Here is a 59020-nt window from a genome sequence, read left to right as displayed (position 1 = left end):
GGCATTGGACTTAGTCCAACACTGTCCCCTTCCTCCCACCCTCCCAATGGACGCTACCTTATTCCACCCCACCCCTACATACCGTTTTGGTGAGTAGTTGAAAAATCAGTTTAGGAAGCTACTGCTTTTCTCTAAACTGATGTACTTTACTTACTAAACAATAAAGTCCTGCCATCTCTTTGGACTGTATGAATATTTATATATCTGGATGGTACTTCTCTTTATAATTTGTACTATACTGTTAGATTTTTTGAGAAAGGAAATATGACTACCTATTTATATAAATGTCCATATATGATATAGACATGTATAATATATATATTATATGTATACATACAAATACACACACATACACTATCTGGTCTGGTCAGTTTCAGAAGAGTAAAGCACCAGCATACTATTTTGACGAAAATGTATAGTAACTGGTAAAACAACTGAACTCACAAAACTCAGGAAAGTATGGCATCTTTGCTGTATGGGAATGGAAATAAATGGGAACTGTGAATACTTTGCTTCTTACAGTAACATTGATAAAATTAGTTTTCTCGTTAAATTTACCCAAAATTGAAGCATTACTAGCAAGGAATAGTTAGGTTAAAAAAAAAAAAAACAGTAAAATGATCAAAAATTCTAATAAGGATATTTACTTACATTCTTGTAATTTTTCCCCTGTCCACTCCCCAATTTTGAAGAAAAAATATGAATTTTTCTCCAAAGAGTTACATTTTTAGGTAATTTATGTGGTGATCAGAAAAAGTAAAAAAGCACTATATAGGCAAGGGTAAAAAAAAAAAAAAGCATTAAGATAGAAATTACTCTATTTCGGGGGGGGGGGGGAGTTAAAGGATTGTTCTGCACCTTTTAAAACTACTCAATGAATTTTCAAAGGCCAGAGTTGGGGGAGGAATGGGGTAAAATTCTAAATTCAAAAAATAGTATCTCTCATCTATTTATCTGCAAAATTCTTTCCTCCCTGTTTTACTGATAAGGCCTCTGCTAAAAATAAGGGAAATTATGCAAGTGAATTTGGAGTCAATCAATCACTAAACATTAAGTGTTGTATGCCAGGCACTGTGCTTATTGGAAATTAAATACCAAAGTATCATAATCCTTACTCCCAAAGAGTTTATATTCTACTGAAGGATACATTTTTACATAGAAGTAAACACAGGATATATACAAAATAAACACAAGTGATAGGGAAGCCAAAAAGCTAGTAACTGGGACACTTAGGAAAATTATCTTGAAGGAAAAGACACTCAAACTAAGCCTTGACAAGATCTCAGCTGTCTAAAAAGAGGGGAAGGAAGAAAAGGAAGGAAAAAGAGGAAAAAAAGAAAGCATTCCAGGTTAGTGGGATAAGAGGCCAGTGCCTGCATATTGGCACTGAGAAGAAAACAAAATATTCAGGAAACAGCAAGCAAGCCACTTTGGATGGTAAAGTATGTAAGTAGTAGTAATGTGTAATCAATCTGGAAAGAAGAATGAAGCTAAACTATGGAGAAGCATTAAATACCCAAGTAAAAAGTTTACATTTTATTGTAAAGGCAATAGAGAGCCTCTGAAGCTTCTTGAGCAGAGAAACCACGTGATCAGGTCTGAATTTAGGATTATGGGCTCATAGCGTTGAAAGGATCTCAGAGACCTCATATTCTAGATTGGCAGCTATGTGGATAGATCAGATAGGTCATAGGTGCATAAATTTAGAACAAAAAGAGAACTTAAGAGGTCAAAGAGTTCAATAGCCTTGTTTTAAGGATGAAGAAATTTGAGGTCAAGAGAAATTAAATATATTTTCTTATTACATATATAGTGTCAGTGGTAGGATTGGAATTTGAGTGGTCTGATCTCAATAACAATAGCTAGGATTTATGTAGCGTTTTAAATTTACATAATACTTTGTCAACCTTTCCCCACCCCCTTACCAGAGTTCAGTCTAAAACAGACAAAATAATTAGGTTGTATCCATGGGTGAATTTCCCCCTAAGTAAGCAGACATGCACACACAGCAGCACAATGTATGCTCAATGAGCTGAGGGAGGGCATAGGCAGCACAGGCTATAAAAACAAAAATCACAGGTGGGGGGGAAGAGGGAGGATAATCCCACAGTGTTTTATCAAGTCATATTGAGCTGGACTGTTTTTCAGAACTGGGAGTTAATGGGAATCAGTTGATTATGCAGCATAGCAGGAGAAATTCTGAATTCAGTATGCCAGTAATTCAAGGAATTTTGAATACATGAACACTGCAAAAAATTTCTGATTAAATCCTTTAAGAAATGCTCAGTTTTATCTGATTTCCAGGTCAATCTGGAGCTCTATCAAGATAATTAGTAAAATCATTAAACATTCCATTTTTAATCACAAATATCTCATTCTGTTCTTACAACTACCATAGTTGGTACATGCTATTAGCTATTACTGTTTTCATTTTGGATGAAGAAACTAAAGCAAACTAAAGTGTTTAGATGATTTGCCCAAGGATACAAAACTATAGTGTCTCTAGCCAAACTCAGGTCCAGTACTCTGATGATCTCCACTACCTGCTGCCTTTCAAAAGAGAGGATGTATTCAGGAAAATCAATTAGGCTTGGATTATTTGCCAAAATTGTTATGTTTTGTCACCCAGGCTCTAAAGATAAGCTTTAACTGTTCAGTTCAACTCTTTAATTTTTAACATTTCTTAAATCCTTCCTGTTTGTTAAAACTCTAATTCATTTTGTTCAGTTGTGTCCAACTCTTCATGATCCCATTTGGAGTTTCTTGGCAAAGATATTGGATTGCCTTGCCATTTCCTTCTCCAGCTCATTTTTGAGATAAGGAAAAGGAAGCAAACAGGGTCGTGTGACTTGTGTCTGAGGCCAAATTTAAACTCAGGTTCACCTACTAGTCCTGGCATTCTATCTACTTCACCACCCAGCTGCCCTAAATTCTGTCTTAGGCACTTTGAAACATACAATTATATAGTACTTTCTCCTTCAAGGAATTTGCAATCCAATATGGAAGCTAGTTTAACAATACCAAGAAAGTACAGGTAATAATCAACTAATACCACATCATTCATATGTAGAACAATTAGTTACAGTTGATAGAATAGTTTTGAATACTATGGATAAATATACTTATCTTAGCAGTGTATTTTTCAGGGATGTCCATATTGATGAGACAGAAATACAAACTGACAGAGCTAGTTCAGTTTTTTGGAGGCTCCAAAGAAAAGTATGGGAAAGGAAAGGTATTTGACTACCAAACTGAAGTGCTACAAAGACATTATAATCATTGTTGTATGCCTGTGAGACCCAGACAGTATACCAGTGCCATACCAGGAAACTGAAATGCTTCTATTTGATTTGTCTTAGGAAGATTTTAAAGATCACCTAGCAGAATAAGATACCAAACACTGAGCTAACATTTCAACTTTACTGCAGAGAATGCAATTCTGGTGGGTCGGCCACATTATTTGACCACCAAATTATAGAGGGTAACAGATAGTGGGGAACCCTGGGTGAGGTATAAATTCCTTTAGTCCAACGGAATCCTGCTGACCTGATTGGTTTGGCTCCCCATCACCTTAAGGGCATCTCGGCCTTCCTGATAAGTCAGAGGGCTTGACAACCTGTGTTGTAATTAAAGCAGAATTATTCTAAAGTAGCAAAGAAATATCTTCACACAATAGCAAGTTGTTTGTGTGGTGCCGCATGCACAGTGTATTATACTTATGTAAATGTATTAGAGTATGTAAGACCAAGAGAATTTTGAATAAACAAACTCCTCCTGTTTGACCATCTTTGTGAGTTCTGCCCCTTCACTCCTTACTCATGATCAGGATTCGAGCTGTTTCTGAAATCCTCCAGCTTGCAGGTCAGGACACCAAATGTACATTTGCCAAAAAGATGATTTTATGGAGAACTCATACAGGGCAAGTGCCACAAGATGGTCAGTAAAAAGCAGTAGGAGGACATATGACATGGAAGACACCAAGCAGGACCGCTCAGCATAGCATGCCCTCATCAGAGAAGATGTTATGTTCTGCAAGCAAAACAGAATGAAAATAGCTCAGAAGAAAGGTGAGATATGCAAAGTTGGAGAGGCCACTCCAAATGTTAGTATGGGCGATTTGTATCCGATCTATGGCAGAGCATTATGAACTCGATTGGTCTGATCAGCCCCAGCTAGAGACATTGTAACTCAACTCTTACATGGTAATGTCATTTTGGTCATTGAGAATGAAGGACAACAATCATAGGAGCTAGCTACCTCCAAAAACAACACTTTTTTGGCCATGTCCAATATTGAAATTTGTTCTATATCAATAATGGCTTTTTTTTTCTTTCACAATTGGTTTGGGGGGGCGGAGGGGTGAGAAGGAAGGAAGACAAGAAGGAAGAAAAAACTGATTTTCCTTCGTTTTAAATACAAAACATTAATTTTTTTTTAAAAAAATCTATTATTTAACTTTACAGAATGGGGTTGTAACAAATGTTGATTTTCCACTTTACAAATTCTACTTTACAGCCAAATTAGAGTCTTTGCTGTACATAGTATTCCATCTGGTGCCTCTCCCTTTCTCATGAATAGAATATACTCCTTTTTCACTTCACCTCCTACATAGGCCTTCCATGATCCCCAGTTATTAGTGCTGTTGCCCAGAAAAATACATTGTATATTTTTTGCAATTACTTATATTTCTACAACCTATCTTCCTAACGGAATATAAATTTCTTGAGGGCAAAGATTTTTTTTTTTTTCATCATACCTGGTATAGCATATTGTACAGAGTAGGCATTTAGTAAATTTTTTTTTAATTTAAATAAATACTATGCAGAGTCCAAGGAAAAGTTACTTTGATTATTACAAAGAGGAGGAAGCATGTGAACAGAGCTGGAGAAACACTCTAGGAAGCAAAGCAGAAAAAGTAGGGCTTTTGAGAGGAGGTGAGTATGGATAAAGATGCAGAGCAGAATCCTGGGTGAGAATCTAAGAAATGATGTAGTTGAGGCTTCTTAACCTTTTTCTGTGTCATAAACTACTTGAGTAGTCAAGTGAAACATTTAAACTTTTTCTCATGTTTTTAAATACATGCAAAAGATTTCTAAGAAAAGCAACTATTTTAAACAAGAGCCATGAACTGATACTGAGCAAAGCAAGCAGAACTAAGAATACATTGTACACGGTAACAGTGAGATTGTGTGATGACCAACTAATAAACACTTGGCTCTTCTCAGTGGTTCAGTAATCCAAAGCAATCCCAATAAACTTTTGATAGAAAATTCCATCTGCATCCAGGGAGAACTATTCATAAAGAAATGTGTATTTTAAAAAGTTAATATACATGTATAACCAAAAAAAAATTTTTAAAAGAACACCACTAAATCTTACAGGAGCCCTCAAGATCACATACTGACTTAAGAAAAACACAAGTTAGCATTATATATGTTTTATTGTTATTTTGTTAAATATTTTCCAATTACATTTTAATCTAGTTTTAGAGCTTCTCACTAGAATGTAGCAAAAGCCATGGTCTGTGTGTTAGATATGCATGGCCTCACACCTGTAAAAACAGGATAAGAGAGATGAAGTGAGTCACTCTCCTCATAGTCAACTACTGAAAGTTTTTCAGAGAGCACTTGCTCAATAAAACTTTCTTGAAGGAATAAGATTACCATGAGATTGCAATGTGGAAGGGTGGCTACAAAGTCCATTTCTATCTGGAAGATCTGCAAGCAAAGGATTAAGAACTAGAATGGGATTTAGAGACCAAAAAGCCCAATGTGCCCATTTTACAGATGGGAGAACTGAGACTCAGAGAAAGGAAGTGATTTGTGTTAAAGACACACAGCTGGTAGTACTATCTGGATTTCAGATCTAAACTCAAGATCTTGTGGTTCGGTCTTTCCCATTTTCTGTGACCCCACTTGGGATTTTCTGGCCAAAGTTGCTGGAGTGGTTTGCCCTTGCCTTCTCTAGCTCAGGATATTGAGGCAACCAGGATTCAGTGACTTGCCAGGGTCGCACAGCAGAGAACTGCCCGAGGCTGGATGTGAACCAGGCCCAGCACTCTATTTACAAGTCCAGATCTCCCAGACTCCAAATCCACATCTATACCACTACATACTTTTACTTTTTTCATAATCTGACTATATTTCTAGTGTTATTACACATTACTCCCCATCACTCACTCTTCTTTCCAGCTAAGCAGGCCTATATGTTCTTCTTCAAATATTGAAATTTTATCTTTTGATCAATTTTGATAGCTGTGGCTCTTTTCAACAGTGAAGTGATTCAGTGGTCTTGTGATGGAGAAAGCCATCTGTACACAGAGAGGACTGTGGGGACTGAGTGTATTTTCACTATTTCTGCTGTCTACTTGCATTTTGTTTTCTTACTTTTTTTCCTTTTTGATGTGATTTTTTTTTTTTTTTGTATGTGTGCAGCCTGATAATTGTGGAAATGTGTATAGAATAGCTGCACATGCTTAACATACATCAGATTACTTGCCATTTAGGGGGATGGGGGGACAGGAGGGAGAAAAAATTTGGAACACAAATGTTTTGCAAGGGTGAATATTGAAAATTATCTATGTAAATGTTTTGAAAATAAAAAGCTTTTTTAAAAAAGAAAAATAAATACAATTTTCAAAAACATTCTATCTTTTGTTTCCATGCTTCTGTACAGCCAGTTGCTGTGTGGCCTGGAATGCCCTTCCTTCTTACTTTTGCTTGTTAGAATCCCTACTTTCCTTACAAAACTCAGCTCCTACAGAAGATATTATAGTGCCTATCCCCACCAAATTATCTTTTGGTACTTATTAAGTACTTACTATGTGCCAGTTGCACTGTGCCAAAGCTGGGGATGCAAAGAAAGGCAAGCAAGACAGTCCTTGATGTTTGGAGATGGGAGAGGTACAATGTTAAATAATTACATACAAACAAGATACTGACAGGATAAAATGGAGATAACAGAGAGAAGGCACTAGCATTAAGGAGGACTTCTTGGAGAAGGAAGGACTCAAGAAAGGCAGGGAAGTTAAGAATCTGAGAGGAATTACAGGCATGGGGGACAAAAAGGGAAAACCATGGGAATTAGTATGGTTTGTGAGGAACAACAAGGCCAATGTCATTAGAATGGAGAGCACCTGAGGAATAGAGGATAGAGAGTGTAAAGAAAAAAACAAAATTAAACTCGAAAGTAGGAAAGGGGTCAGATTATGGAGGAGTTGATCACAGGGGGAGTTTGGGAAGGGGCAAGGAGAAGAGACACAATCAGACCTTCATTATGGAAAGATCGTTTTGATTGCTGAGGAGATGGACTTGGGAGTGGGGAGTTACTTGAGTATGAGCGACCAAACAGAAGGCTATTGCAATAGTCCAGAGGAGGTGATAAAGACTTCCACCAGAGTGTTGGCAATGTCAGAGGATAAAAGGGAATATATATGAAAGATCTTATAAAAATAGAAGTGACAGGACTTAGTTTAAGCTTTTCCAGAATGAAGAGTTGAAGATGACACAGAGATTGTAAACACAGATGCCTGCGAGAGGACCCCTCAACAATAACATGGAAATCAGGAAATGGGAAAGGTTTTGGAGAAAGACAATGAGTTCACTTTGGGACATGCTGAAAATAAAATATCTTAAGAGATATCTAGTTCCAGATATATGGAGGATATATGCATTCCCAAAAAGCTATTAAAGCTTAAAACAGCTAGTACTTTTTGGGATGCTCTGTATTTTGTATTCAGGCATGTGTGTATGTCGTTCCCTTACAGAGAATCTAAGTAAGACCTGAGGAGTGCGGGCTTTCAGAAAGATATAAAGATATTATCCGTACATATACTGGTGTGTATTTATGTGTGTGTTTACAAATATACACATATGCATATATGTATATACACATACATATATAAAATCTCTGCATCCCCAAACCTAGGACCGTTTACCTAGCACAAAATTGATGCCGAATAAATGCCATTCATTCCTTGCTTGAATGACTACCTGCCTGCCCCAGGCAACTCTCAGAGAAGATAAATTGCAGAATAATTGCTTAGGAAGGGATCACTGGAGTTGACTAAATAAAAGCACAGGGGAGGGATGGGATAGGGCAAGTAGAAGAGATACGATCAGACCTTCATTATAGAAAGATCGTTTTGACTGCTGAGAAGATGAATTGGGGAGTTACTTGAGGAAGGGTGATCAAACAGAAGGCTATTGCAATAGTCCAGACGAAATGATAAAAACCAAAAGTATCCAAGTCTAAAGCTAAGAAATCGTCAGTATACCACGAGCACATTGCGTTATAAGGTATCTGCTTTTTAAAAGGTTTTTCTCTAAGAGTACTACGTGAATTCTCCCACGAAGCTGGGAAGGCGGTAGACACGAGGGGGAAAAGAGCCTTTTTTCCAAGGCCTTGCTAGTCTTCTACTTTCACCCGCCTATTGACACTGTCCTCAACCTCTCAGGCAATGAAGGGCAAAGGCTTTTGCCTCCGTCTTAATGCTGTACCCAGCTGAGGCAGCTTGTCAAGTTTCCAAAAACTCTCCCATGGCTTCTGCAGCCCAGGCTTCCGGCCGCCGGATCCCACCGTTGCTAGGGCTCAGTTGCTAGGGTAAGTTGCTAAGGCACCAACCGCCTCGCAGGAAGGGCGGGCAGAATAGCTGCGCGCTCCCTTTCAATGTCGTAGCGGATCACCTCAGCTCTAAGCACGTCGTTCCGCACGGAAACCTCCCGCTCCTCACTTGGGCGAAAAGGAGGGCGGCGCGGAGGAAGAAGGGGGTGACTCCGCTCCGCGCGGAGGATTGTGGGAGGAGGTCGTCTCCAGTTTCTCCTCCCCCCTTTCCCTTCCCCCCCTCCCGGCCAAGATGTCTGACATGGAGGATGATTTCATGTGCGATGATGAGGAGGACTACGACCTGGTGAGGCGCTGGGGACGGGTACATGGGGCTGGAGGCAGCGCTTGGTTCCTAGGGCTGGAGCGGCCGGGGCCGCGGCCTCGCCCCCTCCGAGCGCGTCCCCCTTCCAGGCTCTCCGGATGCAGTGACAGGACGAGTTTACCTCCTCCGCCCCCTCCCCGCATCCGGCGCTGGCCCAACTCCCCCGGCCGGCGGGAGGAGGGAAGGACGGACGAGGGCCGAGAGGGACGGGACGCTGGGCTCCGAGGGGCTGCCGAGGGTAGCCTATCCCGCGCCCCCGGCCCTCGCCCGGCCCGGCCTGCCAACGCCGGCCGGGCCGAGCCGCGCTCCGCCCGCTCCCGCGAGCCCGCGCGAGCCGCCTCGGGGCCGGCGCGGCCGCCTAGGCCCGAGCGTTGCCCTTTCAGGCCCGGCCCGGCCCGGGCTCCTCCGCTCCCCTCCCCCCAGGGACTCAAGGGTGGACAGAACTGGGCAGCGGTCGCCAGGCCAAACCATGGGTGCCCCTTGGGGCATCTTATGCGGGAATAGTGGGATCTTTCAGGGACAGGCTGAATTTGGGGGAGCGGTGCAGGTGGAGAGGTCAGAAGAGCGATCGTCCCTCTCTTCTCGATCCCCTAAAAACAAGGAATATAAATTTACGGAATCCTTCCTTTTCTCACCTTGGATGAAGAGAAAAAAGCAGGGGATGTTTTGTTTTTATTTACAAATGGGGGGGAGATCATCTCTCATCTTCCCCTCCTTGACTTAAACATTCCCAGGATTCTTAGTAAAAAGTAACAACGGGGCAGAAAACCTTCACCCAGATGAATTCTTATAACTAAGAAAGACTAAAGAAGTAATTCGGAAAAGGTCTGAAATATAAAGTAAAACTTAGTAAAGTTTTAATACGATTTACTGTTATAGAAGGAAATCTGATTTGGGGAATAAGGAGAAAGTTGGAATCCGCTAGTTGGGCTGCTTTGCTGTTGATGCTTATTACGTGTGTATGGTGCTTGTTGCACTTTGTTTTCTTAGGTGTTGCTTCACCCTTTTTTTTTTAATTGTGAAGTTCCTTAGCACAGTACCTGGCACTTAGCAGACCCTTAATAAATGCTTGTGGCCTGAATACTGACTGATGTAGTTATAGAGGGGGATTTGTTTTTTTTTGCCTACCACATGTGTAAAAATGGCTATATAAGAGCTTAATAAAATATCTTAAATTAACGAATGGCTTTCTTTATAGAGGTAAAAGCTATTTTATTTGCACTCAGTATCTTGCATTTTTTTTTAAATTAGCAGTTGTGTCAAGGATATGGGAGTGCTATGAATGAGAGTTGATGAAGTATTTAAAAGTTATATTTTACTAAGTTTCCAAATATTCTGATATTTGAATGACTTATGCATTATTTCGTATGATATTTGCAAGTATTTAATTGGAAGATTATAGATTTAAAACTGGAAGGGATCTTTTAGACCATCTACTTCAGTGTTCTCAGTTTATAGATGAGGAAACCAAGACCCCACCCCCCCACCCCCAGGGAAAAGTAACTTAAGGTCACATAAAGGCAAGGTTTGAACCTTAATTTTCCAGCCAAATCACTTAACATTACTATACTCCTTCCATCATTGTAGGAAAGTTAAGTGCATATGCATTTCCAAAAATAATGATAATAAAATTAGTTCCCTAAGAAATAGTTGTTAATTCTTTAAATATAGCTACTTTTTTTTGGAATCTACTTTTTATCAGATCTCTTCCCAATAGAACAATGGCCTTTTCCATGTAACAACTCTTTTGGTGGTTTGAAATTTGTATTCCTCTTCTCAGAATAATGATTTTCATAATTGGAGGAAATTCTAAATTTCAGTTAAAAGTTAATGAAAATTGTGATTTCCCCCCATCTTATAAATTCATGTATCCCTAAAGTTAAAAAGCCCTGATATAGTTTCTCAAATGCTTGCTTGCTTCTGTTGTTCTACCTAAAAAGAATTTAGAAATAAAAGTTTTTATTCTAGTAAATAGCTCATAATTCTGTTTTTGTTTTTGTTTTTTTAATTGATGACAACTTTGTTTTTAGTAGAGCTCTCATTAAAGCATGTGTCTGGTACACATGAAGTAAAGTAAAATACGTCTGATGTTAGAAATGTATTATTGTAAGATGTGGAATTCTTTTTTTTTTTTTTTTAATAACTTTTTATTGATAGAACCCATGCCATGGTAGTTTTTTTTACAGCATTATCCCTTGCATTCACTTCTGTTTCGATTTTTTCCCCTCCCTCCCTCCACCTCCTCCCCTAGATGACAAGCAGTCCTTTACATGTTGAATAGGTTACAGTATATCCTAGATACAATATATGTGTGCCGAACTGAACAGTTTTCTTGTTGCACAGGGAGAATTGAATTCAGAAGGTAGAAATAACCCGGGAAGAAAAACAAAAATGCAAGCAGTTTATATATTCATTTCCCAGTGTTCTTTCTTTGGGTGTAGCTGCTTCTGTCCATCTTTGATCTGAATTAACTCTCTTTATTGAAGAGATCCACTTCCATCAGAATATATCCTCAAACAGTATCATTGTTGAGGTATATAATGATCTCCTGGTTCTGCTCGTTTCACTTAGCATCAGTTCATGTAAGTCTCGCCACTCTCTGTATTCATCCTGCTGGTCATTCCTTACCATAGTTCATAATTCTGTGATTAACTTAATCATCTTGAGAATTTGTATAGTAATGATGAGATTGTTCTTACTGTCTTTAGGTGGACAAGTTGTTTTTAACAAGATTTTTGATTAAATATAAGATACTTGAACTTTGCCCTATTTTTCAACCTTGAAATAGAGGTGCAAACTAGAAAACAAAATATAACAACGTTCAGTGTTTGGGAGCAAATTTTCAGAATTAGTTTTCTTGACCTTGTGTAATGAAGTGGAATGTCTTTTAAAAGTTTTCAGTCAACAAACATTTATTTCTTTTAACACCTCTGACTACCTGGATAAAGTGGGAAAAGCACTTTAACCTCAAGGAGCTTATATTCTTAAGGTAAAGGCAATATGTATATACACACATATATTTATATATTGTTATTTAGTCATGTCTGACTCTTCATGACCTCATTTGAGATTTTCTTGGCAAAGATATTGGAGTAATTTGACATTTTCTCCAGCTCATTTTACAGATAGAGAATACTGAGGCATAGAGAGTTAAGTGACTTGTCTAGGATCACACAATTAGTAAGTATCTGAAGCCAGATTTTAAATCAGTAAGATTTTTTTCTGATTTCAGGTCCAGCACTTTGTCCACTGTGCCACCTTGATGGACATATTTATGTATATACAGAATATGTACAAAGTTAGTACTAACAAGTTTTGGAAGGAATTTAAACTGCCAACTGGGGTACATCAGAAAAGGCTTCTTATTAAAGATAGCACTTAATCTGAGTCTTAAAGGAAACCATCAGGAATCCTAAATGTGAGGCGGGAAGGCATTCAAGCAATAATGAAGTCAGTCCAAAGGCACAAGAAATTGGAGATAGAACTTCTGTATTTGTGGAACAGCAAACAGGCCAAAATGAACGAGAGTGGATTGTGTAAAGATACTGTAAAAGTAGAAAGGGACCAAGTTCTGAAAAGCTTTAATTGCCAAACAAAAGTTTGTGATCCTCTAGGTAATCAGGAGCTATTAGAATTTATTGAAGATAGGTGACTGTCATAATTAATTCCACAGTTTCCTAGTCAGTTGGACATCTATGTGGAGGGTGTCTTGGACTGAAGAGAGGTTTGAGATAGGAAAACTGAATATGAATCTATTACAGTAATCCATAGGAAGGATGTTAAGAAAGTAAAATCGACAAGACAGCAACTAAGTGGATGTTCGAGAGAGGTGCTGTAAATTAAAGACTTGGTAATTGTTTAGATATATGGGATAAATAAAAGTGTTTCCTTATTTTTATTTTCTCTGTGAGACCAAAAACTCTTCGTTATTTTTGTTCATCTTCACATCAGGACTCTTAGTGCGCTATACCACTTGGCCATTTCCAAACACACACCTTGGACATTTGCTACAAGTGGTGCACTGGTCCCCGTATGAAAAAGGAATAGAATATAGGGCTGGTAATGTAAGCTGAATTCAAACTTTTTACTTTTTCAAAAGTCTGCTATTATTCTAATAGATTTAGAAAATATAGTGTCATACAATATGATATCTGAGAAAGTGGGATGTGTTTATCTAAAACTAAATCATTGCATCACTCATCAATCTGTGAACCCAAAGTTTAAAAGGAATGAAGGCAGGTTTAATTTAAAAAGGGAAAAAAAAGGCCCTAAGCCTAGAAGAAATTCAATATATTTTATCTCTCCTTTCTAGTATGATCCTATTTGATTTTCATGGGAGTGTGGTATTTGTTATTGGCTGATACATGTTTATTTGCCTTGTAATCTGAAGAAGAGCAGCAATAGGAAGAAGGGAAAGAAAGGGGGATTAATTAATATGTTTTAAGTTAGTGCAAGTTGTACAGATTTATAGTTGTGTTCCATATTTATAATTCTCAATATTTGTTAAAAAGTTATGATTTTTCTTTTAATTAAAATAATGCCATTATCTGTACTGAAATTTGATTACACGCTGTTAGAATTTAATGAAATTGCCAGGTACTTCTAATACTAAATTCTGAAAAGGATTCAGTACAACTATGTACTATGGCAAATTCCAAGCTGTGCTGAATTAAATAATAAGGTTCCACTGTGTTAGTGCAGTACCTGTAAGTTGTAAGCATTAAATGCTGATAGTTATGTGCATTTATTTCTTTTCTTTTATTACAGCTTTTTATTTACAAGATGTATGCATGGGTAATTTTTTAGCATTGACAGTTGCAAAAGTTTTTGTTCCAATTTTTCCCCACCTCCCCACACCCTTCCCCAGATGGCAGGTAGAGCAATACATGTTAAATATGTTAAAGTATATGGTAAATACAATATATGTATACATGCCCATGTAGTTATTTTGCTATGTGCATTTATTTCAATAAAAATTATCCAGAGACTATAGTAATCTACTTAGTGTTTACTTGTATTTTTCTTGTATAAAATTATTTGGCATGTTTTTCATTCACTTTTTTAAAAAAGTTGAGTAGGTGATGTTACATACTTTTATCAGATGGGGTGAACTTTATGAAAATCAGGTTTCATTGCTTGTTAACAATACCATCAATGAAAATTATTTTTCTGTATATTGGAGATTGATCTCTAATGTTATAATAAGGACATAAGTTTAATTTAGCAGATAATAGTATTTTGGACTGAGAAGACCCAATTTGATGGAAATGGAATAAGAGATTATTCTCAAACAGAGAAGTGGCAGAAAAGTGTTTAGTCCATTTGAGATAAAAAATTCAGATTCTCCAGGTAAAATGAGAGGCCCTGAATTAGCTGCCATGATCCAGATTAGGAACCTAGAGTCATTGTAGATAGTTTCCAAAGGACAAAGGCCTATTGTCATGCCATAGTTATAAAAAATCAGTTAAGTGTTGGGTATCATAAAGAAGGGTATTGCTGCAAAACAAAAAATATTGTATTCTGATATAAACATGTAGTATGGTCATTCTTAAAATGTATGTAGGATTAAATTTGTATTGTGTCAAAGAAGTGTGACTATAAATGTTAAGGTGTGACTGATTTTTTAAAAAGTATCTGTGGAGAATGGTATTATTCCCTTTATAATAATCATATTGGAAGGCACATGTTTTAGTAATTCTGTCAGAGCTAAAAACATTTTTTAGAAAACATTTAGAGAGGTAGCATTGTTCAGTAGAAAGAATATTAGACCTGTAGTCAAAAGACTTGGGTTTTATGCTTAGCTCTATTACTCCAATAGCTTTGTGACCTAGTACAAGCCACTCAAGCTCTCTGGATCTGATTTTCTACATTGTTAAAATGAGAAGATTAAGTTAGGTAGCCTGAAATCATTTTGCACTGTAAATCTCTGACCTGTGAACATTTAATTCAGACTATTTTTCAGCATTGGCTGCCTGTTCTTTTGAATTACTAGTGAGTCTTCATACTTTGGAAATGATTTTAATTTTTTGAAATAACTGAAATTGGTTCAAAGCCAAATCTAGTGAATAAGCATCCCATTTAAGCGTTATGACTATGAAACAATGAGAAGTTTTTGTTTGGTATGTTTTTTAAAGAAATTTTTAAGCAAAGAAAACATTGTTGAAATAAGGGCATTGTGGCTTCATAGAATCATTATCAGCCTACATCTGGAAGAAACATTGGAGGGCATCTTATTTAGCATTCTCATTTTGAAAAATGAAGACACTAAAGCCTAGAAAGGTTACTTGGAGCGAAAACATAGAAGTAAATGGCAAAGAAACTGGAAACTGAGTGAATGTCCATCAATTGGAGAATGGCTGAATAAATTGTGGTATATGAATATTATGGAATATTATTGTTTGGTAAGAAATGACCAACAGGATGATTTCAGAAGGGCCTATAGAGACTTAGACAAACTCATGCTGAGTGAAATGAGCAGGACTAGGGGATCATTATGTACTTCAACAACAGTACTGTATGATGATCAATTCTAATGGACCTGGCCATCTTCAGCAATGAGATGACCCAAATCAGTTCCAGTGGAGCAGTAATGAACTGAACCAGCTACACCCAGTGAAAGAACTCTGGGAGATGACTAAGAACCATTACATTGAATTCCCAATCCCTATATTTTTGCCTGCCTGCATTTTTAAAAAATCTCCTTCACAGGCTAATTGTACAATATTTCAGAGTCCAATTCTTTTTGTACAGCAAAATAACGCTTTGGACATGTAAACTTATTTTGTATTTAATTTATACTTTAATATATTTAACATGTACCTGGTCATCCTGCCATCTAGGAGAACGGGTGGGGGGAAGGAGGGGAAAAATTGGAACAAAAGATTTGGCAATTGTCAATGCTGTAAAATTATCCATGTATATAACTTGTAAATATATATACATATATACATATATACATACACACACACATACATATATATATATATATATATATATATATATATATATATATATATATATATATATACACACACATACAGAGAGAGAGAGAGAGAAGTAAATGGCAGAAGTGGGATTCAAACTCAAGTTTAGCCCTCCTAGTACATACCAAGGTGTAATGGAAAAAGCACTGGCTGTGGAGTCAAGAGAAGAAGCTCTGAGATTAGCTGTGTGGATCTGGGCAAATCACAACTTCTTTGAACCTCAGTTTCTTACTGTGTTAAGTTGGGACAAAAGTAACACCATCTAATTTACAGAACTGATGTTAAAGAAAGTGAGAAATCCTTAAAACACTATCTAAATAGAAATTGCTATTTGGATAAGTGAGCTCCTTTTTAGACATCTTGAATTATATGTCCTATAGACTGTAAAACTCAAAGGGGTCCAGAATTGAGAGTATTCTTTTAATTTCCCAAACATTCCTGTTACTGTGGATATTTCTATTAGCTGTTTTCCTAGTCACACAGACCTGTTGAAGAGTTATCCTCAACTCCTCTCTTACAGTCCAGTCTGTTGCTAAAGCCCTTTGCTTTCTATCTTTGTGAAAAAAAAAGTCTCTCATATTCCCCCTTCTGTTTTTTAACACTGCTACCAGCCTAGTTCAGGCTCTTAATCCTCTCACATCTGGTCTGTGGAAATAGCCGCCTGATTGGTTTTCCTTCCTCAGGTTTCTCTCCACTAATCCATCTTATACTAACTGTTAAATTGATCTTCCTAAATTGAAGATCTGATCTTGTCACCCCCTTGTTTGGCACATAGATTCCAGTGGCTCCTTTTCACCTCTAGGATCAATGATAAATTTTTTTGGCATTCAGGGTCTTTTGTAACCTGATCCCCTCCTGACTTCTTACATTTTAATTGTTCCTCCAACCTCTACTCTCCTTCCCCAAGACACACACATTCCATCTCCCTATTGGATGCATTTTAACTAGCTGTCCACCATTCCAGGAATTCTCTGCCCTAATTCTTGTCTCCTGGCCTCCTTCAAATTCTAGTTAAAATCCTATTTTTAACTAGAAGCCTTTCCAGGTCTCTATTAATTCTAGTGCCTTGTCTCTGTTTATTATCTCTAACTTATTGTGTGTACGTATGTGTGTCTTGATTATATGTAATTATTTGTGGTGTTCATCTGTGAGCTGCTTGAAAGCTAAAAATGTTTTTCCCCTTTGTATTCTCAAGCTCTTAGCAGAATATTTGGCACAGATTTAGCCATTGCTCTTTGCAGTTTGTTTTTTAGTGTACATTTTTTTAACTCATCCCATTATTTATAGTAGTACCCTGCATGACGGACATAGAAAAGATCCAGAAAAAGTCAACATTAGAGATCAATCTTCAATATATAGAAAATTAATTTTCTTTGATGACACTGTTAACAAGATGAAACCTGACTTTCATAATATTCACTCCACCTGATAAAGTATGTAACATCACCAACTCAACTTTTTTTAAAAAGTGAATGAAAAAGTGTTATGAAAAACATGCTAAATAATTTTATACAAGAAAAATACTAGCAAACACTCTACTGGATTACTGTACTTTCTTGATAGTTATGTGCATTTATTTGAATAAAAATTATCAGCATTTAATGCTTACAACTTACAGGCATTGCACTAATACAATGGAACCTTATTATATGATTCAGTACATATTTTTTAGAATTTGTCATAGTACGGGGCAGCTAAGTGGTACAGTTGATAGAGTACCAGCCCTGAAGTCAGGAGGATCTCAGTTCAAATCTGATCTCAGACATTTAATACGTCCTAGCTGTGTGACCCTGGGCAAGTCACTTAGCCCCAGTTGCCCCCCAAAAAAAAAAAAAAACTTGTACTGAATCATTTTCAGATTTTAACATTGGAAGTACCTGGCAATTTCATTAAATCTAACAGCTTGTAATCAAATTTCAGTACAGGTGATTCATCAATGATATTATTTTAATTAAAAGAAAAATCATGAAATAATTCATGGCAACAAATACTAAGAGTTGTAAATATGGAACATAATTATAAATTTGTAAAACTTGCACTAACTTAAAGCACATTAATTAAATGATTGGCAGGGGAGAGAATTGTTATAGCAGAACAAATTTAGAAGATGAGGTTCTATGGTTGGAAATATATATTGAAGAACTGATTTTTTATTTCTCTCCACTTCTCACCCATTACTCCCCAAGAAATGGTTCTGTCTTGAGTCAGACTAGAAATAAAGTGGCTTCTCATTACTGGGTTCCACTCTGATAAGCCTAAAAATTTTGCCCTGTTCCTTTTCCTGCCTGAATTTGAACTGGTCTTCTTACTCTTCTTTTTCCCTGTACTGATTTCATTCTAAGTACAGACATCCTGCTGTCCATGTAAGCTCTTGGCCTTTTAGATAACTAGTATTACACTATGTACTATCATGCCCAGCTTTAAGCTATCTTGTAAAAGTTCTTTTTTTAATAGCAGCATTATTTGTAATTTTTTAAAAGTTTTTTATTTACAAAACATATGCATGGGTAATTTTTCTTTTTCTTTTTTTTTAAATTTTATTTTATTTTATAATAACTTTATATTGACAGAATCCATGCCAGGATAATTTTTTTTTACAACATTATCCCTTGCACTCGCTTCTGTTCCGATTTTTCCCCTCCCTCCCTCCACCCCCTCCCCTAGATGGCAAGCAGTCCTATATATGTTAGATATGTTGCAGTATATCCTAGATACAATATATGTTTGCAGAACCGAACAGTTCTCTTGTTGCACAGGGAGAATTGAATTCAGAAGGTAAAAATAACGCATGGGTAATTTTTCAGCATTGACTCTTGCAAAGCCTTCTGTTCCAAATTGTCCCCTCCTTCCCTCCACCCCCTCCCTTAGATGGCAGGTAGTCCAATACTTGTTAAATGTGTTAAAATATATGTTAAATCATTATTTGTACTAGAAAAAACTGGAAATAACCCAAATGTCCAACAATAAAAGAAGGGTTAAATCATTTCACATTTATGAGGTGAAATACTATAGAACAGTTAAGATAACTTGCATGAAGAATTAAAAGAAATATAGAAAGACCTTTATATTAAATAATGTAAAACAACAACACAGAACCAGAAGAATAGAATATGCACTAGCCACAGTCTTAACTCCAAATATGTAAATGTGAATGGGAATAAATTTTAAAAAGAATGCTGTTGTGTGTCTGTATGTATACACATACATATATAAAATTCAAAAATTTAAATTTCTCCAATTACACAAAAAGATAATTTTCAGCATTCCTTTTTTTTTTAATAAAATTTTGAGTTCCAAAATTTTTCTGCCCTCTACCCTTTCCAAGAAAGCAAGCTATCTAATATAGGTTATACATACATAGTTATTTTAAACATTTATTTAAATATTTGGGTTTTGAGTTTTTTTTGACAAGGTGAAAGAGGCTATCTCAATTTCTACCTAATCTTCATCACTATGTGGGTGTCAAACTGAGAGCTGTTAAAACACTTAAGATCAAGCTCTCCCACTGGCATCCAAGTCCATCTCCAGTTGTCATGATCTGTATCTGACTACTGGACCTAGATGGCTCTGGAGAGTAGGTGAGGTAGGTGATCTTGCACAGCTCTCCCTCACGTAAATCCAATTTGCTTGTCATGGCATCACGCGGTGCCATGTTCCTCTGAAAACGAAGGACAAACAACAACAAACATTTTTCCATTAGTCATGTTGTGAAAGAAGAAAGAAAAAAGGGGAAAGCCATGAAAAAATAAAAAAAGTTAAAACAATATGCTTTTGATAAGCATACAGACGCCATAGTTCTTTCTCTATCCTGAATAGTATTTTCCATATCCAGTCTTTTGGAATCGACTTGAATCACTGTATTGCTGAGAAGAGCTAAATCAGTCATAGTTGATCATTACACAGCCTTGCTTTTACTGTGTATAATGTTCTGGTTCTGCTCACTTCAGTCAGTATCAGTTCATGTAAGTTTTTACAGGTTTTTCTGAAATCTATCTGCTTGCTCACAATAGCAGTCCATTCCATTCATATACCACAACTTGCTCAGTCATTTCCCAGTGTATGGGCATTCCCCTCAATTTCCAATTCTTAGCCACCACAAAAATATCTGCTGTAAATATTTTTGTACATACAGGTATTTTTTCCCCTTTTATGATCTCTTTAGCATACAACACCTATTAGTGGCAATTTTGGATCAAAGGGTATAAAATCAGCTTGATTGCCCTTTGAGTATAACGCCAAACTGCTTTCCAAAATAGTTGGTTCAGTTCACAACTCCACCAGTAATGCTTTAGTGTCCCAATTTTCCCACATGCTCTCCAACATTTGTCATTTTCCTTTTCTATTATATGAGGCATTCTGATAAATGTAAGGTGGTATCTCAGAATTGTTTGATTTGCATTTCCTTAATAATGATTTAGAGCATTTTTCATATGACTACAGATGGTTTTAATTTCTTTATTTGAAAACTGCTTGTTCATATCCTTTGACCATTTATTAATTGGGGAATGACTTGTATTATAAATTTTACTCAGTTCTAAATGGATACCTATCAGTTGGAGAATGGCTGAATAAGTTATGGTATACAAATGTTATAGAAAGAAATGATCAGGAGGATGATTTTAGAGAGGCTTGGAGAGACTTACATGAACTTATGCAAAGTGAAATGATTGATATTATATGATGATCAATTCTGATGAACATGACTCTTTGCAACAATGAGATAATTGATGCCAGTTCCAATGATCTTTTGATGAAAAGAGCCACCTACACCCAGAGAGAAGACAGGGAATTGAATGGGTATCACAACATAACATCTCCAATTGATGTTTTTCCAGATCTGACTTTATTTCATGTAAAAAGTATTTTGTAAATGTGTTTATGTAATTCTGGGTTTGTAGACTCCCAAATATTTTATATTATCTACAATTATTTTAAATGGAATTTCTCTATTTTTACTGTTGGGTTTTGTTGGTAACATAAGAAGTGCTTATGATTTATGTGCATTTATTTTATATCCTGTAATTTTGCTAAAGATAATTGTTTCAGGTGTTTTTCAGTTGATTCTCTAGTATTCTCTCTGTATATCATCATATGATCTGCAAAGAGGGATAGTTTTGTTTCCTCATTGCCTATTTAAAATTCTTTCAATTTATTTCTTCTTCTTTTATTGCTAAAACTAACATGTTTAGTTCAATATTGAATATTAGTGGTAATAATGGGTATCCTTGTTTCATCTCTGATAGCAAGGCTTCCAGCTTATTACAGATAATGGTTGCTGATGGTTTTAGAAAAATAAAACTTATCATTTTAAGAAAAGTTCCATTTATCCATTCTCAGGTGTTTTTAATAAGAATAAGTGCAGTATTTTGTCAGAATCTTTTCCATCTGTTGAGATACATGATTTCTATTGTTTTTTGTTATTGATATAATCAGTTATGCTAATAATTTTCCTAATATTGAACTAGCCCTGAATTCCTGGTATAAATCCCACCTGGTCATAGTATATTATCTTAGTCATAAATTGCTGTAATCTCTTCTCTGTTATTTTAAAATTTTTGCATCAATATTCGTTTGGAAAACTGGTCTATAATTTTCTTTCTTTATTTTGATTTCATGATTTAGGTAGCAGTACCATATTTGTGTCATAAAAAGAAGTTTGGTAGGACTCCATCCATTTTTCCAAGTTTTTTATATAGTATGGGAATTAATTATTCTTTCAATGTTTGGTTGAATTCACTTGCAGATTCATCTGGCTATAGAGATCCCAGGGAGTTCACTGGTGATTTATTCAATATTTTTTTTACAAAACTTTAGCAAAATTAAATATTTTGTTTCCTTTCTGTTAATCTGTGAAATTTATATTTTTGTAAATAATTATCCATTTCATTTCAATCACCAGATTGGCATACAGTTAGGCAAAAGAGCTTCTAATTATTGCTTTAATCTCCTCTTTATTTTTGATGCTAATAATTTGATTTTCTTCTTTAAAAAAATCAAATTAACCAAAGATTCATCTTTTTTTTATAAAAGAGCTTAGTTTTATTAGTTTACTAGTTTTTTGTATATTTTGCACAGTAACAACAACATAGTATAATGAACAAATGTGAATAACCTATTTTTTCAGCAATACAATGATCTAAGACAATTCAAAGAACCCATGAAGAAAAATGGTGCCTACCTTCAGAGAAAGAACTGATAGAATTTTAATGTAGATTGAAACATACTTTATAAACTTTTATTTTTTTCTTATTAATCTCTCCTTTGATTTTCAGAATTTCTAATTTGATGTTTAATTGCAGATTTTTACTTTGTTCTTTTTCAAGGTTTTTAAATTGAATGCTCAATTCATTGATCTACTTTTTTAAAATTTTATTTATGTAAGCATTGAGAAATAAAAAAATTTCCCTGAAGTATTGCTTTAGCTGCATTCCATAAATTTTGGTATGTTGTCTTGGTTTTTTTGATGAAATTATTGATTGTTTCCATAGTTTGTTGTTTGACCCCTTTAGAATTCTTTATGATAGATTATTTAGTTTGCAATTGATTTTTAATCTGTCTTTCCAGGCCCTTTATGACATGTGATTTTTATTACATCATGATCTGAAAGGGATACATTTAATATTTCTTCCTTCATTTAAATGTGAGGTTTTTGTGCCCTAATATGGGATCATTTTTTGTGAAGTGGCATGTACTGCTGAATAACAGATATATCCCTTTTTATATCCATACAGTTTTCTCCAGAGATCTTCAGCTTTTCTAAAATTCTATTCACCTTTCACCTCCTTAACTTCTTGTTTATTTTGTAGTTAGATTTATCTAGTTCTGAGAGGGGAAAGTTGATATTCCCACTGGTATAGTTTGTCTTTTCTTGCAACTCATTCAACTTCTAAGAGTTTGAATGCTATATTAGTTGGATCATATATGTTTAGTGTTGGTATTACTTCCTTGTCTGTGGTAACTTTTAGAATGTGGTTTCTTTCTTTTTTTTTTTTTTTATTTTTAAAATTAGTTCTATTTTTGCTTTTGCTTTGTGTGAGATGAGGATTGCTCCTCCAGCTTTTTATCTTTACTCTGTATTTCTCCCCTTCAATTGTTTCTTTTCTTTTCTTTTTTCTTTTTTTTTTTCTTTCTTTCTTTCTTTCTTTTTTTTTTGTTGAGGCAGTTGGAGTTAAATGATTTGTCCAGAGTTATACAGCTAGGAAGTGTTAAGTGTCTGAGTCCAGATTTTAACTCAGATCCTCCTGACTTCAGTCACTGGTGCTCTATCCACTGCACCACCTAGCTTTACTTCCTTCACTACCCTCCTTCAACTGTTTCTTATAAACATTGTAGGATTCTAGTTTTTAATCTATTCTGCTATCCATTTCCATTTTATGGGAGAGTTCATCTCATTTACATTCACAATTATGATTACTAACTGTATTTCCTTTCATCCTATTTATGTCATATTCCAAGACCTTCTGATCCTTTAAACGTGTCTCCTTACCATATGAATTGTTTCTTTCTGGCTGCTCTCAATATTTTCACCTTGACCTGATAATTCTGGAATTTGGCTACAATAGCTTGGAGTTTTTATTTTGGGGTCTCTTCCAGAAGGTGATCAGTGTATTTATTCTTTCAATGACTATTTTGTCTTCTAGTTCTAGAATATCAGGGCATGATAATTTCTTTATGATCCAGACTCTATTTTTGATCATGGCTTTTAGATAGTCCAGTAATTCTTAAATTATTTCTCCTGGATCTATTTTTCAGGTCAATTGTTTTTCTAATGGGGTATTTTACATTTTTGACTTTTTTTTTTTCATTTTTTTGAGATTCTTTGACTGTTGATATTTTATAGAATCCTCAGCTTCCACTTGCCCAACCCTAATTTTTAAGGAATTATTTTCTTCAGTTAGCTTTTATAACTCTTTTTTCATTTGACCAGTGCTATTTTTAAAGAAGTTGTTTTCTTCAGTGAATTCCATCCCCCACCCCCAATTTGGCCAGTTCTATTCTTTAAAGAGTTGTTTTCTTCAATATATTTTTGTGTTTTCTTTTCCAAGCTGCTGACTCTTTTTTTCATAGTTCTTTTGCATAATTCATTTCTTTTCTCAATTTTTCTTCTACCTCTGTTATTTGATTTTTAAAATCATTTTTGAGCTCTTCCAAGAGCACTTTTTAGGCTTGAGAACAATCTGTGTTCTCCTTTGAGGTTTCATTGTTGTCTTCTTCTGAATTTGTGTTTGGATCTTCCTTCTCACCATGGTAGCTTTCTATGGTTGGGGTTCTTTTTTTGGTTTTTGCTCATTTTTAAAAGTTAAGCTCTGCTCCTGGGATATAGAGGACATTGTTCCAAGATTTTCTTGCACTGCAGGCCAGGGCCCTGTTCATTGACTTTTTTGCATCAGGGCCTCTGAGGCTGACAGCTTACCCACCATTTTAGAGTGACCCAGTCTAGTTATGCTTGTTGTTCCTGTGATTTCTGGGCTGACAGTTTTGCAGGCTGGCCCTGGACTATAGGGCTTAGTTGCTGCTCTGTTTGGTGGCTGAGAGCTTCCTCTTGGCTTACCTGAACACTGTCTGCACCGGGGCTCTGTTCCTTTTTTACCCAAGTGATTAAGGCCTTTCCTGAAGTCCTAAGTTACCTTGGACAGGAAAATTGTTTCACTTTGTCTTTTTGTGGATTCTCTTACTCTAGAATTATTTCAGAGGTTTGATTTACTTTTGTTTCCAGGTGTAATTAGGGAAAGTTCAGGTAATTTCTTGGCTTCTCTCTATCAACTTAGAACAGAAAACTCTTTGTATGTATTTCTTTGCAAGTTGTCTTCCCCATTAGATGCTTAAAAGATACATTCATTAATATGTATGAGTATTATTATAGGACTGTTTTACACAAAATTTTATCCCTGAGGCACAGTAGTTAACAATTTATTAGTAGTGTCAGTATAATGAATACTGATTTTTTAAAATAGTTATTCATCAGAGTAAATTTTAAAAATAGGTTATTATAGACTAAGTCAGGATAAGAAGTTCACTTAGCACATAGTTCCTGGGGCCTTCTCTTAGAAAAGATTGTGCAGACTCCCAAATTTTTCCTTGCTAAACAAGCCAGGTAGGCCATTGTCCTGTTGTGATAGGACAGAATAATAAGAGTGTTTATGTGTGTTATAGAGATTTTGTCATTTCATTTTATGGAATTTCAGATCAAGAAGAACTTTAAAAATTGATTTATGTTTATGTTTAAGATCAAATAAATAAATAAATTTATTTTCCATATCATAAATACCTGTCTTCAGGATAGGAAGTAGTAGACCTGTGAATTTATTGATCCAGGGAATTCTCCAGGGAAAACTCTAGTTTTATCACCTGAGAATTCCCTGGATCAATAAATTCACAGATCTTCTCCCTATCCTGAAGACAGGTATTTATGATATGGAAAATAAATTTATTTTTTTATTCTCTGCAACTTTATTTTTTTCAATGACTAAATGACGAGTCCAGGGTGACACAGCCAATGTATATCAGAGGTGGAAGCAAATTCGGGTGTTCTTGACTTGTACTCTTGACTTTTAAGATAATAATAAGATAATAATTTTAAGATAATAATTTGCTTTCAGATATTGGCTGAATTTTGTCACATATACTTATCTTAAAGGGAAAAAACTCAATTATTCTAATTTCAATTTTTTTCCTTAGGTCTCTGAAAGTGTAGGAGAAGGGAGTCTTTTGCATGAGTTGATCAATTTCATACTGGTATTTTAGGAAACTCTTACAAAGTACAACAGTACTAATTATCCACCATTATCAGAATAAGTGACTTGCCACTGAAAGAATCAAACTTTAACATCTTTAATAATATGTGACTAACTTTCAAAACCAGAGGAAATTGAATATGTTTTAGTCAAACTCGTCATATGGAAATAAGTTTTAAAGAGTAGCACATATTTAACCTATATTTGATTCCTTGCTGTCTTGGGGAAGGGAAAAATAAGAAAGAAAATTTTGGAACACAAAGTCTTACAAAAATGAAACATTAAAAAATTTTTAAAAGATCATTGTTGTCACCTTCATTCTTCCTATTTACCTTTTAATTTTAATTCTGTTTCAGGTTTTTGCTTCTAATCATCTGTGGGTTTTTTGTAAATATAACTTTTTTTTTCAGTTTCAATACAATCTCTTCTCTTTCCCCTATCCATTGACAAAGTAAGAAAAACTTAGAAAAGTGTTTAGTGAAGCAGAACAGATTCCTGCATTAGCAAAGTTGCTTCAGACTTTATTAGTTTTCTTCCTGGAGGTGGATTGAATTTTTCCTTTTAAGTCTTCAGGAACTATAGTTGGTCCCATGAAAACTAAGTTTGTTAAGGATTTTATGTTTAAAAAAAAAAAACAGCTTGAACTAAAGCTTAGAATTTATTACATCTATTTGATTCTTAGACATTATATTTATCACTTTTTCAAGGTTGCAATTGCAAGATGCCTGACTAATGCATAAATGAGATTAACTGTGTTTCAAATTGAGAAATTTTAAGTTTTTTTATCTACATCCACTGAAGCAGAAATAATAATTATAGCTAACATTTGTATAACATTTTAAGGTTTTTACAAAGCTCTTTGCATGTTATCCTATTGATCAATCCTGTGACAAAGATTTTACAGATGAGAAAATGAGACAGAGTTAAATATGTGGCTCACTCTGATTCACCAAGCTAATAAACTTCTCAGGCAGGATTTGAATTTTGGTCTTCCTGACTCTTAAGTCCAATATTCTTTCCATTCCTATCTAGCTACCTAAAGTTCTATTTCAGTTCCCCTGTAAAATGTGAGTCAGCTAGGTGGTATAGCACCAGTCCCAGAGCAGGAAGACTCAAATCCAGCCTCAGACACTTAGTATGTGATCCTGGGACCTCTGGTTTCTTTGTTAAGAAAACCTCAAATGGGGTCATAAAGAGTTAGACACAATTGAAACAACTCAATGACAAAATGGGATGTGGAGGTGACCCTGGATTCTTGAAGTTTCTGCTTGCAGAGAACACATTCTGATAGAACCACTTAGCTAGAAAGACTTGAGTATGAACTCAGAGATAGTATGTTGTGAGAATTAGGTAGGCTAAGTTTGGAAAGGCTCTTTGTGAGATGAGACAGCAGGTGTGGAATGGTTTGGGGATTTTTGTTTTATAGCCATTACATCTCCGAAGATTATTTTTAGCACATTTTTAGTGCAGAGCAGTTGGAATTTTTTATATGTAGAGAGTGAATACCTACACTAATGATGTTAAGGATGTTTTGTTAATACTGAAGTATTATCATCCTGTCTTAGATTTAATTTTTTAAAATTTCTTTTCTTGAATGATTTTCTCTAAAATGAATGTTGGAGAAAAGAAGTATCAGAGTATACTAAGTATTGCAAGTAAGATATTTCTCTTTGGTGAGTTGATCTCACCTTTAAAAATTCATGTAAAAATTGGTCAGATTCCATGTTTACCATGTATAGATTTATTTAGATATATAGCTGAAAGGGAAGGATCTTAGAAGTCATTTAGTCCATCCCCCCTCATTTTCCAAATTCTGAGGTAATGAAGGCTCATATGGGCTATGTGACCTAATTATGTTATCAGTGGCAGAGCTGATTTTCAAATTCAGTTCCTACCCTTGTAGGTTCAGAACCTACTCTTGGTTCTATATTTTAAGTTTTCTGGGCTTTAATTTCTTTTTCTTTAAAACAAGAGGATTTAACTAGATAATAGTCATGATCTCTTCCAGCTCTAGATCAATGTTCTTCTGATTGCATATCCAATGCTTTTTCCCCCATTGAACCAATTTCATGAAATTTTGATTAGTCCTTTGGACAGTCTACCATTTGTTACTTTTCTTAAGAGAGAATCCTTACCAGCCTAAGTAAGAGCTATATGATCATGTTTATCCACTTGTGCCTTAGCTAGTATCTATTCCTAAGTTTACACATATTGCTAATCTAGGTCTATATATATGTCATTGGACTATGTCCCTAGACCCATGCATAACCAGGTTGTCCTGTCTTCAGACATCTTTTGACTAATAGCGTTCTTTTATTGATTTCAAACTAATTACATTAAAGAGTATCCATAAGTAAAAGCAAAAATAAATAATTTTGTTAGTCATAAATTATAAATCTTAGACCCAACAGTTGTACCATTTTTCATTTGCTTTGTTTTTGTTTTATTTCTTCTCCTTTTTTCAAGGACTGGCATAATATAGGACATTTGTCAGTTTCAACTGATAAATTGCTGTTCTTATTGAATAGTGTTTTATGCCTGTTTAGAAATAAATACAGTATCATTGTCAGATTTTTGGTAATACTTTTCTCCTATTGTCAGCTTCGGTGTTGGATTTTCCTTGGATTTCCTGTAGGTCCTTTGCTGGATTTTCATCTATTTACTTTGGCTTCCTTTTATTGATATTTTTCACTTACATTGTAGTAGTCACTATATATTGTTTTGATTCTGCTTGTTTTGCTATCAGTTTATTATCAGTTCATTTAAAATTTCCTACATTTCTCATATCTGACATTTCTTAATGCACAATCTTCCTTTACATTTATGTATCATACTTTGCTGTATTTTTAACCATAATCCAATTTGTTACCACAAAAGTGTCTGCTATGAATAGTTTGATATATATTGAATCTTCATGTCTATCTTTGACTTCTTGGGATATATGTCTAGTAGTAGAATTTTCAGGGGTTAAAGGATATGGATAGTTTATGACAATTTGCAGGTTAGAGGTTATGAAGACTTTTCTTGCACAATTCCGATTTGATAAACAGAACAGTTGGATCAGTTTACAGCTCCATCAACAGTATATACCTCAGCCATCATAACCTCCATCATGTCCTATAATCTAAATTGATCAGAGCGCCTTTGGGGAACACAGCTTACAGTTAAAAGTAACTTATGAAAGTTTTTTGTTGTTGTTGTGTACTATATGGAATCCCTACCCCAAAAAACTAGCCTGAGGTAAGACTGCCAAGGTCTGAAAATGTCCTGTTCTGCTTAAGTTAAAATCTACTGATTGTTTAGCATCCCCTTCTGTAAAAGAATTCTAACATAACATACCACTTTCTGTGTTCTAAAACAATTTTAGGTTTTATTCCAAGAAACTAAATCTGTAAATGCTATTATACCTTACACTTCCAAAATTTAGAAATTTGTTCTTTTATATGTTTAGTATGATGATATCAGAACTATGATCTTAAATAATGTCTTCTGCATGTGTGGCGGATTTTTGGCAAATTGGAATATATCTCCATATTCAGTTTGTTATTTAGGTTCAGCAAACATTCATTAAGTTGCCATTATGGGCATGCACTGCATGAGCTATTGTAAATACAAAAATGAAATTAATATGGTCTGTACCTCAAGGATCTTAGAGTTTTATTTAATAAAAAAGATAAATGAATAGTCTTACTTGGAAACACTTGAATTATAACCACACGCACACATACATCTAACAACAGCTTGCCATTCTTTTCTTCCCACTTTAATATTTTCTTTCTAATTTGCCATTCCCTGCTTGAGACAAACAGTATCAGTCATCTTTCCTGAGACCTTCTACTCAGCTGCATTTCAGAATTATAAATGCAGTGGCTGCACAAAAGAATCAAATCAGTATCTTCAAAACCTCTTCCTTCTATATTCTGGGAACTATAGCTATTCCTCTACTTTAGTGATCATTCTAACTCATGTATGTAATCAGTAGAATCTGGATCTATTAAGTGTAGAAGTTTGTGACCTTGGATGAGGAGTGGGGGAAGGATTGCATCTTTATTTTCATTAACTGCTATACCCCGTGTAATCATGTGCATTGTATTTTATGCATTTGAAACAAAAATGGGTTTATAGGCTTCACCATATTGTGAAAAGAGTGACACAAAAAGTTAAGGGCCAATTTGTCACACTGATCAGTACTTCTTAAGAACCCTTACATCTTTAGCCCCATCTATTCATTTAACCACCTATTTCTTGTAAGCTACTAATATACCTACACATACTCCCATTCCTCTTTTCCCTGTACTGTTACCATAGTTACCACACTCCTGACAGAACCACCAAAGAAGTGGATCTAATAGGTAAATGAAAGAGAGGGAGAAAGGAAACTATTCCAGTCACTATACTAAATGCTTTATAAATATCTTCATTTGATCCTCATAACAATCTTGGAAAAGGGTCCTTTCATATCCATTGTACAGTTGAATAAACGGAGGCAGACAAATTAGGTGATTTGGTCAGGCTCACACAACTAGTAAAGTATTTGAGGAAGATTCAAGTCTTCCTGATTCTAGGTCTTGGGCTCCATCTATTCCAACAGTAGAATCAGACTGAAATAGAAAGAGGATTGACTAAACTATAAGAATCTCTGTGAACCATTTAGAAAATCACATACTAACATTATGTTCTATTGTAATTTTATATGTTTTGTTAAGTATTTCACGATTACATTTTAATTCTGTTGGAACCCTGGAATGTTGTAGACTATGTTTGATACCTCTGCACTGTATCACCTAGCTGAGCATACATATTATGAGTGCAGTGTTCCAAGCAATAACAATACATTTTCTCCTATAATACTTCAGTATATAATTAGGTCCTTTTTCCTCATTAATATAGGTTTTTAATCATTTTTGACCTTATCCCATAAACCACTGCATGTTGGAGACCTAGGTCTTACTGTCCTGTGAATAATAGTGTTACACTAATAGGTGACGTAGTGGATAGAGAACCGCCCTGAAGCCAGGAGGACCTGAGTTCAAATCTGATCTCAGACACTTAACACTTTCTAGCAATGTGACCCTGGGCAAGTCACTTACTCCCAGTTGTCTCTGCAAAAAAAAAAAAAAAAAAAGTTGAGGAAAGGTCTCATGTTAGAAATAGAATGGAAGCAGAACTTTGAATAAAACAAGCAATGCTAGTAGAGGCTTTTTTTTTTTTTTTTTTTGAAAAGGAAATTTATTCATTCATTCATTCATTTATTCATTCATTCATTTATTTATTTAAAATAACTTTTTATTGATAGAACCCATACCAGGGTAATTTTTTACAGCATTATCCCTTGCATTCACTTCTGTTCCCATTTTTCCCCTCTTTCCCTCCACCCCCTCCCCCAGATGGCAAGCAGTCCTTTACATGTTGAATAGGTTACCTAGTAGAGGCTTTAGAGGTATAGTACATACCTGCATGGAAACAATATACAAAGGCACAGAAATAGAAGGTAGAATGTCATATTTAGAACTAGCAAGTGGGCTAGTTGGCCTGAAATATAATTTGTATGAAGGAATATAATAGTGAAGCTGATCCTATAGGCAGTGGAGGCCATTGGATCCATAATAACTTTGAGAAAAAGTTCATGAAGTGATCAGACCTGTGTTTAAAGAATATTACTTTATCAGTCGTGTGGAGGCTGTGTTGGAGAGGGGAGAGTTGAGTCAAGGAGATCAATTAGGAGGCTATTGCAATACACTTGTTATGCTAAGGAGTGTATATAGGCTGTTGAAGAAAAGAGAAAAAGTTTAGTTAAAACTTGAGTCTGTCTCCTTGAGTCTTGCCTATAGACTCAGGATGATATTTGACAACACATTACCCATTGTCCATTATATTACATGAGAAGTGCATAACCTGTGATCCAGACCCCCTATGTCCCCTGGATTGACATGGGCTAGTTTAGTTACTAGGGACCTGACATGGAAGGATTTTTTGTTTGTTTGTTTTATGTTTTGTTTTTTGGCTATTCGTGTCTACCTGAAGTTAATATATTAAAATCTCCAAACTGAAGCTTGGCTATATAGCTCAAGTGAGTGGTTTACTAATGTAGATGACTATATCTCTTAATTCCCCCAAGGCCACTTGTACAATATGAATATCTGATATGACATTTTTTTTTTCAGTCATTAGTGTAAGATATTCAGTACTCTTGAAAAAGCTTTCCTTTTTCTTTTCCTTGAGGGACCCCAGTCCCTCAATCAATTATTCCTGAAATACCTAGTCATTTCTCTTTCTCGTTTAGTAGCTGCACCTTCCTATTTTGTATTATACATATCTGTATGTAATTTGTATCTGAATCTAGAGTTTCTTTTTTTCTTTATTTTTTTGTTTTCCAAAACATATGCATGGATAATTCTTCTTCTTCTTCTTTTTTTTTTAATAACTTTTTATTGACAGAACCGAACCCATGCCATGGTAATTTTTTACAACATTATCCCTTGCACTCACTTCTGTTCCGATTTTTCCCCTCCTTCCCTCCATCCCCTCTCCCAGATGGCAAGCAGTCCTATACATGTTAAATATGTTACAGTATATTCTAGATATAATATGTGTACAGAACCGAACAGTTCTCTTGTTGCACAGGGAGAATTGGGGTCAAAAGGTAGAAATAACCCGGGAAGAAAAACAAAAATGCAAACAGTTTTACATTCATTTCCCAGTGTTCTTTCTTTGGGTGTAGCTGCGTCTGTCCATCAATGATCAACTGAAACCGAGTTAGATCTCTTTGTCAAAGAAAGCATGGATAATTCTTAAACATTAACCCTTGCAAAACCTTGTGTTCTAGTTTGCCTCTTCTTCCCCTATCCCTCTCCTAGATGGCAAGTAATCCAGTATAAACAATTTTGGAAATGTATGTTAAATCCAATATATGCATACATATTTATGCAATTATCTTTCTGCATAAGAAAAATCAAATCAAACCAGAAAAAAAAGAGAAAGAAAATAAAATGCAAGCAAACAACAACAAAAAGAGTGAAAATGCTATCTTGTGATGCACACTTCTCTGTGGATGTAGATGGCTCTCTTCATCATAAGACCATTGGAAATGGTTTGAATCATCTTATTGTTGAAGAGCGCCACATCCATCAGAATTGATCTTTGTATAATCTTATTGTTGTCGTGTATAATGATTTCCTAGTTCTGCTCATTTCACTTTGCATCACTTCTTTCATCAAATAAAATAACTCTTACACACACTCTCTTTTTTATAAAATTTTCATTTAAAAATTTTTTAATAAAATTTTATAAAATAAAATTTTTCATATACAGTATCAAATTCACTTAAAGTAGATATATCACGAGATCTAGATCAGAATGGCAGAATTAATTTCTCTTAAATTCTATTTTATTATGTTTAAGAGGAAACTTCATTAGTAGGATCAGAAATGTGCTTTTTGCTTAGATATAGAAGCCTTTCCCACTTACTGATCCTAAGAGAAAAGGATCACGTCAGAATAGCTTGCTTTTTTTGTTCCAAACTAAGATACTAATTAAAAGCAGTGGAAAAGATTTTTAAAAATTATTTTAAATAATGGAACATTATGAGTTAGAAGATGAGAGCAACTTAAAAATTAGGGTGACTAAAGTAGATAATTTTGAGTAAGGGGAGGTTTGAACCTTTGATTTCCTTGATTTAGGGAACTCCTGAGTGAGGAATTTCTACTAGGGAGGTAGAGGTCTGCATCCTTTCTGCAACTTTCAATCTTGGAAAATTACCTAGAATCTTTAAAAAGTTGTGACTTGGTCCAGGGTTGCAGAACCACTTTGTGTATCAGAGGCAGGATTTGAATCTTAAGTTTTTGTGGCTCTGAGACTGGCTCTCTGACCATAGTTCACTGAGATTTTTTTTTTTTTGAGACTTTTAAATATGCCACAACTTAAAAAGCAACAGACATAAAAAAGAAAAGCCAGAATGGAAAACTCTGTAATAAATATAATGAAAATAGTGCTAGTTTTGAAAGTCGTTTCACTTGAGTTCCATTCCTGGTTCTGCTACTTTGTCTACCTACATGTTTTGACTTTAGTTACTTAACTGAGCTTCAATTTTTTCAACTATAAAATGAGAGACTAATCCATAAAACCAAGATTCCTTTCAACTCTTACGTCTTTTAGCTATGACTATTTATTAGATTGCAAACAATCTGGAGTAAGAGAGACGAACACCATGAATTACTCTTTTTCAGAAATCTTTCACAGGTGTAACAATTTAAATTTGGCAAAAAATCTTAGAGAAAATCCAGTCTGACCCTCTGGATTTAGAACTGAGGCTAGAAGAGGAAAAGTGACTTGTTCAATCACACCAATCACACAGAAAGTAGCAGAGCCAGAGTTTGACCCCAAATCTTCCAGTTCTAGATTCAGTGTATTTTTCTACTCTACAACTTCAGAAGCAATGATCAGCATTAACATTTTGGAACAAAAATGTAATCAACTTTAAGTTTTTAGTGTCCATCATGAAGCTTGGGCTTTCTTCTCTGGAAATAATATTGGTAATTTAATATTTATGGCAATATTAACGGATAAATTATTAAACCCCTATATAAGGAAGTGGTAAAGTGGATTTTTACTTTGAGATTTTGTTATTTCAGATCCTTAAGGACCTTTTGAGAATTTAGGGAAAGTATTTCTCAGTACAATTATTTTTCTTTTGTGTTTTGTCTTTACAACAGACCATTTCCTCCTTGAGAGGAAGGATCATTCACTTGTAGCACGATGCTTAGTAATTGCTTAATAAATGCTTGATGATTATTTTATATGCATATTCGTATACCCTTCATGATGACAACTTAATTCATAAAATGGTGGTGAAAATATTTCTCCTCTAGGCAAAACCAAATTGCATTTCAATCATTCAGCAGGTATGTATTGAGCAACTCAGGGATCCTGCAGCAGGTACAGTAAGAGAGATGAGAAGTACAAGGCAGGAGCTTATAGTTTTTAACATTTGTTTTCTTTGTCAGTTCTTTATAAGGGTATCCACGTCTCATTATATCAGTGCAATATAGAATAACTATTCCTCTCTCTTGCTCATGATTATCGTTAGATGTCACTTTAGGACCCTTGTGACAGTTGCCGATACTAGAACCATGACCTTTACAAGTTAGACTGTGTTATAAATCACTCACAAGTGAATTGTCCTGACTTGCCCATGAATCGGGTTCAAGTGAGGCAAAATTACACAGTCATTAGCCTTACTCATTTCCAGAGTCTTCCACCTCATCCACCTTCTTTAAATTCAGCCTCTGAGTGCACCCTGCCAGGCAAGTAAAGCTTAATGTTACTCTCAGCAGGAATCAGGACCAGCTATCCACTGTTTAAGGAAAAAACATTAATTTGTAGTAAACAAAATATTTCAACTCTTGATTAAAATTTACTACATTAATTTCATTGTACTGTGATCTATCTTTAATCGTTCTCTTGCCCATCATGTAGAGCATTACAGAGTTCGACAGAAGATGTATTATGTTCTTGTCTCTACACCCTTGTTTTGGGATTATTTTTAATTGGCTATTAACTTGCTCTTTGTCTTGTGGCATCTTGCTGGTGACCTTGTAGCTGAGATGAAATTTTCATCTTATGTTTTATAAGGCAGTATTTTTTGTTTTATTTTGTTATTTTATTCTGGGCTATATGTAGTTCACATTTAGAGCATCAGAGCTGGAATCGGAGAAAACTAACTTCAAATCATGCTCAGAACATTGACAAATTGTGATTCCAGACAAATTCCATGTTCTAGCATATGAGGGCAAAAATGTCATTTTTTCCCCAAATAATATTTGTGAAGTTATTTGCAACCCTAAAAGTTATTGATAGTTATTGCCATTATACTTCTTGTGATAGTTTTTAAATGTTAGTGCCATTTTTAATATCTCATAGGTGCTGCCTTGTTTGGTAGAATAATAAATTGGAAAACTTGTTTTCACAATCTGGTATTTGTAGTAAATTTTCTGCTTGGTCTTTTTTTTCTTTCTTTGTATACCTTTTGAAATTGACATTTGTTTCAGTAGGCCAGTCCTCATAATCCTATTTAACTTGCAGTGTACTATTACTGGCATTTTACCTAAATTCATTTTACTACCTTGCTTCTGTCACACAGTGTTTTAATTTTCATCTTTCATATATAGGAGCTACTGTGTGCCAGTAGCTAAGCACTTTAACAATGTCATTTCATTTGAACTAAACAAAGACTTTGCAAGATTTTAGGTATACACAGGGACTCCCATCTCCAGGCCACAGAAGTTACTACATTTATCTAGGTTAAGATTTTAGGATTATTTCTTTGTGGGGGGAGAGGAAGTGTGGGGGACTGCTATAAGGCTCAGCTTCTTAAATTGTGGTTTGCATATGGAGTCTCATAACTGAATGAGGAGGTCATGAAATTACTGTTTATTATTAGTAAGTGTTTCATTTGCATACCTATTTTATGTACTTATATGCCCAGGGTCAGTGGGCTAAAAATTAGTGAATAACTTAAATTTTCTAAGTCATAGTTTCCCTGGATTGAGGGAGGGAAAAATGGGGGGGGGGAGAGGGGGAGGAATCCACTTTTATTTATTTATTAAATGGCTTGCTACATGTCAGTCACTGTGCTAAGCGCTTTACAGATATTATCTCATGTGATCTCCACAATAATCCTATGAGGTAGGGGCTATTATAATCCCCATTTATAAGTGTAGAACTGAGGACAGACAAATTAAATGGCCCACTATCACCTAGTAATGGCTGAGGCTGTATTTGAACTCAAGTTTTCCTAACTGAAGGCCCAGCATTCTGTCCTTTTTACCCTACCACCTAGCTTCCACTGCTAGGCCGAGCTAGCCCCTAATACTGGTTCTTGTTAGTGGAGAAAGAGGGACATGCATGACTCCCAATATAGTATGCAGCTGGCTGTTTTCTCTCTTTGACTAAAGATTTTTCCTCCTTGCTGCTAGTGAGGTGGGAACAAAAGAAAACTGGGTTTCATAGGAGGAAGGCTGATGAAAGGAGACTTGGTGGTTCAGGCAGTTGAGGTTAGAAGAGGTTTGATCTGCATCAGGAAATGAAAGGAAAGTGAATTCTGTGTGGCAGCGGAGAGTAAAAAACTTGTTTGGATAGCTGCTTTGGTGCTGTTCTTTAAAAGTGAGTGAGACTGCTTGTTCTTCCCATACACACAGTTCTACAAAATTTTTATTACTGTACCCGGGCTTGAGAGTTGAGAAGTAGTAAATAAGACAAAAACACAGGAATATTGAAAGCTAAGATGGTAAATTTACCGCTCATTTCCTAAGAACTTCACATTTTTTTCACTCCTTTTGTTTCTATGCTTTCAAGCTGTGGAAAATATTCTTTTAATCTGAAGAAGGAAAAAGTGTTTGTAGATACAGTCTGTTGTCCAGTTGATTCCCAGACTATTTGAGAAAGATAAATTTCTTTTAAGAAGCACATGCCATGTTTTACTTTTCTTTCCCTCCTTTTCATTTTTACATTTCCCTACAATCAAATATAGGTATTATCCATAGTAAATAGATATAGATAGAAGTAAATTGAACTCTAGCTTATTACAGTCAAAACTTACTTGTGAAATACTTACACTTGCTATACTTACTATGGGTCTCTAAAACTTGTTATCATCATGAAGTTTTAGAGGAAAGAAGTTTGAGAAAAGGACATTTTCCTGTTTAAGTTTATTTGCCTTAACTAAGTTGTCACAGACAACTTTAGCATTTGTATTTTTTTAACTCTCATACTGGATATCAGTTAATGGATAGTGATAAAAATTTCAAGACAAGTTTTTGCTAGTGTCTTGATTTTCTATGTTCATTTTTCTTCCTAAAATATAGGAATACTCTGAAGATAGTAACTCTGAACCAAATGTGGATTTGGAAAACCAGTACTACAATTCCAAAGCGTTGAAGGAAGATGATCCAAAAGCAGCATTAAGTAGTTTCCAGAAGGTACTTATTTTTAAAAACTACTTTTATTAGCTTGATATTTGTGAATATTAGCATGTGTATGTGTATATATATAATTTATGTAGAACAAATAAGACTATTTGTTATATATGTACAAATAGCTTTAAAAGATCATAAATATTATAAGTTATTCTGTAGCTACAATAAAACTGTTAACATTCATTTGCATTCTAAATACTTAGCAGAAATTTAATATGGACTGTCTCATTCTTTCTTAATGATGAAATTATTATAAAATAATGAAATTATTTCATATTATGAAATAGCTTCCTACTAAATCTATTTATGGTGAGTGTCCCAAAATACTGAGAATCTTTGAGCAATGTCCACATTTTCCTTTTTATAACATCAGTCACAGAAGTTTTTAGTCTTCATAGTCAATAGATTGTCCAAATCCTCATTTTATAGTTGAGGAAACTGAGGCCAACGGAGATTTAATGAGTTGCCCAAAGTCACACCAGTGTCATTAGTGAGATTTAGGAGAACAATTCCTTGACTCTTTTCAGCTATGTTTCATTCTAGTCTTTATAATTTTAATTTACCTTAGAGTAGATCATAAATATCTTAATTTAGCACTGCAAGGGACCTTAGCAATCATGTATAGGCCAAGAGTTTTTGATGGCTTTCCTGGAGTCCATGACCTTGAATGAGGGGAAGGTGGTGGTGTCTTAGGGATTATCTTTATTTTCCATTAGCTGATAACGATTAATTATTGACTGAAATTTAGCATTTCCTTCAATTATAATTTTTTTTAAGTATCCTGAGGGGGGAGTTATAGGTTTTTACCAAACTGGTGGGAGCAATTGTAATACAAAAAAAAAAAAGATTAAGAATTTGTTAATGTAAAATAACTATCTCACTTAATAGAGCAAAAAATTTAGACCTAGATTTGATTAAGGTCACAAAAACAGACTTTAGAGCCAGAATTTGTATCTGGGTTCTTTGCCCTAAACTCCAGTGCTCTTTCCAGTACAATATATTACCATCATATAGACACAGTTTTAGGTACTCCATTTGGGGAATTCATGCAAATGCTTGTTCAGAGTTATCTAATAGTGGACTAATCTTTCTTTGCTTATTCCTGAAAGAATTTTAAAGCAAATTCATTTTTGCTTTCATATTTCTAACAAATCTTTTTATATTGTTTTGGTTTATATTTGGATTGTTTATTTAAATCATCCTGAGGGAAAAAACAATGGAATTCCTATATAACTGGTTTTCATGCTCTAAATGTTGCCGTGATATAGTACTTTAAAACTGGATTGAGGAAAATGTCTTTCTATTTCAGGTTTTGGAGCTTGAAGGTGAAAAAGGAGAATGGGGATTTAAAGCACTGAAACAAATGATTAAAATAAACTTCAAGTTGGTAAGAATAGCTGTGAAGCATAATTTATTGTACAGATAGCGTTTGATTATATCTTGCCATTTCATTCAGGTTAGTGTTACAAGGCAATATGATCTACAGGACAATAATGCTTCAAGTTTACAAAGAGGTTTCCTAAAAAGTCTTGTAAGACTGAGAATTTACATGTGAAGAAACCAAGATTGAGAAACTTAACTTATTTGCCCTTAGCTTGGCTTTTAAGTATCAAAACCAGAATGAAAACCGGATCATCTGAGGCCAAGTCCAGTGCTCTTTCTATGCAGTATACTTTGAAGTTCTATATTAAAAAAGTATTTCATACTAACTGTACTTTATTGCTTAGTAGCATGATTATAGTACATCCTGTTAAATGAAATCCAGCATGACACACATGTTCACAAATTTCTGTCAATTAATGGACCATAATAGAGCCAGAAAGGTGAACTCAAGAGATCATCTAGTTCAGAAGTCACTTTATTTTACCAATGGAAAAAAAATTTATATAAACAAAATATGCATATATAACATATACAACATAGGTGCAATACATATAAGTATGTTTATATAATACATATGCATACCTATATATTCATACATATAATGTATGTGTGCATACATATATAACAAGAAAGAGAAATTAATAAATTCTATAGTTTATCTATTAACTTCATGTCATAATCTGGTAATAAGCAATTTTTTAATGCGCTTGGATTTTTTTCCTCTATATGCAGTTTTTCGAGTGGGTTTGTGCCTGTTTAGATACTTGATGCAGCTAGCATGATATTCATAACCAGAAACACCTAAAAGATCTTACCATGTATAATGGAGGTTTTTAACTTGGGCACTGGTCTGGGCTGTTGCTCCTGCTGATGGTGCTACTGCTGCTTCTTCCTCTTCTTTTAAAATATTTTGATAATTGAATTTCAGTATAATTAGTTTCCTATGTAATCTATGACTTTTATTTTTTTGCATTTAAAAGTGTTATTTTGAACTACATAGCCTTCACCCAACTTCCAAAAGGGCTATATGACACACAAAAAAGGCCAAGAATCCTTGTTCTATAGGCAATCCTCCTTCAACTCAGACTGCTCTTGATCTCTTTCACAAAAATGTAAAACACCTTTACTTGGCATTTATCTTCTTATTCTATACTTCACCTGGTTTTAATAACCGTAGTGGTTTAAAAGAGCTCTATAATCTCTCTCAAGAACTCTTTAAAGATTTTCATGTATGCATAGAAAATACTATTTTGAAAGAGAAGTCAAGTTAATATTATTAGTTAATCCTTCACTTCTAATTAAAAGGAAATTTAATGGCATTTATTTTTTAGAAAGTTGATATTGATTTGATTTGTCTATAAAGAAATTCATCATTCAAAGATCTTTAGAATGAGTAATTCCTAAATGAACTTTATATATGAGAAGGACAAAAGGCATAGTATTTGTTCATATACCTGCCCTTAGATGAGATGTGGTAGATAGAACTCAAAGCAAGTAGAGTCCTAGAAGTACAAAAGGAAAATGGGATTAGATTAAAAGAATTAACTTTAAAAGTTGTCCTGTGTTATATATTTTGAAAGATTCAGGGAAGATTTTTCCTTTGCTACAAAGATCTGCCTGCCAAAAAAAAATCTTTAGGTAAGGAAAAGAGAAAGCACAAATAATGTATAGAGGAAAGAAAAGAGTCCAATTTAGTAGAGTATAGTATATATGGAAATAAATATTTGTGACTATGTGACTCTCTGACCCAAATTGTGATTTTTCTTTAGATATTGAAGGCATTCAATTTTTTGAGGAGACATATAGGGACTGGACCTATGATGCACTGATAGAGAAATGATACAAATATAGGAATGGTATAAATATAGGAATGATATCTGAATGATATAATTTCCTAGGTAAAGAAATGCTTTACCAATACAGGTTAGCAGCATCTCTGCAATTTGTAGTCATAGAAAATTGATCAGAGCATTGAGAAGTTGTGACTTAACCAAGGTCATTCTGTCAGCATGTATTAAAGACAGACTTTGAACCCAGCCTGATATTGAGACCAGTTCACTTTCCATTATGCCATGCTGCATTTCAGATTAGTGAAATACAGTGCAAATAATTCTGGGTGGTAGAATAACTTTAAGATTACTCAACTGTTATCAGATAAGCATCAACTAGGATTAAAACTTTTTAGCGCATTGAAGCAGATATGGTCATAGTTTAGGGACTTTACAGTTGCTTCTTTTTTGTGGTTTTCATGAGGTCAGTAAGCTTGTAGGTTAAAAATTATTTTAGTGTGTAGAAGGAAAATTCATAGCTATTAATGAAGAGCTTTTTCCCTCTGTGCATTGTACAGTGCTGAAATCTCCCTGATAATTATGATACTTCAAGAAATTGGACTTCTGCAAAATACTGTGAGAGATGTTAGTTCGGAACTCTGGTTTTAAAGGTTCTTTTTGTATCATCTATGCCTGTTAACATAGTAGAAATATAAAAGTTTTAAAGAATAGAATCTAAGATTTAGAATACCAACACATTTTCACTGCTATTTTTAATGTTGGATTCTAGTTGTTTTAATTAGAATTTTGTGACCCAAACATGTTATTTCAGACTTAGTTTTATAATATTCTTAACTGATCTGGGATTTCTCTAAAATATTTATGACACTTAATTATATAATTATTCATACTCTATGTTTTAATCAGCAAAATGCATCTAATAAGATTGTCTAGAGTATTTTTTTTTTTAACAAAATCTTATGTCTTTTTCTTCACAGACAAACTATCCAGAAATGATGAATAGATATAAACAACTATTGACCTATATTCGGAGTGCAGTCACAAGGAATTATTCTGAAAAGTCTATTAACTCTATTCTTGATTATATCTCTACTTCCAAACAGGTTAGCTTCAGTTTTTTTCATCTTAGTACTCACCTACATGTGTCTTGTTTCTAGTGAATTTTGTACTTTTTTCAAAAAAGCTAAATCTAGAGTCATCACTGAACAATTATTTTCATTAATTAAATTCAACAATTTTTTTAAGCATCACTGTATATGAGGGCATCAAATAAGACAGTGCCTTTTTTTTTAAAGGAGTTAATGGTCTTATAAAGAATAGCAATAAGCAAATTAACAGCCTATTTTGTGCTAGGCACTTGTGATACAGAATCAAAAAGTGAACAGTACCGTCAAGGAGGACAGATGTGAGATAATAATTACTTATATAAAACATATAATTATATACAAAATAAATACTAGTGTGTGGTATAGATAGAAATAAATTGTTGTGGTTCTTCAGTTGTTTCAGTTGTGTCCGACTCTCCATAATCTCAATTGGGATTTTTTTGGCAAGGATACCGGAATGGTTTGCCATTTCCCTTCTTTGATTTTATAGATGAGGAACTGAGGCAGACAGGGTTAATGACTTGCCCAGGATCATTACTGTACTAGAAAGTGTCTGGGGAGACCAGATTTGAACTCGGAGAAATGAATCTCCTTTTTTTGTTTATTTGTTTTTTGTTGTGGTGGTTTTAAGCCAAAATTCTTTACATTTTATTCAGTTTACTCTTATTAATTGTGTTACAATAAATTATATACTCATTTTTGAGTAGAAAAAGTAATTAAGTTTGAAGGGAGAGTAAATGTATATTACATATTAGGTTATGGTGCTATTATTTGTAAGGCTACATACATGTATTTCATTGAAATTTCAATCCTTTCTACCTTTTTACCACCATTGAATTCTTAATATTAATGACTCAGGTCTGACCAGGCATGAAATGCAGGAGCATGTGCAATATTAGTAAAAATTTCTTTTGATATCAAAACAACTGGTTCCTTTTGAAGGTGGGATGGTAGGGAATCAATAAAATTAGTAACTTAACAGACTGTGCCTGCCCCATTGCCAGTGGTCTTACTCCTCCTTTCAATAGAGAACTCTCTGCAGCTATATATACTACCATATTATTTTCTGTGACTGAAATTTTGTTTGTATATGATGGCTATCTCATTTTTCTTTTACCCTAGCAAGTAAAATATATGTGATTGGAATAGAAGGTAAATGTTAATAGAATTAATATTAGAATTACAACTTATAGTACTTAACTTCTTAATATTTGTAGTTCAGCTATTGTAAGTGAAATAAGCTTTTTTTATGCATTGCCCTAGAGACCCAAGTATCTTTTGTGACTAATAAATGCTTTTCAAATTGCAGGCAACCCACTTTAATGAAACGAGGTCATGAAATATAATTCATTCATAAGTTGTAAGCTGAATGCACATAAATTTCATTAGTTTTTATTTTTTGTAAGCAGACTTTCAATAAGATGCGGAATACAGTATCTTTTGTGTATTAAAATTCAAACATGCACTTTTAGTTTGTTCAGATTAACTTTATTAACAGGTATAAATTTGCTGTTTACAATTATAGAATTCTGATTTTTTATGTCAGATGGATTTACTGCAGGAATTCTATGAAACAACACTGGAAGCTCTGAAAGATGCTAAGAATGATAGGCTGTGGTTTAAGACAAACACAAAGGTAACATTTAACATTAATTGTTTTGTGCATTGTATATCCTAAAGATGCAAACCTCTCATTTCAAAATTTATGAATTAAATGGTTTTAAAGACTTTGCTTTCTTACAGCTTGGAAAATTATATCTAGAACGAGAAGAATATGGAAAGCTTCAAAAAATTTTGCGCCAGTTGCATCAGTCATGCCAGGTAGCATCCATCATTTTCTCTTTCCATATTTACAAATATCTATATGTGTAAATATAAAAATTTTAGTAAGATAAGAAAAAACTTAATTTACCAGAATAAAAACAATAATTCACAGGTTAAAAAATATTTTATGGTGTTAGATTTCCTGAGAGAAGTAGAAATTTTAAAAATAAATGCTCTCATCTTAGAAATAAAGGAAAGATCAGATCTATGCCATAGTTTCTCATAGGTCACCAAAAACAGTGTGCTTAAAATTGAATTATAAATTGTTAGTTTTAATTGTCTACATAACATAATCTTATTTGATCTCACAAAAATGTAATCTCAAATGAAACTACTTTAGGTATGACTATTTGGAATTCAGTTATATAGGATTGTATAAGGTAGGAGTCATATATATCCTTATTATATCCTAGTATTCGTATCTTAATCCACTTTAATCTTGAATCTAAATTTAAGAACCTTCTAATACATAGGAGAATTTGCCATTATTTTATAATATGGCAATAAATTAGTACATAGTTATAGTAGCCAAACCTCACACAGTGAAAATATAAATTCTGAGATCTGATGATAAAACATGCCAAACATAGACATTTTATGGATTTAATTTTCTTGACTCTACCTTTGTTACAGAGTGTTCTATTTCAGCCCAAGATAAGGGGAGTCAGAGCCGAATAACATTAGTATTAAAAAGAATCAGTAAAATATTTTTTAAAAACAATTTGTAAATTAAAGTCATAAGTTTCACACTTTTTCCCTTTAATTTGTAAGTCCAGAATACAAGTTCCATCTGAGAATTGAATCTATTTCAGAATTTGAAAATTTTTCTCCATTTGTCCCTCTTAATCAACAAATATTTGCTAAGTTAGAAATTTTTATTACACACTTTAGAACCTTTTCTAAGAACTTCTAGTATTCTATTTTACTAATATCTGCATTATCTTCTATGAAGAAATGAGAAAAAAATTTATTAGGAGGAAAAAAAAAGAATGTATAGCTGTTTCCTCTAAAAAGCAAAGTTAGACAATATGGTAAGCCTACCATTTTATCATTTTCTCACTGAACAGTTTTCAAAATCGTTTCAAAAATTATTTAATTTGCTTCTCAGCTATTTAGTGTTTTTCATGGTAAATTTTAGTCTACTCTTCATCAAAAAAGGTATTTGTTCCAATTTCAAAGTGAAATAGAAACAGTAAAAAAAAAAAAAAGCCACCATAGACCTGGAGAGCTCTAAAGAATAAAGGAAGACATGTAGATATACTTAAAAGAAATGTCTTATTAAATATTTACAGGGAACAAAAGCTGCAAAAAAATAAGAAAGCACCTCTGGTGAAATTTTTGCATTTATTTCAAAATATGAGAACAAGAACAAGTCTTGTGTACATTGTAAATACCATTTTAGTATTTGCTATTGTGATTATGCTGTGGAATCATTTGGGTCATAACCTAGATATGCACATATCTTTTGCACTTCATTTATTAGACTCTCATGGTGGTTCCAAAGCTATTTTAGGTAGAGGCTAAAGATCTTAAAATATATTAGAATATTACCTAACAAGAAATTATTAACTCATGCTAATAATAAACATTGGCTTTTTAATATCTGACTCTTGATTAAATGATTCTTTTTATTGATTACTTCATGAACATTATTTTGAAAAATATTAACATATTGATAACCTCAAGATACAAATATACTACCTAGATATTTTTTCTCTACACATAGTTCTTAATCTTGGACAAGGAACTCCTTTGCAACTATAATAGAAGAGTCTCTTCTTCTTGGCAGGGGACTAGAAACTGACAATTATATAGATTCCCTTCTTTATCCATGGCCAATGACTACAGTGAGGAAGGAGGAGGAATTCACATTCTGAATTGGAATTTGCACAGCATTTTTTGCAAATGCAGTGTGTTATAAATAGAGGGTTAGGTTCTGTGTCTAGTTTACAAATTCTTATTTAATCCAGATAGTAATGGCTTAATTATGGGCTAAAAAAAAAAGGCTTTTATGGGCTAGCTTGGGAAGGCCAATTCACCTAAAACAGGTTCTGAAGGGAAATAGGTTCTGAACTTCAAATGGCAGGCTTAAAAATAAATATTTGATATAGAATGATTTTGAAGTTGAAAGCTATACCTGTGTGGTTTTTTAAATTAAGTTTGTCACACTAAAAATATTCTCTTTCCTAGACGGATGATGGAGAAGATGACCTTAAAAAGGGTACCCAATTATTGGAAATTTATGCATTAGAAATTCAAATGTATACAGCACAGAAAAATAACAAAAAACTTAAAGCATTGTATGAACAGTCACTGCACATCAAATCAGCCATCCCCCATCCACTGATCATGGGTGTCATTAGAGGTAAGTAGAAAAGAGTCTTTTGAAAGTAAAAGGAATATCACAGCTTTTAACATTATACAGAGGCAGGTAGCTGGCCTGGTAGATAGATTGCCAGACCTAGATGTTAGGAGAGATCTGAGTTTAAATTCAGCCTCATATACTTCCTAGTTTCTAAACATAGGCAAATAACTTAATCTCTGCCTCAGTTTCTTTACCTGTAAAATGAGGGCAATAATAGCACATAGTCTCCCAAGATTTTTGTGGTTTTCAAATAAGATAATTTTAAAGCACTTCAAACAATGCCTCAAAGATATTAAATGCAATAACAAACTAACATTTTTTAGTTATTTGATAGTTATGATTATAAATGGTAAATTATTTTACTGACTTTAAAATACAGCCTGTCATTATACTCTGTGTCTGTATACACACACATACACACACACACACACACACACACACACACACACACACACACACACACACACAGAAGGAAATGGCAAACCACTCCAGTATCTTTGCTAAGAAAACCTCAGATGGAGTCACAAAGAATCAGACATAACTGAAATGATCAAATGACACCATGCTATATATATATATAGTGTTAATAGTAAAATGGTTGAATTTTCAGTTTTTCATATATTCAATTTGTGGTAAAAATGAATTGACATGTAAATTCAAAGAAAACTCCTTTCTACTTAAACTGCTGGTAAATAGACAAAGATGACCAGGTTGGTGGTTTTCTCTTGTCATTTGCCTGAGGAAGAGGTCTGTTTTATTTTTTAATAAAAATGAATGCACTGAGAACAAACTATTTCAACATACTGAATTACATGACTCACAGCATGCCACTGAAATATATTTTATTTGAAACTGAGATTCTTGTGAGTAAATACTCAGCACATTCTGTTTTTCTATCCTTCATAGAATGTGGCGGTAAAATGCACTTAAGAGAAGGTGAATTTGAGAAGGCTCACACTGATTTTTTTGAAGCATTCAAGAATTATGATGAATCAGGGAGTCCCAGACGAACCACTTGCTTAAAATATTTGGTCTTAGCAAACATGCTAATGAAATCGGGAATAAATCCATTTGACTCTCAGGAGGTACGTTCATACTATAGCATCTGATGTTTCATCGCCATATTCTTATTTTCTAAATGTCTCTTAGAAAAATAAATTATTATCACTTTCTTCATAACTATATGTATGTAGTTAATATGTATTTTTATTATATTTAGGCAAAGCCGTATAAAAATGATCCAGAGATTCTAGCGATGACGAATTTAGTAAGGTAAGATTTTGCCTCTCAATTGAGGAATTTTATTTAAAACAGTGAGTTAAGAATTTAAATACAGCACTGTTAAAAATAGGATCTAAAATTTTTATGGTGGTATTTTGTGATAATCACAGTGTTGCAGTGATCTCTAATTGTTTAATCTTAAATATACCAAAATAGCAGTATTAAAATATTTGAACCTTCTTTTTCCTTTAGAAATCAAGTCATCAAAAAGTTTTATTTGTCCTCACTAGATCTCAGTTACATGTTCTTTGAGATAAATATCTGCTTTGTTAGCTTTAATGTGTATATTACTTATTGTGTGGTAAACTGTGTGCCATTGTTTAAAAGTTATTGTTGCAAAATCTATTATCACATTACCTTTCCTCATATAGGAAACTATTATAGTTAACTTATTCTCAAATCTGACCATGAATTGGTCCAAAATGACAAATTTAAATTAAAAAATTAAATATCACGAACAGTCCATATTTTTATTACTTTGTCCTCTTAATACAATTCTTTTCCATTTAATTCCTTAATTCCTTCATTTTTTTTTCTCTTTCACACAGTGATTTAAGTTGCCCCTCTATAAAGTAAAGCCCAGTGAAATGTAATCTATCTTTAACTAAGGTTGATAAAGTTTTAAATTAAAAGACTATCTAGCTATCCATATGGAGAGGAGAATCGGCATGCCTCCTACTCAGCTATTTCTTTCCTTTTTTTTTTTTTTTCTTTGTAAATTCAATTTCCCTCCTACTTAGGGGTATTTGTTTATCATTCCATTATATCTGTAACTCTGTGACAAGTTAAACAGTTAGAAATAGTTATCTAGAAGTTAAAGAAGCTGTTTTAATCTTTTTTTCCAAAAGTTCTTTATTAAAGCCCTGCATTTGAAAACTTGGCATTCTCATTATCTCTTTGTGCAGTCATTTTTCTTTCTGTTAGAAACATATGTATATGTGTGCTGACATATTATTATTAAAATTTCATGCTTTTTAGCTTTTTATTTTTCCCCCCAATGGCCTTTTCCAGCATTGGTGACTAATGAGAAGGAGAATTCTTATAAGATATAGATTAATCTTACCCTTGATTGTTATTTAATGTAGTCTGTTTTTGTAATGCAGTGAGATTAGGAATCTTAAAAATAACTGAAGATTGTTACTTTCACTATAGCAATTCAGCATAAAATAATTTGGGAGAAGACTAGGCAGAGAGAGAAAAGTTTTACTTAAATGAAAGTGACAATGATTCATTAGGCAGAAGGTACCCCAAAGGCTGACAAAGAATTCCTTCTTTCCTTTTATTTTCTAATTTCTACTTTCTCCCACCTTCACTCATAGTCTCCTAACTTTAAGTGCAGATCCATGAAGGTAAGCATCATGCCCTTGGGTAACAGAAATGAATGTTACCTATGGAGGTCAGTCAGTAGAGCTCCAAAGTTTTTAAGTAACTACATTAGTCATAAAGGGGAATCCTTAAGTTTCCCAAGGTCTGGTATCCTACCTACATTGTCTGTGGCAGTTTACTAGTATAGGAAGGGAAATGGGCAAAAATCTTTAGATTTTAAAATTTCTTTGAGGCCTTCCTATTGCATAAATCAATCAGTAATAGAAGAATCTGATAATATGAAAAAGCAAGAGATAATAAATGATTTAGTGCTTCTATGATTTCATAGATGTGAGGATTCCTTCCACTAATGTAGGTTACAATCTCTCTATATTTTATGATTTTTTTTCATATTCCCTCCACAGAGCCTTCATAAGGAATATGTTCAACTTTCTGAGAGATGTCTAGGTTTTTTATTTTCTTCTAATTGCCATTGAATTAGATTAGTCATTCATTTTTCTTTACTCTTTGCTAAATAATCAATCTATCTCCTTAAGGAAAAGAAAGCAACTTTTGAAAAAAATTTATATTTCAGAGAGGAACTTAGAATCATTAAAAACACTGGGAATTTTCCCCATATAGAATCTGTCCATCTTCTTTTTCCTATTCATTCTGTGCCAAAGTCATTGTCCTTTTACAGTGTCTATTCAAGAAATAGATATAGATGTTGTTGCTATTGTTGTTAGTTGTATCAGTCATGTCTTAACTCTCTGTGACCCTATTGGGGACTTTCTTGGCAAAGACACTGGAGTGGTCCGTCATTTTTTTCTCCAGTTCATTTTAGAAATGAGGAAACTGAGGCCAACAGGGTTAAATGACTTGCTCAAGGTCTCACAGCTAGTAAGTGTATGAAGCCAGCATATCTACCAATGAATGGGTTCAGTGGAGTTGCTATAATCTCAGTAACTGATACTTTTCATCCACTTGGCTTTTTTTCTGTTTGGATTGATAAGGTGAATTCTTGGGTGTTTGTGGCTTTAATCTAGCATTCTTTTTTTTTTTTTTTTTTTTTAAATACTAGGACTTGATGTAGTGGGAACACCATCTGCAAAAAAAAAAGAACATTTGGAGGATTTTGCCATATATAAGGAATTTCTCCTCCATTTATTCTCTTAATATTGCTAAATGCCTTCCAGTATAGAAGCAAGCATCTTTTGCAAGTGTTTATTTTATTGTTTTATGCTTGAATTGATTATCAGCACATTATTGAAAAAAAGTTGTCTCAGCTGTTTTAGCTATCAAAAAGTCTTGTATGATACTAAGTTATGCATGGGAGGCATCTTAGGAAAGGAGACTATTGTAAGTCCACATTTTGCAGTACTAAAGCAAATACATTTTTGTAATCAATAAGCATATATTTGTTGTACTTTTCAGTAAAGTTGTATGATTATACAGTCATGGTCTGCTTGATGAAAAAGTAGGTAAATAGGTCAGTAGTTATTTTTGTCTTCTTGAGTGCTAATTTTCAGTAGTAAGATAATTTGTGATATTTTCTTGTTTGTTATTGTCCCCTCTTTTAGATATTTTATGAAACAGCCCCTTAACCCCTTGCAAACTATCATTTCCAGCACTGATTTCTTCTCTTTATAGTTGATCTGGTCCAGCTATTCTTGGGAGTTTTGTTTTTTTTTTCTCTAATGCCATTTCCAATTTATCACAAAGCATTCAAAGAATAGTGTTTAAAAAGATGGGGAGCTGTGTCTGTTTCTATTGAAATCTCCCTCATAAAATCCAGCTTCTTTCTGTTGTAAAGTTGGACCCATTGTTCATATGCATTCATATTCCCGGTGTTTATAAATGCTAGCTCTTTTCTTGAAATATTCTTGAAATTTAGACTTCTGAATATTCTACAAGCTTTTGTCTTCTCTCATAGCCATATTTCCCAACAATTTTTTCATCATTATTCTTAGCTCCCCTGCATATTAAAATCGTGGAAAGCATTTTTAAAACACTTAACCTGTGCTATAATACTTGGGATCTAGACAGACACACACACACACACACACACACACACACACACACACACACACGAAATAGTCTCTACTCTCAAGGAGCTTACATTCTAATAGGGAAGACAGGAAATGCTTGTGTAAATAAATAAAGAGAATAAGTATAAATTGTTATTATTATTATTTTTTAATTATAACTTTTTATTGACAGTACATATGCATGGGTAATTTTTTACATTATCCCTTGTACTCACTTCTGTTCTGACTTTTCCCTTCCCTCCCTCCACCCTTTCCCCTAGATGGCAGGCAGTTTTATGCATGTTAAATATGTTAAAGTATATCTTTGATACAATATATGTGTGCAGGGCCGTACAGTTCTCTTGTTGCACAAGAAGAATTGGGTTCAGAAGGTAAAAAAAATCTGTGAAGAAAAACAAAAATGCAGTTTATCCACATTCATTTCCTAGTGTTCCTTTTCTGGGTGTAGCTGATTCTGTCCATCATTGATCAATTGGAATGGAATTAGATTGAGAATATAAATTATACAAATTGGTTAAAGAGAAGGCAGTTTAGATAGGGGGACACTAGATGTTGGGAGGATCAGAAAAGGCTTTATATGACAGGTGGTTCTTGAGTGGCATCTTTAATGAGTAGGTGCATTTAACAAAGTAGTGGAGTAGAAGAACAGGGAATGTGTTCCAGGTCTGATGGGTGCATTGCAAAGAAATTGAGACAGGTGATGATGGGAGTTTTTGTTAAGAGAGATATTTAGTAGGCTGAATCACAGAGGACAGGATTGGATTAATATACAATTGTGAAGGCTTTTAAAGGCTAAAACCTGGAAGTTTATGTGTTATCCTAGAGGCATAAAGGGCTATTAGAGTTGATTAAGTTATTTAGGAAAATAACATGGACAGATTTTCACTTAAAAAATTCCTTTTGAATGGCCTGAAATAGAGAAATAAAAATTCTAAGCAGGGAGACAATTAAAGGGCCATTACAGGAATCCAAGAGAGGTGATGAGAGCCTGAACTCAAGTGGGTTGACTGTGAATAGAGAGAAAAGTTTAGTTACAAGAGATGTAATAAAGATAGAAATAATAATATTTGGCAGCTGATTGAACATGTGGAGAGTCATTCAACTGCTTGTGGATCTGGTTGACTGGAAGAATAATGATGCCAATGAGCATAGAAAGGATATCTCTACTATACTTAATTTGAAATACCCATTAGGCATTTGGTAATGAAAGTCTGAAACTTGGGAAAGTTAATAGGTCTAGTTATATAGATCTGTGAATCATCAACATAGTAGTGATAATTAAATTCATGGGAGTTGATCAGGTTATGCACTGAGTCAACAAGCATTATTTAAGTCTTTTTTACTATTGATCAGCACTGTGCTACAAAAGGGAAGGAAATAGTCCCAAACTTCAAGGAGTGGATATTCTTATGGGTAAAACAATATATTAATAACTATAAATTAGAGGTATATATACAGAGTAGATGGAAGAAAATATGAAAGTGAAAGGCATTAATGGATGGAGGGACCAGGAAAGACCTGCAGAAGGTAGATTTTGAGATAAGTCTTGAATGAAGTCAGAGAATCTAAAGGTAAAGGTAAGGGAAAAAAACATATTCTGTGAATGGGGGATATCCAACCCAAATGCTTATGTGACTTTGGGCAAGTATTTAATTTCCTTAAGCCTCAGTTTTATCATCTCCAAATGAACAGGTTGGAGTAAATCATCTCTGAGATTCCTCCCAGCTCTTTAAATTTAGTCTTTTGATCTTTGCCTTCTTTCTTTTCCCTATGACATTCATTTTGAAATATTTTTTCTTAGTAATATTTATTAGGCTTTTGATTGTAGAATTTTAATTGTGAAGAAAGGGAGTTCCTTTGTATGGAAGTGGACTATGGTAGGAACCACCTAATTTAAGAGTGGAAGAGATCTTAAAAAGTTCAGCTAGCCCAGTACCATCATTTCATTTCTTAAATTCCCCCAAAGTGTAGAATACACACACACACACACACACACACACACACACACACAGCGAGAGCGACTATATTCAAAATGTACATTTCATAATTCACAAAAGAAAGATAGGATCAGAATTTAATTTTATTTAGAGACCTCAGTGATCATCTATTCCAACCACCTCCATTCTACATTTGAGGTAACTGAGTCTCAGAAGTGTTAAGTTACTTGCCTATAATGACAGGTAGCATTGAAGCTGAGATCTGAACCAAGTCTTCCAGTTCTAAAGTTCAGTATCCTTTCTGTGGCACCACACTTTTCTATTGAGATTCAAAAGTGCTAGTGCTAAGTGACTTTGCCCGTGATCCTTTATTTTTTAAGTATCAGAGGGAAGTTCTGAATCCATGACACTCCTTATCTCCAAGCTTTAACTTGCTTTCCATTATATGATACTGTCTATATTCACCATTTAATTTGTAGCATCTAGTGACATTCATGAAATGATACATAAATCTATTGTAGTTTCCCCAATAGCTAATTGATCAAAACATATAAACTAGTAGTTCTCAAAAGAAAAATTGCAAAGTATTCACAAGCACATGAAAAATTGCTCCAGATCACTAATCAGAAAAATGCATTATCAGCTGAAATCTGAGGTTTCACTTCACCACTTACAAATTGGAAGTCAAGTGTTGGAGGGCTGGTGGTAAGAAAAAGACATACTAATACATTGTTAATGGAGTTGTGAAATGGTATAACCATTTTGGACAGCCGTTTGGAATTTTGCAAATAAAATGACTTAATGTCAATAACCTTTGAACCAGAGACTCCATTACTGAGCTTAAAACCCCAAGAAAGCTTTTTATATTCCAAAATAATTATATATCAGAAATAAAGTGGTTGACTTGGGTTGGATTGGGATTTTTTGTTTTGTTTTGTTTTTTTAAGAAATAGTTATAGATTGAGCACAAATGAATACCATGTAAGCCAAGCAAGTAAAAGCTATGAGATTTGTAAACTATCAGTAAGAGTTCATTGGGCTTAAATAGGCAAATGCTTGACTTCTAGTCCAGTATTCTTTTGACTCTATTACATTACCATATGAGAAGGCCTTATTCTACATACTGTTCAAATTTCTTGAGAAAAATTTAGTGAGAACCTTTCCCATTTTAATTTAAAACCTACGTTGGCTAATTAAGTGGAGATAATGATAGACTTTGATCACATCTTTAAGTGTTTTAAGTATGAGCTTTATAGCTTTTCTTCTTCTTGGTTAGAATGAACTTATAGAACTATCAAATTTTTTAATGATGATAATTTGTTACATCCATTACAGAAACTCTATGATTTTGCAAAATATTAAAAGAAAAGCTCAGTAAGAAAACATTTCCTCATTTAAATATATATTTGTTTTTATTGCTCCCTAATTAGACCCATAATAATAGTTTCAAATGATGCATTTTGGAAAGGTAAGAAAATAATGCTTCCTAATTTTATCTTCCTAGTCAGTTGGCAGCAGACTACAGGGAAAAAATACCTGTTGAAGCACTTGAATCTGCTTTCCCTAAAATGAAGTTACATTGCGATCCAACAGATGGAAGTACAGCAGAGGTCGTGCAGAATGGCTGATGAATATGACAAATGTATAAAGCAGACAGTGGTGCCATATCCAGAAGGTTGGCTTCTTCCTTCTCAGCACCTTTAGCAAGATTCACGCAGTGCCTGGCAGAATTGATATCAGCAGTAGACAACCATACACTTCAAGAAATTGTGACTGTAAATAGGCCTTTGGCTCTCTGCAGTAAGGGACTCCATCACTGCTCTCTGCTTTGTACGTGTGTCCCATTTGGCAGCAATTTTTTTTATCATTGCTATAATAATGTTCCATCTTTCAGATCTCAATGGAACTTCATGGTTAGGAGCAAGAAAATCAGATGTTTTACTTGAAAGGTTCTGGTAGCTGATGGTTTCCTAAAAAATTAAAAATAAAATACTATACTTTCTGATTAACTATCACAGAGGATGCATCATTTATTTTAAGGAGATTAACTCCTATATCATAATAAATATGTACATATCCTCAGTTGCTTCAGTGATGACCATTATAGATAAAAATAGTCATAATTAGAAACATCAAATGTAAGAATTGTGCTAAATAATAAGTCATAGTTAGCTTCTAATTGTAGCTAAATAAATCGAAGTCTTCAAAGATGATTTCAGTAGCTTACAGCTGGCAAAAAGGAAAGAACGTTTATTGTCCTTTCTGGCGGTAGAATCAAAGTGTTAAGGAAAAAAATTATTTTAGGTAGAGATGGTCTAGGAAGAAGAAAAGTGTGACAAAGAATATGTTTAACTTAGAGAATGTTCAACCCTTTTATGCCATAGAGCGCAACACCTTCATTTTATAGATAATGAAACTGAGGCTCAGGGATTTTAAGTCATTTATCTTCTGTCATGCAGCTATTTATCTGGAAAATAGAAGTAAAAACTCAGCCCTCCAGTCTCCAATTTCAGTGTTGCTATTTTTTTCCCATTATACTATGATTATTGTTTCCCTCCCCCCCCCCCCCCCATATAAGTTAGAGAGTCCAGTGACATATATTATTAGCACATTATAATTGACAGGCAAGCTCTATGGATTTTCTGTCTTTGTGTGTATTATATTTAATTTGATAAGTTTAGAATTCAGCCTTTTTCCTCCCTTTTCTTTTAGTGCCTATCAGAATAATGACATCACTGAATTTGAGAAGATTCTGAAAACAAATCACAGCAACATCATGGACGATCCCTTCATAAGGGAGCACATTGAAGGTACATTCTCTCTGAAAACTGATAAATTATACCTGCATTTTCTTTGGTACTCTAGAGTCATTATTTTGAAATTTCTAAAATGTAGAGTGGGATATATGTTTCTTGAGATTATATATAGCATGTAGTTATTTTTCTTGTGTTTATTACCACATGAAATAGAGCATGACATTCCTTTACATAGTTGTTTTATCAGCCTAAGGATAATTACCTTCATCTATTGGTATCTTAATTCCTTTAAGATATATTTGATGCTTATATTTCCAACTGATCATTGCATTGAAGCTAATTTTTAGGATGTACTTTAAAATGGAATTAAAACAATACAAATTGACCTAAGGTATGCTTAGATAAATATGTTGTAACTCATAAGTTAATATACCAATGAGGGAATTAAATTTCTGATATTTCTGTCATTACACCAGTGTGTTTTGGTAATTTCTGCTAGTACATGGATATAGGGCTTTTCACTGTTAAGGATAAAGCTTTGGTTTTTGCCCCTCAATAGGATCTTCTCATAAGGGTGCCTGTCTATAGTCCACCTCCACTAAGAAAGCTCAAAGTTGGTTCCATAGTGGATAATTGTCTGTTTTTCATCTTTCTTTCTAATTCTAATCAATCAGGGAACATTTATCAAGTTCTAATTGTGGACTCAGAACAGTATTAAGGACTAGATGGTACAAAAACCATAAAAGATCATCTCTTTCCTCAAGAAATTTATAAATCTGTTTTGATTTTTTAAATTATATAGAGCATAGATAGAAAGAGAAAAAATAAATGAAAATTTGAGGGATTTGTGGAAAACATTAGTAGAACACAAACGGCATATATCAGCAAGGATTTCTTAAAGGAATACAATTTTCCACATCTGTAAAATTTGTATCTATTGTATCAAAATATTTTTACAAAAAAATTTAACATGGGCTTTGTTTTCAGACTAAAGAAATCTTTTTTTTGAAAATGTTGAAAAAATAGTTTATTTTCATGAAACAAAAGTGTACATTGTTTTTGTATGAAGATGTTTACGATCTGTCCTTTTCTTATTGTACTTAATATTGATTTTGTTTTGTGGTTTTTTTTTTTAACTTTTGTCTTTTCTTCCAGAGCTTTTGAGAAACATCAGAACACAAGTGCTTATAAAATTAATTAAGCCTTACACAAGAATACATATTCCTTTTATTTCTAAGGTACTTACCACTAATAGGATCTATCACTTATTAATAACTTATAATTTTGAATATAGCATATATACTTTCAGTTTGAAAGACGAATCTATATTCATTAATCATTATAGTTATAACATCTTATTATGAATTTATACCTAATTTAATTATACTATGAAATGATACTGAAATGTTTCCTTGGCATAAACTTATTAATATGCTAGAAAAAATGGGTTTCTTGACAGGTGTGTTACTGATGAAATAATTACCTCAAACAGTAAACTATTGGGGATGTAAAAATAAAAATGAATTCAGTTTTACAATGGACAGATTTTGTCAGGCTTGTGTTTAAAAAAATGTTTTTGGGGTCACATTGAAAAACGCAGATATTTCTGAATGCAGTGTTAAGTTCTAGTAAATGAATCAAAACTATATCATAATTTGCATGAAATTTAAAGCCAGTGAAATTAATCAGTGGAAATATAATGAGTCTTCTGTCTTAGGAATTAAACATAGATGTAGCTGATGTGGAGAGCTTGCTGGTACAGTGCATATTGGATAAGTAAGTACTTTCTCGTTTCTGTACTTTTTATTGCAAAATATAAAATTTTCAATGATTAAGATAGTTGTAAAAAAATTCTTTTAAAAGATTTGCTACAAGTGTATGCTTTTCTTCTGATAAAATGTATGGGCTTTTTGTGTACATTTGTTTGTTTTATTAAGATCAAGTTAGATTAGAGAAGCAACTTATAACAGGTAAATTTTTTTTAGCATTTGAACTCTGAAAAAATAGTAAACTATATCTTTGGGAAGATTTCTTATCTATATATATATTGCATATACATTATATATATAATATAGCTCATACTATAGTTTGAGAATGATTTGAATCTTCAGACTGTCACATACAAGACATGTGCATCATCAAAAGATGATTAAATTATAGTGTGCAGCCACCACCAACCTAGTACATTATTTCTATGTATTACAGTACATTTGATTTTATTAAGTAGTTATTTCTAAGCATGTTGATAATCATGTCTCTCATAATACTTATTTTCTCATACTTGGAATAATATGAGAAAATGTGACAGCATAGGAACTCAACACTGTTGAATATTGTCATTTTATACAGACAGCTTTTTTTCTTTTGTGTTCCTTGGTAATTCTTTTTTCTGAAACAATATTCCAGACATGTGCATAGTGGGTATTTTGTAGACAAATTGTCTTTTATTTATTTCTAGCACTATTCATGGCCGAATTGATCAAGTCAACCAGCTCCTTGAACTGGATCATCAGAAGAGGGGTGGTGCCCGATATACTGCACTAGATAAATGGACCAACCAGCTAAATTCTCTCAACCAAGCTGTAGTCAGTAAACTGGCTTAACAGAGAACAAGCTTTTACAAGACATACTTAAGGCAACAGTGCAGTGATGTAAACCTTAAAAGAACTGGGAATGGCAAAACTACTGTCGGTTGATGTGCCCTGAAAATTATTGGAGTTATGGCAGAAGTGCTTTTTTGATCAGCTGGTTTGTGTTTTGCTGCTGCATTTATCCCAAGAAAAACAGCTTTAATCTCCAGAAGAAAACCAAAATGCCATGGGATTTATGCTGTATTGACATCTTGCCCTAAACATACAACATCATAGTAATTTGTCATGGGCAACTAATGACCAGAGAGAAGATTTTTGTCATGATTTTAAATACACTGACACGTTACTGTTGGTTAAATTTAAACATGTTTTACCTGCAGAAATTCTCTCACAGAAATAACCTGCAATAACTTGAAATGCATACCCTTTTGAACACTTCCTTTTCTCATGTATAAATTAAAATGTTTGCTGCATTTTGCAAAATGTCAATTCTCCAAAAAATGTGTCCGTATATTTCTGTACCTGCAGTGTAGTAAAGGTTTAGATGAAACCCCATAATGATAGTGGCATACTGTCACTTAGGTTTCAAGCAGCAAAATAAACAGTGCAGCTCAGAAATTGTACAGTTTGGTTCTTGATGTGTTTTTTATATTTTAGTTTTGTTTTGTTTGTTTTCATATCTTAGAGATTTAAAATTATTTTATCTCCAATGATAAGCTATTTGGGGATAAGTGAATTGATTTGATACTTTTGAGGTTTGGGTTTTTTTTGTTTGTTTGTTTTATTTTTTACTTTTGATGTAAAAGTCTCTTAATATGAAAGAGAAACAAAACTAGGTATTTAATCGTCACAAGTTGGGTAGTGCCAACTTGGTAGAATAAAATTTGGAGAAGAAAATTACCAAAAATAATGGGCAGAATGTTACTTATTGTCTCTTGAATTTCAAAAACTGCTAAAAGGCTTTAAATTCTGTAGTGAATTCTATATATTGCAGTGGGGTAGAATAAAAACTATAACTA

General features: G+C 33.9%; 1 protein-coding gene across 2 annotated transcripts; it reads left to right on the top strand.

Annotated features, from left to right (window-relative positions):
• The first annotated feature begins 8800 nt into the window (after nt 1-8800).
• On the top strand, nt 8801-58624 carry COPS2 (COP9 signalosome subunit 2). Of its 2 annotated transcripts, none has more exons than XM_051980611.1 (13): nt 8801-8908; nt 37505-37618; nt 38925-39002; nt 41766-41891; nt 43441-43530; nt 43638-43715; nt 45909-46083; nt 46990-47168; nt 47303-47355; nt 55367-55464; nt 56566-56648; nt 57128-57186; nt 57869-58624. In XM_051980611.1, exons 1-13 carry the CDS (start codon nt 8855-8857, stop codon nt 58011-58013), a joined length of 1332 nt encoding a protein of 443 aa, XP_051836571.1. In that variant the 5' UTR covers nt 8801-8854; the 3' UTR covers nt 58014-58624. The 2 variants fall into 2 exon arrangements, with proteins under 2 accessions (XP_051836571.1, XP_051836570.1); XM_051980610.1 differs by having other exon boundaries at nt 43420-43530.
• The last annotated feature ends 396 nt before the right edge of the window (nt 58625-59020 follow it).

This window comes from Antechinus flavipes, chromosome 2 (assembly GCF_016432865.1).
Source record: "Antechinus flavipes isolate AdamAnt ecotype Samford, QLD, Australia chromosome 2, AdamAnt_v2, whole genome shotgun sequence".
NCBI classification, from domain to species: domain Eukaryota; kingdom Metazoa; phylum Chordata; class Mammalia; order Dasyuromorphia; family Dasyuridae; genus Antechinus; species Antechinus flavipes.
The sequence above is the reverse complement of the archived record's forward strand: the minus strand, read 5'-3'. Positions and strand labels throughout refer to the sequence as shown.

Coding starts and splice junctions, on each gene's coding strand:
- COPS2 (XM_051980610.1), top strand. CDS start 8,855: ATGTCTGACATGGAGGATGATTTCATGTGCGATGATGAGGAGGACTAC. Junction 41,892..43,419: donor ATATCTCTACTTCCAAACAG/GTTAGCTTCAGT, acceptor TTACAATTATAG/AATTCTGATTTTTTATGTCA. Junction 57,187..57,868: donor GTACAGTGCATATTGGATAA/GTAAGTACTTTC, acceptor ATTTATTTCTAG/CACTATTCATGGCCGAATTG.